This window comes from Saccoglossus kowalevskii, chromosome 22, assembly GCF_978046115.1.
Source record: "Saccoglossus kowalevskii chromosome 22, keSacKowa6.1, whole genome shotgun sequence".
Classification (NCBI taxonomy): Eukaryota; Metazoa; Hemichordata; class Enteropneusta; family Harrimaniidae; genus Saccoglossus; species Saccoglossus kowalevskii.
In genome coordinates, this window is record NC_140662.1 from 11,247,917 (window position 1) to 11,318,799 (window position 70,883).

The following is a 70,883-nucleotide window of genomic DNA, read 5'->3' on the forward strand; positions in this document are numbered from 1 at the left end:
TTCATATTTTCCAATTGTATCACATAGTGACTGAATCATACTAGAGCGTGACTGTTGAACTACAAGGAATCTTGCCAATAGTTGTCGATCTTCTCTTAACTTAACAAATTTATTACCAACTTTGCACCTTATCTTCTTCTGACATGTACTGAATGTCTTCAGCTTCATTTTTTTCATTGGATCCCAAATTGAATTCTCTGCTGTAGATGCAACCAGTCTCTTAGACACAAACTCTTCAAACCTGTTGGTACCCTTGGCATCTCCTTGGTAAATTTCCAAAGTGATGCGATACAATTTTTCATGGTACATGTAGGTATACCTTTATTACACTGGAATAAAGTTTACAATTGAAAAGAGGACGATTTACAAAGTTTCAGCGTATCCAAGCCATATCCTGGCTTGATGATTTGGCAGTATCATGTTCACCATTTGTGTCACACTCCAGAAAAAATGGCCAGCAAACGAGAAATGGGCGAACTAATCAAAACAGGTCAGGCTGTCTGCATTGCACTGACAATGACATGATTATTTTCTGTTTCCTTTCATAAATCTTGCCTTGCGCATGTATTCTTGGTTGACAGAATCTTTTTTAAACAAAAGACGTTATTTTTCTGTTACATGTTCGTGTTCCATGGTACTCGTGAGTGTGAAAGACATTTTGAATGATTAATTATTGAGTTTATGATATCGTACGATAACGCTAGCTGGCTCGATTAGAATTTCATTGCGTGGGAACCGCTGAGGTCATTGCCCGTTACTGTGCCAACCGCACGTAGTTCAAAAGCACCTGGCGTTGTTTTGTTTTTTTTCACTCGAAATGTAAGCGATCTAAATACTCTGCGTTCAAAGTACGCTGCCCCGAGTTTGAAATTACAGTAAATTGTAACGCATGGATTTTATTTACATGAAATTTAGTTTATTTAAAAATGATATAGATGTCAAACCATAATTATTATTATTTGAAATGTTGTTTCTTGACTTGACTTTTCTGGCTTTAATGTTTTATGTGTGCGTGTTTGTTTACAATATCATTATCAACAACAGTTATTCAGTGGCCCCATCTCTGAGGCAGTAAGTCGCGGTTTCGACTAAGTCGCGTAGTTCGATGGTTCCAGATGATTGTATTGTGTTTTGCCGTCAGTTTTAAAGTAGAAAAACTAAGTCTGGTATTATCGCGTATTTAATTGCCTGCTCAATCAGTTGGAGGTGACAACTTAACATCTACAGACCGTCAATTACTGAAATAGAAAGGGTGATAGCAGCCTGACTCGAGGTGTCGACAGGAGTATAAAAAATAAGTTTGCATAATTATTGCAAAGGCAACGCATTATCAAGTCGGCAAAGTTGAAATATTCACAGCCAGTACGTAAACAAGGTTTATTAGATTAGTCTGTTTCGCCAAGAAGTGCGCTACTTTTTTTCACTGATCACCCAGTTGTTGTAGTATATATTGTAGCACCAAGTGTGTGACACTCCCTCTTCGACTTCGGCTTGCTTTTCCTACTTAGTGCATGGTCTCGAGGTAACGTAAACTGCGGCCTCTCATCGAGTGTTTTACACATGGAATTTATACTTCGCCCGATTATATTTGTATACGCGAAACATTAATTTTTTAAATAAATCCTGAGACTATACATGATGTAAATTCAAAATTATGTGATAATATTTTACATTATGTGGGGTCTACATTATTCTGGGTTGCTTTGTGATGTTATACCAAGACTCGTGAAAATAAAATAGTGTTCTTCTGCGAACTAATAGAGACGATTTTTCCAATCTTCTGGTACCACTCGATTTTTATTATTTGAACTTGGCGGCAAGTAACCTTTAGTTTCCCAGTCTATTGTGTTCATTCATAGTCTTAACAATAGGGTGTAAATTGCCATGCGAGCCTACCGCACACGACCGCGGTAAACCGGGGTCATGGAATCTGTGCATAAATTTGCATAAAATGCGGTCGACCGGCGAGCACCCACCACCACCGCGGTAATGACCGCGGTAAACCGCGAGTTTGATTTCCTACTCTTCCCTTAATCACCATAAAATCGCCACTTTTCAGAGCATTCCAGGTTTCTAGATCAGTGCTCTTAAGCAACTTCATTTGTGCAAGATATACTGGCACAAGTCGAACATACGTGTAGAGATCATGAGCAAAGTAGTACTTGACTTGCTGCTCAAGAGCACCAAGATGAAGCTTCCACTCTCCCTGTCTGCTTGCTCGAATCAAGTGAAGTAAACTCTCAATCTGCTTCATATAACTCTCGATAAATTGTGCCATCTCCCCAAGGTCTTGGTAAAGTGTATAATAGAACTGGTCTTTGAAGATACCATATACTTCTTTGAAAATGTCTGTAATGTCACCATGTCACATATGAAGCTTATTGCGAAGTTGTTGGCATTTCACGGTCATGGTTTCTAAGTTATGTTGCTGTGAAGATGCTTCAAAAAGGAGGTCATAGCATGCCATGATATTCGTGATGTGATACTCTACACCCCACTTAAACCACTTTCCAGTGAAAATTTGGCGAATTGTCGATGGAGAATAAAGACCTGCTTCAATGCTGATGGAATCAAGGCCGCTGCCTTCAAGATACTTTGCTGTGGCGTGAAGTGAAGCAAAACAAGCATGAAGCTTACCAACTCTCAAAATCCAGTTGGTATTCCCTGTAGTTTCAATGCTCTCTCATATAGGTCCAGATCAAGTGTTATTACAGTTTTGTGATGGGGACCCACAACAAAAGCTGATATCTCTTGGGCAAGACACAGAACTGTATAAAGAGCACTATAATCAGTTGGAGACCTCCTTAACAATGGAGCAATAATTGCACTCTTTGTCTTTCGTTGACCCTGTTGCTGTTGTGACTAAATCAGTAAAGAGTTTGTAGCAGCCCAAGTTGGCATGATTTCCGATTTCACAATATTAACAGAAGATTGTGTTACATGCTGCCTTGGAGATTGCTCGCCAGGATTAACAATACCAGTGACTGCAACCATCTCTATGAGCAAAGGATGCCATAAGCCAAACCCTGTCATACATCTTATATTTTTTTTACAACATGATCATAGGAGTGAAATTCAAACTTATCCACTGTTATTGGTTTTGCTTCAATTGATGGAGGATTTCTAAAGTTTGTGTTAATATCCACAGGGGCAATTTCATCAGGGATACAGACAGGTTCATTAACTGGGATACACATACTTTCATCAGCCTTGTTCTGGTTTTGATTAATTACCAGCATTGTACCATGGAGAGTGTTCTGACCATCTGCAGTGTTCTCTAGAAAGTCAATATTATCTGCAGCAAAGTAAGCAGACTTTCCTTTCATCACAAAGGATGGCAAACAGAACCCACCAGTTGTCTTCATTCGTTCAGCAACTCCACAAGCAATACGCTTTTCTATGTTGACAACCTTGTAATAACTAGATCAATCTGTAGCTGGGGAAAAAACATTCACAAGATCCTTACTTCTAGTTTTTTGTGAATCGTGAGTGCTAATCCAATCGAAAGTGGTGTTTCAGTTCGGATTCTGAATCCAGTGTCTGATACAGGTTGATAAGATGTCTGTCGGTCTGTTTTGAAGTTATGCAGTATCTGTTGCGACACAAGGTTTACTAACTTTTTGGAAGCTTCATCACGTTTTCCTTTCACATCTTTGTTTTTAGTTCCAATGAGGAGCCATCTGATGAAGGAAGTCAGCAGTGGTGGAGATTCAAATTTCTTCAGCGATTCAGATCCTGTGAACTTCCAGTGGTCACATGTTGTGAGTTCTTTTCGCAATATGGCTGCTGCATTCGCAAGGCAATTGACATTGTCTCCATCATTTTGGTGCTCTCGAAGGTCACTAACTGACATTCCAAGTAGTTTCTCACTAACTACTTGCTCACTTTCATATGCCCGATGTGATTTAACAAATTTAGCATCTTCAATGTTTTCACATATGGTACTTTTCAGATGTTTTTTATGATGGCTAGAACCTGGATCCACATCGTTTTCAGTCAGTAAGGAAACATATTCTTCATTGATATCATTCATTGTTATAACAGATCCTGAAATCAAAGAGCACTTGACGGCATTCAAGATGTCAACATCAGCAATATATTGCCCAAGTTTCAACCTTGACTGCATATCGCAATTTGACATGGCTTGCTGTATTTTTCGTTCATGGTCTCTGAGACAATTTCTGTGATACATCAAATCAAATGCAGTACAGTCAGAAGGCTGGTTTATATGGGCTAGAGCTATTCTAATTTTTTCGTCTGCTGTGTTTGATTTAATGAACATTAACCTGCTTCCCATTGCCTCACTTTCAGCTCACTTTCAGCTCGATGGAACACACATATATTTTTGTTGGAAACACTGGCAGATCGTTTTATTCGAGGTGCTGTACTGCATGATGGTGAATGTGGTCTTGGAGGGCGTCCTTTCTTTGGAGGCACTACTGACTTTGATGATGATAAAGCTTCAATAAATCTCTTTCTGGCCCTTTTTAACTTCTCATTATGTACAATGTTTTTGTAGCATCCAGAATGATATATTGACTCAAAATATTCCTCTTCTGTAAGACTTGCAATCCTGTCACAGAGGGGTGAAAAGTTTGTTTCCCCAAATGATGCACGTTTATTTGCATAGTCTCTGACCTTTTCCGGGCTCTCCCTAGATGGCTTTAGCGTTAAGGGTGTTGCTCCGCCACACTTAGGCATATGAGGCACGTTCGTAGAGACGTTTTTGTCATAGAGGATGAAGATCTAGTGTCCATGGTGTTGTTTTCTAGTTGCTCTTATACCTAATACGAAAGGTGGATAAATAAGGGATAGTATGTAGTAAGCCATGAAGCCAAAATCTCATGGAAATCTCGTCTTGTACTATTCTGGAACGAAAAATTATATCGATGCCAATTGAAACTCCCACCACACGCATACTTGCGTCTTTTCGCGTACTCATTGGAAATACCGGTACGTTCCAAATATCTTGCATTACGAGACGAGATTTCAGTGGAATATTGGCTTCATGACTTAACACATACTAAACTATGGACCTTGATAACCCCTGGTTATCTACCTCTGCTAAAACCTAAAACAAATGCAAATTTAAAAAAAGCTAACATCCCCATCCGCCATCTTGGATTTCAAAATGGCCGCCAATTATATCATTATGAAATGAAATTTTAATTTTATGAAGGTTCTCTATCATCAAAATATAGCAATTTTCACTATGAAACAGTTCTCAGGAGTCAGTAATTAAGACATCTCCAAAAAAATATGCTAAAAATGGCAGCCATTTTGAAATTCAAAATGGCGGCTGAAGATGCTTATTAAAAAAAATGGCACCTAACTTTTTTGAAATCAGTACATCAAAATTGATAAAGTAAGTCAATAAAATCTATTTTGTTACAAAAATCTAGCTAGCCCCAAATATCAGACATAGGCAGATGCACTAAGGGAGGTTCTGATAGAAAAGATGGCGGCTTAGAGTGCATGTTTTTCCGCGATGTTTAAAAACAACATCTCGTTGGCGATTTTGATGTAATTTCTACGATAATCGTCAATGAATCGTTTAATTAACGAAACATTCTAAATTTGTGTATTAAAAGTCGGGGACTGATGATCGCAACAGCAGTGGTGAGTACCCGTGGTGATGTGGTGATTGTAGCGTTACGCATAAGGTATAAATAAATCAATAAAAAAATCGCTGACTTGAATTTTGAAATGCCGTTATAGAAAAAAATGTCATTATTAGTCCCCGTTCAGGCGCAGCCTGAAAAGGGGAGTTATAATTCAGGTTTTGTCCGGTTTCCTTCTCCAACATTTTCTCAGAAATTCTACAGCAGGTATCAGCGAAACTTGGCAGGTTGATGAACAAGTGTATTCCGAGTATGCACGTAATTTTTTTTCCAGATCCGAAAATCCCAAGTGGGTCTTTTTCATGATTTTTATCAAAAATTACCTCTCCCGGCAACATTGACAGAACGTCTGCGCATGCTCAGAATAAATTAATTACTGTAAAATACTTTATTTTTGCTTGCAACATTTTTTTGCTATTTTCGCTAAAGGAATGTTTCAGTTAAAATAAAATCCAGCGAATATTCCCTTTTTCCTATATTTTACAGTCAAACTTGTCAAAAATCAATGAAAATAAATTCAATACAAAAACAGCCCGAAAAAGTCTTTTCAGCGAATGATAATTCCAGCTGAAATAAAATATTTTACAGTAGATTAGATCTGTAACGCTACAGCACGTGATTTCTTCATTGCGTGCAATTTATTATAGTACTGTTTATACATGTATTCTGTTCGGCTCAGTGGTCTTATTCACTAGTTACTAGAAGAACTAGTAACCTTATTTGATTTCAAGAACTTCAAGAAGGCGGCATAAGAGACGTGTTTGCAAAGGTAAGTTCTCCAGTTTCTACAAAATTGAATGTATTTTGGGGTGCGATTGGTGTACATTCTGTGACGTACGTACGGACGTGAATATTATGATGATTGCCAGCTTTATATTCTTGTGAAAAGCCAAAAAAGCAAACAATTGTCTCCAATCTACGAAACAAGTTTGTAAATTGTATACCCTGTCAAATTATTGTGCACAAACGATTAATTCATGGGGACATAGTTTCAAGTAAAATCGTTATCCGGTCTTTTGCTTGTGTTGCGATTTCCGAAATATCCACAACTCTGGGGGGGGGGGTGTCCCTGTGTCGATCAACTTATTCATTATCTAATAGTAGGTTGCCTATGATTATATTCGTATTTTTATGTTGGGAGCATTAAACTATTAGTTGTAATGAAGATTTTGTCGATCTCGTGCGATTCAACATGGCCGATGTGCAGTGACAACACGTGTATGGACGGTCGGTCGAGTAGTCTGCAACGGACCATGAAATCGCCCGGCGTTTTTTTCGGTATTTTTTAATAGTTTTTTAGCTCCGCTGTCGACTTTGTCGAGCGGAGCTTATCATATGAGTGATTGTCCGTCGTCGTCGTCGTCGTCGTCCGTGTCAATGTTTTACTTTTTCGACTTCTTCTTGAAAACTACAAGCCTTAATGCTTTGATACTTGGTGTATATGCACCTTGGGTAGACCTCTCTTAGGTTTGTTCATTTCATGTTGATATCTTCAATTCTCTAATTTTGGTGAATATTTTTGTCATTTTTGGTAAAAAGTGATATTTTTGACTTCTTGTTAAAAACCGCAAGTCCGATTGCTTTGATATTACATATATAGGTACTACATGTGGATCTCTCTCAGATTTGTTCATTTTGTGATGATATATTCAATTCTCTAATTTTGGTAAATATTTTTGTAATTTTTGGTAAAAAGTGATATTTTCGACTTCTTGTTAAAAACCAATAGTTCAATTGCTTTGATATTACATATATAGATACTACATGTAGACCTTTCTCAGATTTGTTCATTTTGTGATGATATCTTCAGTTCTCTAATTTTGGTGAATATTTTTGTCATTTTTGGTAAAAAGTGATATTTTCAGCGGAGCTATCTCAGCCGATATCACGTTTGCTGGAGAAACTAATTAGTATGCTGCTTGTTTTAAAAATATTTTAGATACTTCATTCACTCCTGGCGCCTAAAAGAGTCTAATTTATATTGTACCATAGTAGTCATTGACACATATTGTGAATAGCCCGAATGGGTAAGCTTTGTTTCGAAGCTGTTATTTCTGCGAACAATGTTAAATTATTCTTTGAATGCTCAGTTTATATTTTGAAAACAACAAATTTTTTGATTAAAAAAAATCATGCCTTTTTCCCCGTCAAAATCAACGCATAAAGATCTTGCCAGAACATCGGTAAATCTACTACCGCGTTGCGTTCACCATGAGGTCACTGAACCATCATTAACATATTTAAATGAGCCACGTGTAAATGAGAACATGGCGGATATCGTATCTCTTCGAACATTTACATTCGACCGAAATCATTCGTTTACGATGAAACTAAGTTGAATATTACATCCAATTTATATAAATTCAACGAATTAAATTTTTGTGCGTTTTTATAATCATTACTGAATAATAATCAACAATTGCAATACTTCGAAAACAAGTAAGTTATTCACTTGCGAAACAAAGAATGACCAGATTGTGCTACCGTGATCATTCGCTACCGGTACTAACGACTAAGGCCTTTCACTCTTCTCTGAGTGTGACACCTAAACCAGAGGTTTTATGGTGTATAAACTGGCACTAAATGAAAAGGCCGTTGAACCTTATTAAAATTTATAAGTACATGTTATTATGCATTTCATTATGAAAACTGACTAAATTAAATGTGATCTTATTTTTAATTATGATTATGATTTATATCGGTAATGACGTTTTCATCCAATATTAATTGTGCAATTGTTAAAATGCCTACCTACACATTTATTGTTTTTGTTTCTGTTGCCCTGAAATAAACATTTGTAAAAAAAAAAAAAAAGTAAAAAAATCATGCTTGATTAAAAAAAAAAAAAAAAAGATGTAGTCATGTAGCCCCTTCCTGTTACCTGTTTTCAACTTCTTCCAAAGTAAAACTGGCGAAGCCTTGTAATTGCCATACAATCATCATTTGTGGGAAAACTTGTATGTTATTGAAAATCTTTATTTTGTTGTCTGTGAATTAATATAATATTTGAAATGGCGTAATGGTGCAAAATATTCTCAAACACTCGGTCTTCTGATGACACTACACTGCACATTTATGCACAGTCAGTATCCCAATGCACGATCACAGCTTACTAAGTGATGATGGTGGTTGAAATGAAAAACTGAATACAAAAATCCAGTAATATCTCAAACGAATTTCCGTCTGCTGTGAATGCATGTTTCGTTGCATCAAACAAATAACCCAATTTTATGATAGAAGCTTGCAATCTTGTGCCATACGGGGTCAAGTGATTGAGCAATAACAAATGTGATTTTATGTATAACGTCATTGAATGTATCCAAAAACATGGTACCAATGATCTGAAATTTCAGGAGTGCTCGCTGGAGGTTTATCAATCCTGCGTATTGTCTTGTTCTTTTTCAATCCTGCATTTCAGTTACTAGAATTCATCTAATAATTCGGCCACTTTCAAAAAACAATATTTTTCCATGGTCGAAATGCAAGAAGAATACAAAACTACTGTGATTTCATAGCAATACCTGTAGGGCCATTGTCAATTAGTTCGCCTGATCAACACAGCGTTATACATAGGACTGATATTGAATCACGGAGAGTAAAATCTGGTGATACTAATCCCTAGAACCACTTAGATTGGTACATATGTCTTATGAACCCACATGTGTATGTCTTTGACTATACTCATTTTAAACTTTTTTTTTTTACAGTGGTGCTGTGAACTGAATTTTTTCTGGGTTCCTACAACATGGAGCGTCAGGGACTTTATTGAAATGTTGTACACAAATTTCATAAAATCCTGAATATATCTAGAAGTCAAAATTAAATGGTTTATAGTATTTTATACCCATTAATAATTGAAATGCAATAATATCATTGCACTAAAAAGACTTCAAACAATTATTGTTACTTCTCCATTGAAGGTTATGAGCAGACCAACCTTTACTTGCTCTGAAAACATAGCTTTTACAATTGTTTAAATTAACAGATGTTGTTCTATGTACAATGAATACATTTTAAATAATAAACCTTACTGTGTTAATAACAAATTGTATTTGACAACATGAGAATGATTCTGATGCCCAGTGATGATGTTCAAACAAACCCAGGTCCTGGTAATATACTAAGACCTGATTAACAAAGAAGTCATGTACATCAAGGTTCACTCAGATTTATGAATGCAGTTTCTTGAGCAAGTATACATGTATGACAAATAGTTTTGTTGCACTTGTGTACTCTGAGATTCTGAACATGGGTCAGTGGAAGTTTTTAGTTGTCAGTACAAAACTAGATCATCGGAAATCACTTTATGATGAGTTGTAACCACAAAGAGTACATATTTATTCACCTGTTTGCAGATGTTCTTTGTACAACTTTATAATCAAATAACGGGGACTGTGACATTTCATGTCTTGTTTGTTTATTAATTTCTAAGTCATATTTTGATAACCCGCAATGTGGCAGACTACAAATGTTTTTCCGAACGTCATATGAACTTACAGTGACATGGGCACTAAAACTGACTGTACTTGTTGTACACAAAATAATAATTAACCAGTTACAATATATTCATAACAATACATTTTTTGCTGTTCTATTTCAAACCTCATTTGACTTGATGCACACATAAAATACAATGAAGTGAAGTAAAAATGATATAAAATATATGAGTTATATAAATATCTCTTCTTTATTGTAGTTACTGTATCACTAATTAGAAACTAATTAGTATGCAAATAAATTACGCAAATTAGATGTGTTGTGCAAACACTGTAGCCATATATATTTGGTGACTAGTCGATGAACAATTCGAAAATCACGGTAGTCCTTCGGTACTGAAAATCACGGTAGTCCCTTCGGTACTGAAAATCACGGTAGTCCCTTCGGTACTGAAAATCATCGACCCTACTATGGTTTACCATATTTCACAACTTGCAAAGAAAACTGATTCGTCATGGAATCTAATGTATCTCAGCCCAGTTTTTTTGTCAAATCAAATCCCACCCGTTTGGCAAAATATACCAATGTTTTTCAGTGAATAATTTTGAAGCCTGTCTCGGCACAAAAACACTATGTGAATCAACTCTGGAGATTGGATGGTACGACAACTCTTCAATTAGCGTCAAATATGCTTTGTTACAACATCATTGATTGGCTGAAAGTCACCTGATCGGAGCACAACCTGGGTCACAGAACCATATTATCTATATTATATCTATATTATCAACAGGACTTTGCGAGAGAACCACACCCACATTTTCAACCATTTTTAGCACGAAAGTTGCCAACAAATGTCGAAAAACTCGTGAATTTCATGGATTTGAATAAAATAAAGCTAGCGATTGCTAAGAATGGTTATTAATATATTCCCCTTTCTCTTGGAATTTTAATTTTAATTTTATTTCAAGGTAAGAAATGGCTAGTTGAAGTTGCATCGACTTTAAAGCGGCTGTTTCACCGCGAACAACTCTAGCTCTGTTGTACTTTCGCGATGTAAAATAAAATATATATAATAATAATTAAAAAACGAGACATATCCCCATGAATTAAGGCTGCGCATGAAACTGCCATTTATCTTCAACAATAATTATACACATTGCGTAGACTCAACAATCAGGAAAGAAAACCCATAGAACCACGTCGTACTTGTGTTGAAATACAATCTGTATTTCACGTCAGAATATTGTTTAAAATAAAATATTCAATCCGAGCCAAATCGAGGTCAAAGGTCAGATTGCCAGATTGCGTGCATATAATTATAGATTATGTGTAACAAGATTAGCCCTACGTGCGTAACATATGTAACTTTGGTTGTTCAGGATTAATTCAAAGTTGAGTTTGTGTTGTTTTTTCGAAGTTTCACCGGCTCGACCGGCGTTCCACATCAGCACGCACAGAGCCCATAGAAATGCATGGTACAGCAGCAGGAACGCTGCCCAACGTTTTGACCGTTATTGGGCGCGATTATTAGATTTGAATAGCGCCACCAACGGCACGTAATTCTGTTTTTATATAAATGCGGAAGTGCTGTGGTAATTTTCCGCGTTTTTTTCTTTTTGTGTTATTTTAGAATCTTGTCAAAAATCATAATTTAAAATGATGAACTAATATGCAGGTCTCAAATGCAATGTTTTCCTATAGGTTTTCAATCAAAAATCAACGAATGTATTAAAATATCATGCAATTTGCAATGACCTTCGTATATTCACCTTTCAAAATCAAAACATTAAGTTTGGCGTTTTGTAAGTGTCGCATTTTTTTTTATAAAAACACTTTTTTATTTTCTGTTTTGACTAGGACAAAAAATATGTTGAATTCATAATTTAATATAAAAATATCAGTGCTACACTCAGCGGGCGTTGCAATTTTGACCTTTGCACTGGCGTATATGACAAGCCACTTTCGTTCTAATGATGGCGTTGGCGTAGCATGACATGTTTATCGAGCGGTCTCCGACTCTTTCAGTGTTTGGCTGTCTTCTTCTGAATTTAACCCGAAGCTTTTACCAGAGAGACCAGTACTGCTTACTAATCGTATTGTGGTGTTTTCAGGTCAAGTTGAGGGTTTCGGTGTATTTTATTCATCCTCATCAATGGGTTGACATGCACGGTGATGTGTGTACCGTGTATGGTACACGTTTATTTTCTTGAGTCGGAATTTCTTAATCTCGAATTCTCGTTGAGTATGTTGTAAACTTCAACAAATATTTGAGACAGAAATTATATTTCTAACGTCCGGCTAATATAAAGTTATATACGTTTTTAGAGTTACCAAAAAGTCATTTTCATAAAAAGGATTTTAAAATATAATGAAATAACAATGTCTTCTGCCATACGGATACATTGAAAGTGTATAAAAAATGGGTTCTTTATCACAAAGCCCCATTTATATACACATGTTATATCATAACATTGATTCACATTGTACTTATGGTTTGTGATTTCAGTTTTTGATATCATGAATTCTAAAAAGTTTAGCTTTATGATCAATTTTCGGACCGCATTATTATGCTAACATATATGTCATGGCAGAAACATATAAACGCATATTACGATTGAGGAATGGGCATGTTCTTTAAAGTTGGCGGATCTGTTTACAAATGTCGTAACAGGGAGCCCAGGAACTATAATCAACTGTAGTACGCAGTCTCTATGAGCGGGGGGGGGGGGGCATCGGCTGGTATCTAGTGTAAGAAATAGACAAGGGATGAAGGCTCCAGCCAGCTCACATTTTTTAAACTCGAAAAAACAGACGAAAAGAATGAAAAATAAAATCTAAAAAAAAATACCAGAATATTAGTTGCTCCTTCCAATTTCGCCAAAGCCTTACCTACATTTTACCGATATCTGCAGAGTAAATCAAGAAAACTACACAAATTGACTCCATTTAGGAATTCCTAACGGTTTGCCCGAACGCACGGCACAGTTGAAGGCGTGGCCTGTTCAACATTTTGTCAACAACCAGTTGAGCAAGGCTAACCGAGCCGTGACCTCGATGTGGTTCGTAACCAGTCTTGTTTTAGTATTTACAGTCAACAGCATAGTATTATGTTGCATTCTATTTTAGTTTGCATAGCACACAATACATTACATAATTTATGCCATAAATCACAACACACTTTGAGGATTCATTCTCCTTGGCTGAAACTTTGCGAAAGTATCATTGACGCTGAATGTGGGTTGCAAGAGCCTCTTCGAGCAATTCTGCTGGTGGCAAATCCCCGGCATGTGTTTCAATGGTCTTTTCAACTTGATACGTAGCTGTATATTTTTATCCAATAACTGTACTAATAATGTGTATACGTCGTTATTAATTTGAAGAATTTAAAATTAATGAACCAAACTAGGAAAGTACAACTCCATTTAAACAGATGCAGTGATTGGACATATTCTACCCTGCATATCTTTAAAACTAATAATATAAGATTAAATTACTTTGTATGCTCGTGAACTGTTCACTCAGTTCACTGTATATTTGGCTAAGGAAACAAGTAGCTAAATTCAGAGTGTAATATTCTCCAGGTGAGTTTGCCGTTGTATTTGAGCATTGTGTCTGGCGCTTTGTCACACGTGGGTTTGTAGGCGTGACAAACATGTTGGCAGCCTGGTCGTAACATTTTCTGAAATGCAACTCAATGACCTTCCTCACATCGTTGTACGTCTGTTTGACCTATATAACTCGTCACTCACTCGTCGCCTTCGGTTGCAATGGGTCACCCGTATGTATACACGTATTAAACGCTGATGTATTGCGCTAGCAAAACGACGGGGTCGATCAACCCACTTCGATTCCCACCCTCTACTAACTGAACAAATATTCGTATTAAACAAACGACCCTATTCAGGGCCACCACATCCTTCTGAGAGAGACTACCGTTAGATTATTCTTTGCAAATATTTATAAATAAGTTTACCAGTCTTAATATTTGACAACCGCTAATTGAACGCGATCGTCGTTACACCATCTCCGAATAAAAGCTGACCCATTTTTGGCGTTTTTGATTGGCTACTGTTCAGCCACTCAGCTCAGCGCCAGCCAAATTAAAGCAGGCATAACGTCACGTTTGATATTTAAAACTCATGCCACCAAAATGCTCATTACTATGCAATTCCGGTCTGGTAGTTACCTCACTGAGTCAAGAGATTTAAACGATGATAGTTATTTTAATTATCACTGTTTGTTTTAATATATACTAATCTACGTTCATAATTGTATTCTTTATCAAAAATTAGAGGGTTCGACTGAACCCTTCGACCCCTCAAACTACGGGCCTGTAGTCAAGTTTTCACCACTGTGAATAATTAATATACGTATAGATTGCTGATAATAAATGTAGACATACCGAATTGATTTAGAAGTCCGGTCGCCCTCTATTGCCTTACTAGAACTGTAGTCGACGTTGTCAATTTTGAACATCCGAACAAGAGCAAAGCCAACAGATAAAAAAAGAATATTTCCAAATCTATGTGTGCTAACATTTTTGAGAACATGTCAACTTTGAAATAAATTCAGTGAAAACACACAATTATTTCAGAAATAAAATATGGTGTCAATTTTCACAGGGCTTTTTTGGATACAATAATATTACTGGAATGAAACTTAACAAGCTGTACTAAACGGACGTTCTGTAAGGCCCCTGCTGCCTTACAAAGGATAACGTTTTTTTAACATTGGGTCTTGTATTCGTATTTAAGAACCAATAATTGACACTTCTGACAGTCGAAAGAGATGCCAATATTTGCTATTTTTTCAGTGCCATTATGCATAATTTATTATGATTGCGTAGTTATGGTCGTAAAAGTGTTTAGTTGCCACGGGATTTATGCATTGTATCTCACATACATACTGGAATTGTCATCAAAATAGATATGACGTCATCAAATGCGTCACGCAAGATGCTACATATTCAAGTTCTTCGAAGAACGCGCACAGGAACGCACAACTTTAGTTTGACAAAAAATATTATCTCGAAAAGTCTGGCTGCGATCATCCTAGATTGTTGACAGTCCATCCGGCGTATTTTTTTTTTCAACTAAAATGATTTAATCCAATGCAGCTATACGTTTGCGAAATGTCAAAGGGTCGTGAATTGCGGTGGACTGTTCCAGGACTCTACGCCATCACTCGTCACTGCAGAGAAATTCCCCTGTAGCGTATCTGTAGCGTATCAGGATGGCTCACCACTAAATTTTTAAAGCAGAGAGCAAACATGTTAGAAATCACATCCGGAAATCTTACAACACAAATCTAGTGGAAGAAAATGCTGACGACCAACGAGCGTTATTCCACATGCTACACTATCCGGTATATCACTTCAGAAAAACCTACTTGCCTCCAAGATACCCCAGGATCTTACTGAAAAGTTCAGTTATTACTTCATCGACAAAATCAAACGCATTCGCACTTCGAGGTAAAAAATGGAATTTGTACAATTTGTAAGTAGTTCTGGCAATGGATTATTATTATATGCAAATGAGCACCACGAGATAAATGCATAATCAATAGCAAGTCTGCACCTTCAGCCTATAACAGCCCTTCGGGCCTTGTGGCACTCGCTAGAAAAGCATTTCAGTTGGAAACAAAAAAAAAACATTAGGACAGAGGGACTGTCAACGATCGTCCCGAACATTGATTGTTCCATGACAAAAAAGCGCGTGTGGCAACAGCGCCATCACTGTTCACATTCAGCAATCCCATCACAAGTGTGCAGAGTACTCCCAGGCACGAGATTCGGGTTACAGTCATAAAATGAAATGAAAGAAGAATCAAGACATTTTCACCTATTAGAAATAATGGAGAAACACAGAAATCCACGATACAAAAACGTATCCAATAACGACAACACCACGATGTCTACTGTAAAACAAATAGAACAAGATAATGAAATATAAAAAAAAATGAAAATAGCTTGGAACTTTATTAGACGCACACAAAAATTATGTTTTACGTATCAACGTTGGGTCGATCCGGAATTCGATTTCATATAACTATGTGTACGAACATCAGTAAAAAGTGAAAAACATGTTAATGTATATAATATACCTTAGATGCAATGATTTGAAAATGATCTGTTGAAAGCTTGAGAACCACAATACTATCTTTCTTTCGCTTATCAAAGTTCTACTGCCACTGCATTCCTGCTCCCTGATCTATGGAACCATTATGATGTTCTATTCACTGTGCTCATACAACTGACGACATAACAGCGTGGCCGTTTATTGTATGTGCTGAATGTAGGAATGTAAATCTAACATTTTATTGTCGACGGATACATTTCACTGGAACAGAACGGCACTAGTACCGACATAATTGGACGCCATTGTAGTACCCCAAACAAATACTGAATTTTAGAAAGTGATTCTCGTACCAAGTTGTAGATCAAGCTACATCCCCTAAATTATGGCTTCTGACGTGTGAACAGATTAATCTAAAAGCGATGATACACTCTATGGCCTTTTTAAACACACATACCAAGTCCACTAAATACCCCAAAATATTAATTATTCAAACAATTTGACTTTGATTTGTGAAGAAGTAACTGTATCATAAAATTCTCATTTAATGTCGAAAATTGAAGATAACAAATATAAAGAAAATCTAACAGAGTTACTCATGCATATTAGATAGTAGTGTATCCGTACATTGAACTCCAGCTGTTGCTGCCATCACCAGCGTCTCTCAAATCCAGGTCATTTAAGCAATCTGGTGTGGGAGAGCGAGAAAAAAACAGTGGCGTGAATAAAGCCGTGCTATCAAATAAATGAATGTTTATAATTCTATTTGATGGTTTGAAATAATATTGCGACATTGTGTGTATTTTGTGCTGAAAAGTATAGACTCTGTGTTGGGGTCAACGTCACAAGTTGATCGTGAATCTCGGTAGATCACGAGTCAAACGAGTTACCATGACTACAGCAATGCTTTGAACCTTAGGTTCGATGCAATGGCAGAGCTGTTCAGGCCACAGAACACTTGAAGACTAGGACTATGAAAAAATGAAAAAATGAAAAAGTCACTAGTACGAACAATTTAATTCGTCAAGCAAATTCAATTCCCGAGTTTGTTCTGTCCCCTTTGGCTTCAGGGGGATACAAACTACGCTATATTAGATTGACGAAGTTGTTCCGTCATGCATGTAAAACAAGCAAACTCACTTGAGCGTAGGGTCAATCTTCATTGTGCACACGACAATGGTTCTCACGATCTCCGATACTCACCTAAGTAGGCGGTTTCGAAACACCATTCAGCAGTTTGAATTGCTGTCTGTGTTCATATATAATGAATCCCAGTTGAATAAAAAAATCTTCAGAATCTAAATATAATGACTAGTGATACAATTATTGGTTAAATATCTTACCCGGAGCTAAAATGCCCAAAGCTAGGTCTAGAAGATAATTACGCAAGCATTATGCAATAACTTTAAGTAACAATTATAATCATACCGTCAACGTAGGCTATATAAACGTTCCTTTGGGATATGCACAGTTGGCTTTAAATATTACATGCAGTATGTATATGTGATTTGGCATGAAAAATAAATATTTAGTATTTTTGTAGCAGCCATATATTTATTTAGGATATTAATGTCTTGCATCATAATTAAAGCGGGAGGGTCGTCACCTGCGCACGCGCGGGAATTGAGTCCCAAGCGACGATAACAACACACGCTAAAAACGCAAAGTCTCATGGGTAGACGCTTGTTTGTAAACAATGACACGTTATGGCCATCTGACGCATGCGCAGGTGACGACTCCTCCGCTTTAACTGTAGATGTTGGATAGACTAGCCTCCAATAAGTGTCAAGCGACCTCGATTCTGATTAGAGTTTCCTTGCCTTCATTACCAAAATCAAAAACAACTTAAAAAGAACCCCGTATGCTGAGAGTATTGGAGACATATTAAAAATTAATTCACAATTTAAGACGAGCCTTTGAAGCAAGGATGTCATACTTTACCCATAATCCTTTTCGGAAAAACCAAGATGGTGGACTAAATAATAATAATAATAATAATAATAATAATAATAACTCTATTTAATTAAGCGCAACAATTCCAACATATGAAGATCAAAGGCGCTGATACAATAAACAATCAGTCAAATATTAAAAGCACATTTAAATAAGTGCGTTTTCAGTCTGGATTTAAAAATGTCTACTGAAGGACTAGAACGAACAGACAGAGGTAATTCATTAAAAAGTTTAGAACCTAAATTTTCAAAAGCACGGTCTTTGTATAACACCTTGGACTTTTTACTACACATCTGACGAGTTTTAATAAGAAACTTCGATTCAGATCTTAAACTACGACTCGGTACATAAAATTCGATTAATTCACATAGATAATTTGGGGCAAAACCATACAAAGATTTATACACTAGTAAAAGTAATTTGAAATTGATTCTTTGTACAACTGGTAACCAATGAAGTTTAATAAAAATGTCTGTAATGTGGTCATATTTTCGAGCACGAGTGACAAGGCGGGCTGCTGCATTTTGTACACGAATAAGAGGTTTTATCTTAGTTACAGGGAGACCAGACAATAGTGAATTACAGCTGTCTAAGCGAGAAGATATGAAAGCATGTACCAACTTTTCAGTATCAGATTGGGATAATGATTTACGAATACGATTAATATTTCTTAAATGGGAATATCCAGATCTACAAATAGTAGAAATGTGTGTTTCCATAGACAGCTGCGAATCAAACAAGACACCTAAGTTTCTAGCACTTGACGAAGCACTAACCAATTCTTCACCAATTGCGATACTAGACAAAGGACACGAGTCTTGTGAGAATCTCCGAGACGACATGCACACAAATTCAGTTTTCGACACATTCAAAAGTAGGAAATTACAAGACATCCAATCGCTAACATCTTGAATACATGTCTGAAGTATCACCCGGGCGCGAATTTGATCATCTTCAGAAACCGATAAATAAATCTGTGTGTCATCGGCGTAAAAATGATATTTTACGCCGTGACGTCGCAATAACTCGCCCAATGGACGCATGTACATTGAGAACAATAATGGCCCTAAGACGGAGCCCTGTGGAACACCGGTTACTAATATAGACGTCATATCAGAAAATACATTTCCAATTTTCACTTTTTGAATGCGGTTACTCAAATACGACTCAAACCATTTGATGATGAGACCATTTAAACCAAAATTTGATCTCAACCTATCGATGAGAATCCTGTGATTCACAGTATCAAAAGCGGCTGAAAGATCCGTTGAATAGTTGAATACTAGAGAATGAAAAGTGATATAAATAAACTGTAAATTGCATGTTCTTACATTTGTCGAGCTCTTTCATCTGGGACTGTTATGTTGTTAGCCTTGACTTTTCCTTTAATGTAAAACTAATAAGGTCTACACAATGAATGTCACAAAAAATATATGTGCCAAGTTTCATTGAAATGTGATTACAACTTTAGATATTGATGGAAAAGCCGTAAAATTATGAATTAGGAAATTATTATGAACAGATTTTAACCCAAATTTACTCAGGTTTGTGCATAGTCATAAAACATCTATTTAGATATCACTGACACAGTGATGGATCAGCAACAAATTGGGTAATTAAGATGCACGGACTTCAAACAAAAACTCATAAAATATGTACACATTGGTTCAGAGCATCTATGTACTAAGTTTCATCGAAATCCAATAAGTGGTTCGTGGAATACTAGTGGAACAGTCTCTCTCTCACACACACTCACACACACACACACCCACACACACGGACGGGCTAACTGCAAAGATTCCCATTGTGTCACTATGTTTTGCTTGGCTATGTATGCGGCCAAACACTACGAAAACGAGTCATGACTGCTTTGTTAACGTTGACCATGGTTACCAGTCGATGGCATATGAACTAATAATCAGTATATGTTTAACCATAAAGTATATAAAAGTTTGTTGCCAAATAAAAACTACCAAGAATAAGTTTAAATACCCCCATGTCTACAACTCAAATGTCAGTTTCATTATAATTATCAGCATGCACAATTAAGATTGGGCAAAGTTACCAGTTATTACAAAATTGAGAGTAATCGACTTAGGTTATTGAAGGACAAAAAAAATCACATCAGTCCCACGGGTGTATTCTGTCGCCAGAGTACCAAATCGCATGACATTAGAATTAGAATGTCCATCCTCCCTGTACTGTTGTTTATTTAAAAATAATGGACGACTCATAACTGGCGAAATAATGTTTTGTGCGACATATATAGAGCACACAGAGTGCTTCAGTCGGCATAATTTAAAAAAGTAATTTTAAAATTCACTCTCATCCGGGCAGTCACATTGTCGTTCGGTAAATTAATCACAAAACGTGTTTTGATATATCAAAACTTTAATCATATACATTGCAAGTGACTGATCTGTGGCATGGAATACCATCATTCCGATAGCGTAGTCCCACACGCGTACGCCGCTCAGGTGCCCGGCCGCGGCTTCGCACTACGCCACGCTGAGTATGGTGTCCTCGTAGTTACAAAAACATCCTAAAAGAGAAGGATGATTCAGCAGACCAATTCAAAAATAGAAATACAAATCAATGAATCGTGAACACGGTTGACGTTGACTACTCAAATTACTAATAGAATAACTTTCAAAAGTTCCCTAAAACAACATATACTGAACACCGTACTTTAATATTTAAATACTAGCTTTATCATATGTACGATACAAATATTATTTGCAGCTAAACTTTATTTGTACTTGCCCACGATTGTTCCACTAATAATATGATGTGCAGAGTAGCGCATTAACAGCTCCATTTTTTTTTCTTTCTTTTTTTCTCTCATTTTTTTTTTTTTTATTATTATTATTATTTTACTTATTTATTTCTGGAGATTTTGTTCTTTGTTTGTATGTGTATATATGTATGTATGTGTGTGCACGTATATATACATATATATATATATATATATATATATATATATATATATATATATATATATATATATATATATATATATATATAGCCTGCATAGAAATGTATATTGGTTAGGATTGGGCCACAGACTAGATTAGTTCGGATGAACTACCTCTGTGGTCCACACCAAGAAATTATTATTATTATTATTATTATTATTATAAGATTACTAGAATTGTTATTATTATTGGTGAAATAAATCATATATTACCAAATCATATATTACCATATATATATTATATATATATATATATTACTCTAAAACCCAAGAAGTCTCGCCAGTCGTCGCCTGGTGTTGATACATGTTCTACGCCAGACTAAACTCATTCAATGCCAAACTGAACACATTCCAAGTCAAACTAAACACTTTGCATACCAAACTAAAAACGTTTCATGCTGGAGTAAACACGTGCCATACCAAACTAAACGTTTCATGCCAAACTATACAGATTATATTCCATAGCAAATAGTTCCATGAAAAACTATTAAAAAAAAGCATGTCAAACTGGACACATTAATGCCAAACTAAACACGTTCTATACCAAACTATAAACGTTCTATGTCAAATTTAACACATTCCATGCTAAACTATACACGTTATATGTTAAACTAAACACGTTCCATACCTAACTAAACAGGTTCAAGCGAAACTAAACATGTTTTATTCCAAACTATACACGTTCCATGCTAAACTATACACGTTCTATGTTAAACTAAACACGTTCTATACCGAACTAAACGGGTTCATGCGAAACTAAACACGTTTTATACCGAACTGAACAAGTTCCATGCCAAACTAAACACGTTCTATGTCAAACTACCAAGTTCCAAAAGAATTCCAGCACGTTCAATGGCAGACTTAAATACGTTCTATGCCAAACTAAACACGTTTCAAGAAAAACTAAACACGTTCAATACCAAACTAAACACATCTCATGCCAAAATTAACATGTTCCATGCCAAACTGAACACGTTGCGCGCCAAACTAAACACGTTCGATGTCAGACTAAACACATTTCATACCAAACTAAACACGTTCCTCCACTAACTGTGTTCTAGTAACGTTCAAATCGAAAACTCTTGTCCGGTGGTTCCAATTTGAGGCGGTTACTGTCGTTTGAGAGGTGTGGCCGAGACTATTGAATACAATACAGCTGACAATAAATCTCGAAAATTAATATAACTAGAGGCATTTGATTCATTTGTGTTATATTTTATTTATCAAGTGTATAAATATATCACTGCAAAAATGCAGGAGGTAGTAAACAAAAAAACACCATAATGACACAAAAGCAGCCTGAACGATGTCACGTCTACCCTGTATCGCTACTCGAGAAATATCAATGTTATTGTTGGTGCAGTTGAAATGCGAATGCGAGACATTTGCAATATTTTCGACAGATGTCATGTTTTCAGACACGGAGTCGTTTGAACTATAAATAGACATTACGCAATGCAATGAATATATATGAGAACATCGTCCATTAAGTGCCATCATGAGCCTGACATCCGTTTTCATCAAATCATGGCGTCATTCATGCATACTTCCATCATTTGTGTCATTATATGTGACGTCATCGATTACGTAACGTAACATGTACAGTGCGTATCGTTACACTGTATACCTAGTAAACTATTCGAAATGCAGAATAATTCGCTGTCACATGGATACTGCAACGGACCACATCACTGCACAGCGTTGGGAACGTTTTCTTGAAATTCGCCAAGGTAGAATTACATGAATACGTCCCCGAATAATCGCCCGCAAAATGCATCCAATCATGAGAGTAGCCGCACTATATCCGCTGAACGGTATTAGAGAGGAATGGTCATGGTCATTGTCTTTGAATGCTCACGGCAATGTCCCTAAACATAATGATGAAAAAGACATGATTGATGTTGTATTTTGACAAATTTTTACTATTTCCAGATACTAGTAACATAAGGTTGTAAAGATTCTGAATAAAAACGAGAACAAATACAAAAGCACAGGCGCGAATGGACGCTGTTGTATAGCTAAGTTCGAAAAAGTCACGTGACTTTGTTTAATTTGTCCGCTTCGTTATCGCGTCCACTGATCCATACACCATTGTTGAAATTCACGATTGCCTACTTGTTAGCCCGTTGCTGTGTAGGTCGCGCTAGCTCAAATAGTAATACACCGCGTCTGACGGTAATTCAGGAACCAGGAATTGGTCGCGGTAGCAGTGGGCGCGTTTGCGGAGGAAAAATTGATTTGCAAAAACAAGTGTCGTTGCTCTCGCCATCAACGAGACTTTGGTAGCCGTTTACATTTAAGGTATGTTACGTTATTCTTGAATACAAGTTGTATTCCCTCCAAAAAATTATATTAAATAGTTTGATTGCGGAGCAGGAACTGCAGTGGCAGCTCTATTTTGCGGTCATATGATTATTTCTCCGGGATAATATATAGAATTATATGCAAATACCATTCGTTGTCTCCTGTTTCGTCTTATCGGAACAGCACACTAATTGTACAGATACAGAGAAACGCCACAAAATTCATCTTTAAAGCTGCAACGGAATCTGTTTACGACAAAAAACAAATAAAATAATAAGCACACCAGCCAATGAAAGGTTAATCGAGCTTTGACGCTTTGAGGTGGTTACCCGTTGATTCCGTAACACGTTTCTTTTTCATAATGCATTACGGACGTCCCACAATAAACAAATACTAAATACAGTTACAATTCATACTTCTTGTCATTTGTGTAGATGAAAAAAAATATGACAGAGTTCTATGAAATACGAAAGCAATGTGGCTGTTAGATAAGCGCTTTTTCATCAACTATGTGTCAATATTCATTGGAAAAATGTAATAGATTTCTTGTCGTACTTTCAGCTTCTGTTGGCATCTCTTCGCCGTCATCCGCTTCTCGCAATTCCCGCTCATTCAAAAACTCTGTTAAGAGGAAAAGAGAACATAATGTGAGAGTATAAACATGTGATGGAAAATAAATTATGGTTTAATTTTATTGCTGTAAACTTTTGTATTTGAACTGTTCCCGGAATGACATCCCACGTGGTAAGCTTTTTTCCGCCATTTTGTTTTTCAGTAAGGATTCCCGATGACCATTAGCATACTCAAGAGCAGTTATTTATTATTTGTCGACTTACTATGATGTAATAAGAACATTCTAGCACGCAGTTGATTCTCCGAACTCACATTCCGTACAGTGCAAGTTAGGAGTCAACCCACAGGGGGTTGGACAATCTTATGTGTTTTAATAAATTATTAAATAATAAAATGTTATATAACCTTTCTTTTACCCCTCCCCTTCCTGGTATTGATTTCAAGTAATCACTGATCTTTGTTACGCGCTAATGTTACATGCAAATGCACGCGATGTAGATACACCCTATTGTAGTAAAATATTCCAAGGGTTGAAACGCGCCAGAACTGTGGCATGAGTACAACCGTAAAGCGGGTGGGCATTTATACAGACATCGGCATACGGCTCAGTGGCGGATCCAGCATAATGTATTGGGGGGGGGGGGGGTCCAAGCTACGCTTAAGATATACGGACCGTAAATCGCAGAGAAGCTATGCGTAATCCAGATGATACGAATCGTCATGCGTTTGGGGGCCATCCCCCCCCCCTGCCCCCTCCCCCTCTGGATCCGCCACCGATACGGCTTGACCTACAATCCTCGTAACCTACAATCATAATGATTCTTTTGTGGACATCTAGTAAGTTTATACTTAATAGTTTGTCTTCTGTCATGTAATCAAATTGTGTTCTATTATGCTGGATAACCGGCGGGGTTACTGAAACTTTCCCTAAGAAATACAGGACTGCAGTGGGAATCACTGTCACAGAAATCAATTTAGTGAAAAATGAGTTGCTCTGGTTAAATATGGTATTGAAATATGTTCATTTCATTAATGTGCAACTCCCATAAGCCAAGACTAAAATTGTACAGTCGCGTACCTGACTAGACGTAATTGACGATTTCCCGTTTAATATACTGCGAGTTTTTCAGGCGATAGTTAATTGATTGAGCAAGCTCACTAAACCGTGCAATCTGCCTTGTTACACGAATGAGTCTTGACTATTGACTAGCACACGAACAAAAAAACAGCAACAGACGAAAAGTTTATCTATTTTAATCTCCAAGAACGCCAGCATAATTTCGTGTCGCCGCCTCTGTTTTTCTCAATCCTGCAGGGGGTTCCTGCAAGTTAGGTGTGGGCAACCGCCTTGCACGGGGTTAACTTTTACTGTCTCTTTACAAACAAATGATGAAATCCAGACCCTCTGAAATGATATTTCCTGCATTTTGTGAGCCCTATTTTGCTGACATACAAGGGTTCCAAAGGAGTTTTTGGGAGGGCGACGCTCCCTCAACATTTTTTTCGAAGGGGCGATCGCCAAACCCCTCGCACCCTCCTGTGCCGCCGCCACTGATTGGCCAGTAACACTGACACACAAACCGCATATTTTACCGTGTTACTTACCATCTGGGTTAGTACATTTCACGTATGTAACCAACAGCACGAGTGCCACACAAACAATTACGGCGAATCTGGATGAAGAAAGAGAAATACGTAAAGTCTCAATGCAAAAAAAAAAAAAAAAAAAAAACTCCCGCTGGATGGTGTGTTTATGTCCAGTTGTTTTGTACATTGTTTCAACACATTGCGAATGTAACGTTTTCATGCCTGATTTTAAAGCAACTCGCAAATATTGCTTAGAAACATGTATGCCCGTCGTGAAAAATGATAATACAGAGATTAGGTGTTACCAACTAATGTTGTTACATGGTTAGAATCGTACATGCGAGTATATAGAGATTTGTGCTGAGCTACTGTGTCACCAAGTTAGATTCACACACGTACACGTCATGCAGTCACATAGATCAAATAAGTAGACAGGTATCTGTTATCAACTAACTCAGGTATCTAGTTTGGCTCCGAGACATAAGTATGTGTAGTGATTAAATAGTCACTGCGACTTATCACGTGTATAATTACGTAACACGCGAGAGAGAGAAAAGCAGCAAGCGTATATTTATGATAAAGAGGGAAACTGTCGTACCTCATGGTGGAGTTGTTGTGTCGGTTCGTCAGATTGTAGTAGACTCTCTCAGCGTGCCTCAGTTATGATGTTTTAAAACTGTGCTGCAGGCTTTAATAGTCACTCGTGATTCAAACAAATAGTGAGTTTGCTTTCATGTGTCCTCTATTCTGATTCGGCGATCAATTATTTTGTTAACAAAACTACATTTTGATTGGCCAGACATACAATTATACACATTGAAGACACGAGTGTAATCGTCAGTGTTCGGTTGATCACCATGACTATGAATGGATACCCTTTGGCCCTCAAATCGGTGGCATCTTGGCACATTAATCAAACTGGCTCCATAGCATCTACAAACAGGTTTTAACACGTTTCACCGTATACAATACAATCGTGTAAGGTTTGAAAGCAGTATAACAAAATAAAAGTCTTATTCATTATACTGGGATTACCAGAGACCAGACAATGATTGTATTTTTCTAATAAGATAGTATAAGTAATTTCTTTGGAGAATTATATCTACTTTTCATATATCCATACTATAAGCACGGCACACATACCATGGTATATCACGTATAAGCAACGCCATTTCTTATGGCAAAATTAGTTTTAATAGAATTTGCTCGAAAATAATTTCGTTTTGCCATATTTCAAGGACAGAAAAACATTTAAATACTGTATTTATAGTTTGGGTATTTTCTTTTATGTTTATCGAGAAAATTATTTTACTAATTGGCGAATGCACAATGTCGCTTTTCATTGGCATTGACACGGGGATCTCGGGTGTTTTGGTTGAAGGGAGTGTTTAAGGGAGGTGTGGTCGGTTTATTTAAACTTCACGGAATTTTAAACTGGTTAATGCAACAGCCAAATCAGGCGGGTTTCTCTTGACCAGCTATTATCTGTTTTTGCAACAGAAAAATGTTTTAGTTCGCCATCTCATTAGGCGGAGCTGTTCACAATCTGTGAAAGAACAATCAACAAACAAACAAACATTCGCGGCGTCTGCTACACGTACATTTGGTGTCGATTAGATATAATATTACGCCTGCATAAACAAGCTTGTCGCTAGGACAATAACAATTTTACACCCTCAGTGAATTCTAGTGCATGGTGGCTGAACCTTTTCATCAAATGTCCAGTGCCCTTAAGGGGTTACTCAGCTTGTATTGTATGGTTGTCTTCTGGGGACAATGTCCATTGGTCCAGCTCGTAACTATCAAACTACCTATAGCTCGTCAAAGTAACACGAGTAAAACTATGTGTTATGGCAAATAGCCATTGCTCGAAACGTCAGACTAGTTTGAATAGTTATTAGGATAACGATTACCAAGTATTACTCTATAATTTTAATGGGAAAGACCGTTTGAGTTCATACGTATTGACGCCATGAAAACTTGAACGACAACGAATACAGATCTGGGAGTGATAAACCACTCTCACTCAAATATATGGAAATAATAAAGTTAGAGGCCAGGGCTCCATTCTTTAGGTTCTAAAGCTATCCAATTTTGAGCATGTGCGCTAGATATTCCGAATTTGGATTTTTTCTCTTTAAATAATCAAATAATGTTTAGAAGAAAAAAAAATCCGTGTGTCGGTCACGTGGTATTGGAGGCATGCAAAATTCTTTACACATATTATATGAGGGCCGTAGACTTGCCTCTGTCATTTTACATTTCAGCAGAGTAAATATGGCATCTAAAAATATAGGGTGGTCCAAGTAGCTTTGGTATAACGATTATATATTTAATCATAATCATATGTGAATGGCTGAATTCCAAGCTATGAATATGCATATTCTAAAATTATAATATTCTATTCGAACAGCAAGTCGCTGTCTGTTTACACATGGTTAAGTGGCAGGAAGAATTGAGGATTTCCGTTTGTTTGTTTTTCTGTAAAGATGAAAGTTTATACCATTTTAACCGCGAGCGGGCGCATGCGGTGGTTGTCGCAATACTTATCAGTATATCGGCACGCTTAAAATGTCTTAAAATGTCTTTTAAAACTGATTTAAAATCAGACAAGATAGATCCTTTTTTTTCAACTGAGATATAGAAAATAATGAAACATAAATTAGAATAAATGAATGAGTAGAAATTGGACACACTTACCTATCTCTATGGTTCCTACAGTTAGACAGCTTACGCAGTACGTATTTACTATAATTAGACATAGTCTTTACCTTGCCGTTTATTCGGTGTTATTTGCTTACTTTACTTCCTATGTCGACAGCAACTATGAGTTTAAAAATTTTTTTAAATCTTAAAACCTTAAAACAATCTTCAAAACAGTATAACCATAAAATAAAACAACAAAAAAACTAACGAATTACTTGAAAACAGTTGATTTTAGCAGGAAAGAACTGAGTTAAGGTAGAGATGCAGGTTGGGGACTATATTTTTAATTGGCTCTAATTACTGTAATTACACAAGTAAAATATAACCTTTACCCATTAAGTTATATATCATTTGAAAGAGTTTTATTTAAACTGTCGAGTTTTATGGTTTACAATAATGTACTATGATACCATATTAAGTGGTGTTGATTTTGGGTTAAAATCATGCATTTTAGGTGAAAGTGCACTTAAAACTTTTTAACTTTTGAATGCATACCCTGATTTTGATTTAAAAACACTTATTTAAAACTTCTGTTTACTAGGAACATAATGGCTTATTTATTAGTGTTTCCATTGAAAAGTTTTTACACAGTGCTCTTTGAAACATTCACATTTTATAAATCGTTCACAGTTAACAGAGCCGCTAATTGGCAGCTCTATTGTTTCCGTTCCAGTGAAGACAGTGAAACCATACGAAGCCATTTACTTAGGATGGACCTGAATAACGGCCCCTGAAAATTTCATTGAAAACAAATGAACCGTCTAGAAGTTAAATAGTTTTAAAGTTGAAATTTTGAGTAAAAAATGAAACTGAGATAATCGCCATTTTGTAAAAAAAAAGTTTTAAAACGAATCATTCGCTTCATATGTGTAACAGAAACTCATAGAAATACACCATACACCGAAATTTGCTGATGTCAAATCGTCAGGTAAAAAAATAAAATAAAAATATTTACAATTCGGGGGAAACGGACGAAAAATCGTCCGCGAAGTCTCAACCTTGCATGAAAACTGTCATGACGTCGTGTTATCAATTCCACTTACGGAGTGACACAATGGATTACGTAAAGCCGATTAGATATTCATACAGTTATATAAACATAGCGATCGCCATTGGGTGGGTTGAGTGTAAATTTACGCAGTTTCCGTGGACCGTGCGAAGTTAGACGACCAGGTTGAAATGGGCCCTAATATTTTACTACATAACGGCTATTCGCAGTTTTTACTACTCAATCACCCAAACGCCGGTGAAACAAATTCGAAATGAAGTCACATTGGAAGGGGAACTATTGTAAATCGAGGCAGGTTTCATTTAACTACAGACGAGACAGGTCGATGCAAATTAAACGAACCCTGACCCCTGGAAATACCTCATCCATAGAGTTCCTTAGTACCAGAGGTCGCCGATCACGGCCATACAACGTAGTTTGCGACATCGCTACCGGTGCATGCTAGCTGACAAGGGGTTTCCGATTAAGGTAACCAAGATGGCATCGCAGAGTGCAAGATTTTTCCGCGGTGTTTAAAAACAGCATCTCATTGCCGATTTTTCGGTAATTTCTAGGGTTTTATTTTTTATTTTTAATTAACTGAGCATTTTATGTTTGTGTATTTTGACACTGAAAAGTTAGTTATTGATGACAGCGACAGCAGTGTTGTTTGTCAATTGCATCGCAATCCTATCAGCACTATAATCGTTACAGCCAAACGAAAAATGTTTACTTCAGTGTTAAAATGCCGTTGGAGTAAAAATGTGTGGAAATTGTTTTTAGTTTCGCCCACAATGCGAAAAAGCTTGAAATCTATGCACCATGAAAACAAAAGAAATTGTGGCCTTGTTTTGCGCTAAAATTAAATCGCCCTATCGACGCTACATCCTACATGAAAATAAATGAAAAATCAATTTATTTAAGGGTGAAAAGTTTACTTATTATTTACAACTGTATGTTTTGTTTCATTCACCTCGCATGCTGGAAGCGTCTACGTCTTGCCTGTTTTTGTAGTTTGCTACTGTAGTTGATCGCGCTTGGGGTAAGTAAACAGAGAGCCAGGACAGGAAGTCGCACACCGCTACCCAACACTGAGGCCAGCAATCATTTGCATATAACATCAACAGTGACTTGTCAATCAAAGAGCAACGCAAACAAACTTTCGGGACTTTTAATCACATACGCGTGCCTCGGCTCCCTATATTTTAAAATTGATTTTTGAGTATGTTCCAACATTGGCAATGCTCCGAATTTTTAACAATATCTAGCCAAGACTGTCTGTGTAAGAAAAAGCAAAAAAAAAAAAAAAAAAATTCACTCTGAGTGCCCACGAACCTGCATCTCTACCTTAACTCTATAATAATAGACTTTGCAAAGGATTATGGGATAGAAAAATGAACTTGAAATTGAATCAAAGCGGAACGCAACGCGAATAATGTATACGAAAGAAGCCAATATTTCACCGATGGTGGCGCTCTTCACACATCTTCGTTCGTGTCGTGTTGAGACTGCGTTGTAGCATAGACTTGTGGAGTATATGGTTGTACTTCCAGTATAATGTTATTTTTTTATCAGCTAAAATGTGCCATACTTGTTATATATTTATAATTTTAACTTTCATATAGTTTATTCATTAAACGATATTGAATACTCAAATCAAAAACTCGACAAACAACTTGAACCAAACTATTATCTGATTTTGTTATTATTATGCAATTTTCAGAAAAAGTCATCATGATTGACGCACAGTAACTGTTTAATATGCACGGCATGTCCATAATTATGTTAAACACTGTTTACTGTACTGTGTTTACTCTTCCATCCATCCTGGTATGCACTGGTGTGCTCAGATCGGTGTTCGGGTAACAACCCACTAGCAACGTTTTCGTTTGTCGGTGACCTCAAATCTATCTTGTATTTATCTTATATAGATGTTCTTCTTTGCTATATTTTGCCAATGTTGATTATGCTTTCTTGTTTTTTTTTGTGTGTGTTTTCCCGAGCAGTAATGGCCAATTTGGAGAAGAATGAATTTGGCGTGGTATAATTTAGGATGTGCGCCCTCTTTCTTTTATCTATATAGTCTGATCAAGTAAATCCGTGACTACGTCCGTGTTAAAAATGAAAATTGTTTATTTACATTCCAGGTTGAATGAATGTTGAGATATTTTGGAAGTGACTTGGAACAATACTATTAATCATGGTAAATTTAATATCGTGACATAGTGGTAAAATTAAATTCAATGGCGCCTGTGTTCGGCTCATGACAAAAACGGCATTTTGTTGGTGTTGATAGTATCTATGTACAAGCTTTTAGCACTGGGGCGCGCATCATAACTCTCAAGGATCTGTCCCATTGGACAAAGATTTCTCTAAACCGTTTTACTGGCTTACCATTTTGAATCTTATTAAATTCTGAAGAAGCCTGGCGAAATACGTTTGCAGTGTGTGATCCGAATATCAATTTTACCTCTGGTGAAAGACAACTTATAGAGGTGTTAAAAATGTTGCCAATCTTTTGGAGGAATATAGTCACCAACATAAGTACTCGTTCTCATTACCTGGCGTATTTCTTTGGTTTCTAACAATCAGTATGGTTATTTTTTTGCTTACGATTGACAAAAAAAAAAAACAGTATTACTCTAGCAAAACATCAAACTATTTAGCAATTCGGAAAAAATACTATCCAAATATGGTCATGCCCTGGTGACCTTATTTTTACCAACCAATAGCACAACCCATACAAGATAGTGGGCAATTTCAGTCACTGTAATGAGTCAAATCGAAGGAAATGACGTAGGAAGTCCTGATTGAGTTAACCCTCACCGAACAAAAAAAAAATCAGACTTTCATTTACTCTAAAGTTATACTTTATTTGTCAAGTTCATAAATACATAAATATGAAAATGCAGGAGGTAGGGTATATATGGAAAGCCCGACATGAAAGCGGCAGAAAGATGTCACGTTTACCCTGTATCGACAGAAGCGGGATTTCAATGTTAATTTACTTCCGGTTGTTCCAAAAGTTCGCCAGTTTTACTGCGAAACATTACAATGAAATTCCTATGCTTTTACAATATTTTCGACAGATGCCATGATCTCAGACACGGAATCGTTTGAACTATAAATAGACATTACGAATTGCAATGCATATGTATTAGAACATCATCCATTATGTCAAAGACACTAGTTTTTAGTGTCTTTGATTATGTGCCTTCATGTGCCTGGCATCCGTTTTCATCAAATCATGACGTCATTCATGCATACTTGTGTCACGGTATCTTCCACATAGCAATACTGGTATCTGTCACCATAGAGATACTATGGGACGACATTGGTGTGTAAAGATAATTTAACTTAGTCATTTTAGTACGTGTGGTCACGTTATGCTTAGTATCGTTACACTGTGTACCTATTTAAATAACCTGAATATCCGAAATGCAGAATGTCCTGTCATGGCTTTTGCGACAGCAGCCGAACTTCGACTAAGGCAAGAAACAGCGCCCTCATTGTCCATATTCGTCAGTCCCGTCATAACAACTCAGAATAGACACGAGCATTACTACATCCGGGCTACTGTCATGAAATCTGAATGCAACCAATCACAAAACTATTCATCGTGGCAGATCGCCTCTCATTAAAAGTCACACGATATCAACAGAAAATATGTCAGCTAATAGGATTGATACATAGATTAGACAATTATAAGGTTTGGGCGCTAGACTTTTTGAAGTGGACTGTTTTCCTGAAATTCGTCAAAGTAGAATTACATGAAAACTCCCAACATTCACAAAAACAGGAATTGCATCCAATCATGACAGTAGCCGCATGATGTTCGTTGATCGGTGTCGGTTAGGCGCCGTCCGTCAGGATCGTTGTACTCAATAAACGGACTGTACTGTCCCTAAAAATAAGAAAAAAGACAAGTTTTTAGAATATGGGAAATGCAAAACCCTGTTTTTTTTTATTATATGGTTCAATAATGTAAATCGAGTTACGATGCTATGGCATTGCGTTGCAGTACATGTGAATATTGCGTAACAACTGTTGTTATTAGTACTGAACTGTACTAAAAAAAACAGAAAACACTTTTTATTTTTCTGTGTGTCGTTTACATACAAGTTACCTGCGTTATTGCTGATAACAAGAACAGTGTACATGAGTGCCGACTAGACATTCGTTGATATTTCAAACAATTCTTGGGCTAACATGAACAGAAATAGTAAACAAATACCTGACGCCTCATTCAATATGTTTTTGTTCACGCGCCACTGACGTGTCGCGCCACGGCGGTTTGTATGTTCTAAAAGGCGCGTAAAATAATCTGACGCGCGCGCTTCAAGGTGACTATTACGCTTTAACGCTTAAAAAATGAAGAGTTTTGTTAATTTTGCTCTATATTCTTACATTTAATGCTGAATTTTATCGGAACAGCAAAGCAGTCGCACAGACACAGAGGAAGGTTACATAATCCACCCTTAAGCCGGAGACTGAACTACCTGTTGATGAGAAAACAAAAACAAAAACAACCAATTAAATGAATAAATAAACGGCAGAGTTGGATTAACACGGCACAGATACGATTGTAACCGTTGTAAAAGTTGACAGCTCACAGTGGAACGCATATGGACTCGTAATATTATATAGATTCATCAACTTACCGGCTTCTGTTGTACCTTCCATCTCCTCGCCGTTCACGTCCCGCAAATCCCGTTCATTCAGAAATTCTGGGGTGAGAAAAAAACGAGCATCACGTAAATCAAACTAAACGTTGAAAAATAGTCTAATTTACAGTGAGCAACTAGTATTTCATGTGAACATACAAGTTGACATTTATGTAAGGCCAGACTTTTATTATCCCTTGTTTCGCGAACCCGCCGAATGAACAGGCGCCGAAAATGAAATAAAAATAAAATTTTATTTCAGCGTAATTTCTCGCGCCCGCCGACTTGTATGTGCAATAAATTGCTAAAAAAAAAACTTATTTTTATCTTCATTTTTAAAACCCAAGTTGCATTTTCGTGGGAGTATCATGGAAATTTATCGCAAAATGAATATATTCTGTTTATTTTCCTCCGACGTAGTCGTGTCAAGTATTCCTGTATTTTGAATTTAAATAAACTAAACTGACTTAAGAAGACTACCCCCTCAATAATGGCGCATGGCGCGGAAACAGTCACAGTTAAAATCGTAAACGTCATAATTTATACATTCATCATACTCGAGACAGTCAAAACGTGACTTACGGCATGGCTAAACTAGTAAAACTCTAGGTTCAGCAGTATTTAAAACACAGTGCACTCACTTACCGTCTGGGTTGTTACATTTAACGTAGGTAACCAACAGCACGAGTGCAACACATACAATTACGGCGAATCTGTGGAGAAAAAAGACGGATACAAATACAAATTCTGTCATCATCATAATCATCTCACCGGCTAAGTGTGTGCTTATATTTAAAGGAAACCCTATTTCTGAAATTGGGTTTCTAGTGCTGATTTCTCATCACGGCATAGACGCGGTAGGCGGTAACGAACTGCTGGTTATGACACGCAGATTATGTACCTGTGGTTTAATTATTAACAGAAATAATAGTAGCTACGTTAATAACAACCACACACGATACGCTCACAGATGTGGTGAATGTTTTTACATCGCCGACAATGAGAGGCATACTGTGTGTACAGACGATGATGCGATCTGCATGTAGACGAGACAATTGACCTCAAGTAACAGTCGCGACATTATACGCCACAAACCCAGGTGAGTGAACGAAACCCGCTAGATTCACACAAAACAGAAGCCGATTTTTTGGAGCACTTTACGCGATGAGCACCTTCAGAATCACCAACGAAAAATACAGAATTAGATCGGGGATTCCCAACGTAGGACAAACGAAATCGCTCTGAATTTGCCAGCAAACTTATGATACATGAGATAAGATTTAAAAAAAAACCTACCTCATTGTGGGTTTGTTGTAAATGTTAGTTTGATTGCAGTTTCTTCCTTCGGCGTAACCTCTGTAGTGCTGATTTTGGAGTCGCCCTGTCTGCTTTTATATCCTCCGATGGATGACGTGTTACTTGTCACGTGACGTTGAGTTTAAACGACCTGTGATTGGACACTTCTGCTTTGAAATGTCGTAACGCTACACCGCAGACGCTCGCTCCAATGTTTGTTTGAAAGTCACCCTAGTAACGAGTGAAATATTGACTAAAATAAAGTACATGGTTACAGTGCTGGGGTAATGGCGAATAGGGCACATTATTATTTTTCAGTCTTGAAATACAGAAAGAAACTAGTTACATTGTAAGTGAATTCCTCCATCAAGTTCCAGAGCTTACTACATGTCCTGAATTAGTATTCTAATCTACAATTTCATAGAAACATTTGTCATAGCGAGGTCACTGGAATCTATTTGTGTGCCCGTGACACTAATATATACTAAGTGTCATAGTTATCGTCGTCTTGTAGAAAACTAAAAAAAAAGCCCACACCGACGTAATATACACACGTATTTTTGAATCTTTGCACGTCGTTCGCGGCAACTAAGTATGGTATATATTAAAAGTCAGCGTATTAAGGAAGTAAGTTGCCAAAAAAAAAATAGCTCATGAGATTTCCTTTACCTTATAGAGCGTTGTTTATCGTGCCACTCGACCTGTTTGATATGGTACCCATAGCGACGTACACAATACATAGTTTGTTTACGTGATCTTCGAACACGCGTTGCGTGACGACCAGCGTCTTTCAAATTTGATTTATATTATTCTGTTGTTTAACCCAGATTAAAAATGTTTGATTGCTAAACAACTTCGCACACAGAAATGGGCATTCATGAATAATGGTAATTTTGATTTATATCTAGGAATTGTGTTGTGTTTACCTATAGTGAAAACAAACATACGTAGTTATAGCATGAGTACGCATGGTTGACACGAACTATTAGTATTAGGAAATTTTTAATGTTTATTGATATAATGTTTTAATACGTAATCCTATTAGATTTTTTTTTTTCAATTCTGCCAACGTGAACCCTAGATTTTCTAATGCCCTTCCCCACCATTAAGAAGAAGAACATTGCATGTATCCTGTGTAATATCAAATCCCGGTTTTATTTTGTGAAATTACTAACGTAACAGTCTGGGGTAACTGTCATGATTACATTTATCGAGTCTAATGCGTGATTTTGTAAAACGATGGTGGTCGATGTGGGAACTACGGCGACGTACACAGCGTGTGTAAAATACATTGTTTACACTGCGCAATGACGTCTGCCCTATAACACTTCGACACGCATTGTAACAGTGCTTAGTCTGTGCGGTAGTTAAAGCACAAATCGAGTATTAGATAAACACCATCTTTTGCGTGGTACGAGTCGATGTGATTTATTTTCAATATCCTACTAATTATGTAGAAATGGAACTCAGCCACCAGCCTCCGTGTGGTGTTTTAAGATAATCGCCATGAACACGAAATACGCCCATTACGGGGGAAAGGTGAACCGGATGTTCAGAAGGAAAGAAAACTCATTCTTTACAGATGAACATGATATGTGACACGGTTGAAAGCTATCACCACCAATAACAACATGATCACTGATCGCCGGCAGCGTCTCGTCGGGAAGCGTAGTGGTGTTAAGCATGGCCGACATAGCACCCACTTGATATATATATATATGTTTGCTACTGACCTACGCAACAATGTGCATGTTTGGGCGGACCGTCGCTCACATAATTGTTTATAGCCTAGTCATTCACCTTGGTTCGCAAGGCTATCATTAATCTGATTGAGATAAGAAGTACGGTGTGTTGTACGTCGTACTTGACACAGTGGGTCCCGTGACACGTTGGCAGTGACTCAAACGTACAGGGTGGTGTCGTCACGGACGTCGGTTGCAGATGACGATGATATACGATTTGTTAGTATAATATATTCCATATCATACAGAACTAAATAACTTTTGTTGTATCAAAAAAGAAAACAAAACGTAACGATTGAATGAATGAAAACAAGCTATTGTGCGTGTGGTGTTCAGGTTATATTATATTTAGCCGTACATCCTGCAAACGTACCGCCATGTGCAATTCTTTGGTTACTAAAGTCTGATTCAATGTTACATGAAATAAACGCAGTTCGTGCTCATTTCAAATTTAACATGTTGACTATCACTGCGTAACAACAGTATAGACAAGTGCTTCCCGGGTTACTCCGAACATAATAGTTGTACGGGCTAAAACTTAAAGATAGACATTACTGAAGCTTGTCAGAAGGCAACTATGTTAACCATTATAACTGCTTAATTTTTAAACCAACACAACATGTTGACGTTTCTTTTCTTTTTATTCAATATTATATTCAAAATGAAGGAAAGGGCTGACTATTTACTGATTTGTCTTCTTTGATTTTTCAAACATGTCGACACCGTTCCTCAACGTGATGTCGAATAGATAAAGGGCAAAACATATTAGTGACAAATAAAAAACTATAATTATTATAGTAATACATTGACAGAAAAATAAAAGAAGTATTATACTTCATATATATTAATTTGTTTGTGTTTTTGTACATTTAGGAGTTGGATGGGAGACGCGGATTATACATTTACCCATGGCACTCCTTGGTACGGGCTGATTGATTAGTGCGTGCTAAGAAACGATAAGTACGGATTAAAACTGACCCCCTTTTATCACCCGGTCCAGACCCTCATGCTAAGCGCCCGAAACGCCATTGCATTCAATATTTGGAAAATTTACTATTATATATTCATATAACTATTTATTTCGGTATACCATTTCCAACATGAGAATCAACGCAAGCACATCTAGGAACATTGTTTTCAAGAAAAAAAACGAACTGACGATGCAAATCTGTACTACTTCCTGTTATGTTATGCAATCTGCACTTTCTGATATTACTTTTATTGTTCTGTAACCGTTAAACTAACACGTCTAACTCTTATCTACTGTACTGAGTAATCATACAGTTATTAAAAGAACAAGTTTGAACAAGTTTGTTTTATTTTGGGTGAATTCGATCTGTTATTGATACTGTTTTTTTGTTGTGTTTTTTGAAGAAGAAAAAGTGGTGCGTGAAAATTGAACGTATGTTTACCAATTAAAGCCCCGGGTTTAATTTCAAATGATTTTCCAATTTGTTATAATATAGACGATGTGCGATTTCCATTTATATGTTGGAAACAAGAGACTCAACGCCCATTCACCGATAATCAACGTGATTCGAAGTTGCTGCGATTTCATTCCTATGAACAAAATAGAGTTACATTCGCGAGCGTGGGCAGCAGGTACAGCCGGGGACAGAATAGTGCGTGTTTTGTAGTTGAAGATTCTGTACGTGAGCAAGAATGAAACTTGAGAGTCGTGCAACAAGGTGGTATATATAGTCTTTGCACGAACAACACATATTTTTGGCACATTTCGCGTAGACGTTGATTAGAGGCGAACCTAGCAAGGGCGGTAAAGGAGAATTTGAAATAATCATGGACTTTTGTGACGCATACAGCTAATCAGCCCAAACGTTTTACAAAATGGCTTTGCGTTGATTGGTCAGAGACAAAGTTGCCCTTACCCGTACAATGATAACACTCTCATTGAACGATTTTGAAAAAAATGCGATTGTGCGATTTTGTTCGAAAACGCCGGGCTAGCGTCACTGTAGAGATTATTGTCGTTCTCGCATTCAAAATGTGTTACATGCAGATTTCTTGTACAGACTTTTTGTAAGAAGGGCACGTAAAACAAGACACCATATTTTGTTCCGAAGTTGTATTTATGGCGCATTTAGAATCAATGAATGCGGACCTGGCTGGTCCGAGTGCGATACAAACTGTGACAGAGGTAGTAAAAGTAATAATAGTAATAGTAATTTGTAATAGCATTATTTTATTGCATCTTTAGAAAAAAAGAACACTAAATAATATACTTTAGTAGATAACAAAAACTAAAAAGTAGTACATGTAACATCAAAAGAAAACTTATGCGCTTTCATTTCGTGTTGTGAAGCACCTGTTTAAAAAAATTCCAATGCTTTTTATTATTTCCACATTTCTGTTTTCAAGTAGATATACAAGTTTCTGGAATATATTGGTGATTTTAGCAGGGAATTCAATATTCGTCAGGATATTTTGTCAGTCTAAATGATATTTAAGGCAAAGTAGTAAAATGTGTAATTCATCTTAAATCGGATTTAGCGAGCATTGTTTACAAATTAAATTATATATTATCTTTGGCTGGGTATGTCTATCTTTCTCAATTGCAAAATTGTTGTTACTTGTTCAAAATGTTTGACATGATTCTTTGTTTGGTTTTAATATAGCAAGGTAAGGATCACAATTATAGTTATTTTTGCACTCTACATACGTTCTCAACTTTGAATTTTCTTTCTTTATATTTTTTCTGTTGTAGTTTCATGAATAGCTTTAGAATTTGTTGAAGATAAATATATCCTTTTCTTGTACATTCTCTTCTTTCAATATATTTTGCATATGAAACATCTACAATAAATTTGAGCGTTTTTGTTCATAAAATGCTTGTTTTACCTGGCTGTATAGTTCTCCAACCTCAGCTTTACATGCTAAATTTTCAGTAAGTTTGTTTGGATCCAGTAGTTGCTTGTAAAATTTTGAGTGATTGTTTTTAGTTGGGGTTTTATCCCATTTAACATTAGTGAGAATTTCAGTACCCCCAAATATCTGAATGGTATAGACGGGTTGGCTTTATACGGGCCTTAAAGAGATGTATATATGTTTTACTGTTACTTTCACTTGGTATCTATTGTTTAAGTTTATAAAGGGCATGGGCAGAACTTTAATATGTAGATTAAATAGAATAGAACTAGTGACACATATTTGTCAGTCTCATTCTGTGGTCTTAAATATTTGTGAAATTTCGATGTTGTAGCGTATACATGACTGTGTTTTATTATATATGCACTTAATAACTTTATATATTTTCCCATTGATGCTATTATTTAGTAATTTGTATAAGAGGATATTTCTCCAAACTGTATCGAATAAAGCAGGTATACAGTTTACTATCCAACTTTATGTATTTGCCGATAACATTTGTCAAAATAAAAATCTGTGATTTTTTAATGCAATAAATGACGTCATACACGATAAAAATAAGATGCTGTGTCACATTATTGTTGAAGATTCATTTACCATATTTTAGTTCCCCGGCTATGAAATATTGGATTTATTTATACTAAGTTAAGAGAGAATGCAATTACTAGTGGTTGAATTATAAGGATCATAAAAACGTTTCGCGGCTTGGTCTCCCTAGCTCTGCGCTAATACTTCTCCTATAATTTCTCCAAACTAATACCCACTTTAAAGAAATAGCGGACCTTTCACTGGATGGATTTTAAATTTAATATAGTCGATCAGACATTTGGAAAATGTATTTGATAGTGTGCTAATTATTATGAAGAAAGGTCCGAACACCCTTTTACGAATGAATCTATAAATAGATACTAGTATACCCTATAATCAATAGAAGTATTGTTTCACTGTGAACTCCGGTGAGACCAAACCTTTATATATTGTCAGTATTACACTGAACATTGTCGAATGCTTTTGGTGGTAGTGGAGCACGACGCTTAGTCGCTATATGAGCTGCATTGATGTATACGATTACAAACTGGTTATTTAATGAAATAACCGAGCCGTGAACCGGAACTGTAAATTTGTAATAATAGGAACGCCGAGATATATGGCATAATATGAAATACATTGGGGGGGGGGGGGTATCCATTGTACACCGAGTTAAGTAATAAACAGACACTAGTATTCAATTGAATGGTGTCATTCGTTCAATGGACGAGGTTATTCGAGTGCATGTGTGTGCATATGTATAACTGGCGAGTGTGAGAGGAATATGACAAACAACTGTAGTCGACCTAAGAGGGAAATGACCGCAGTTCCACTGACCACGTAACCGTGGCATTTGGAACAGTGGACGTGATAACAATAACAAATCTCTTGAATCATTCGCTCTCAAACGAGACTACCGTACTAACGAGATTACCGTACTAACGAGACTACCGTACTAACGAGATTACCGCACTAAAGTTATTAGTCCTGTGTACATGGCGGTTTTAATAAGAGGGCATTACATTGGGATTTGGCAGTGCCAACAAACGTCCCGATGAAAATAAACATTTCCACATTCATGGACATGTACACAGAGCTAAACGATGATGTGGTAGTATGATTACTAAAAATTGGCATTCCAGCTCAGTAGCCAATCAGCGACGGCCTAACGCTTAAATGACAATTTCGGTTTCAAATACCCCGGCTTCGTGTTCTAGGTTCTTCGCGTAATTAGGTGTTCGTATGCAAGGGATTTTTCCACACAAAAACGACGAATTAGGCCGAATTTTGTTATCGGTTGGCTTAATATAACCCCAACGGACCGTATTTTTGTGAAAGATTGGTATTTTTGTCCTGATTTGTAGGAATCTGAAAAACGCGTTTCACAACTTGTCTCTTATTTAGTTGTATGCGTCATTCAAGATGGCGGCCCCATATAGTAAATATCGTATTTATTTTATTATCACGTGTGCGCCAGCTGACTGTGAGTATATACAGCACTACAATTAATCAGTTCATTGTCCAATCGCATGCGTTCTTCCGTGGATCGCCTTATCAATGATGGTGGCCCGTGTATCAAATGATACTTCCTGATAATTTTAGATATATACAACTAATTCAGATCGCGAAACCTGCTATCTAACTAGTGGACCCGGCTCAGCCACGCTAGAATCATGTATTGTGGGATATTAAACAGTCAAGTCTCTCATAATGCATAACGTCACGTGGCAATAAATACACGCCAACCTTAGCCCCTATATCTGACAAGCTGTCGGCGCGCCCATATTTTACATTTTTGCGGGTTGGCGGCATTGTAGCCAATTTGTGATGTTATATACTGCAATGACAACATACTTGTACAGATACAGCGATAAGACAAGTCAACAAAGCTTACGAAAGGCGAAGGCTACACAGTCACACATATAAACCAGCGGCAAAATTTATATGACGACTGTGAACAAATAATACACGAGTGTTGCAGTTTTACAGTGCTTGGCGCCTTGAACAGTACTGTGTATGCAGCGGGTGAACTGGGGAATCGCTACCATCGTGTTAGAACAATGCAGCGAATAATGTACGGTGCCTCTAGGGCGATTATGAAAGCGTCCTTTCAACAGACATGTAAATATATTATTCTCCCAATTTGTTGTCTACGTTCTATATACGACACGGTCAATAGAACAACGACTTGCCATACTAATAAAGGACAGTGGTCGTCGCACTGCGCATGCGCGACATTTGTGTTGATAAACATTGATTTTCCCACAATCCAATGCGGTAATAGAAATCACGTGTATGAGTTTTGGCCTGTTTTGATTCCTTCGATACCTTCCAAACACCTAAAAATACCTAATTAAAGCTTGGTAACGTCTCAGTTTGTACTCGTTGACCTGCGCAACAGTCAATGTCGCCATATTTGTTTATATGATACCCAAATATCTCGCGCATGCGTGGCGCTACGTCTATCGCCTTTTAACCTACTCGTATATTGACACGTATTTAATTCGAACTAGCGACCATACTTCTGTGTGTTTAGGAAAATTAAAGCAAATACAATTAATTCCGCCAAGCTGTTAAAGTTGGGTACAAAGCGTCAGTTGCAAGGCACTGTGCGGAAAATTCACAGTTTCAAAGCCAATGCCACTAAAAAAGATTAATACCGTGCGCTTGACTTGCGCATGTTTCAGTGATCATGCGTAAATATATAATAATCTTATATATATAATATCCTCGTACTCTCAGTTTTATAAGTACGTTTTGAGTTTGTTCATCTCTGCTGAGAGTATATCGTACTATATCTCAAAAAGAAACAAGTTTTACTTTTTTTGTGTGTGTTTTTATTTCATTTTCTAGAGTTGATGCTTGTATAATGTCTGCATACACTGCATGACATATGGTCGTTACTCGTTAAATTTATAATTTAAACAATCTCAAATATTAACCAACAGATTAAATATTAACTTAACTCATAATATCGTTAAAAGGCTAGCTCCTGGCAGTCTGCCAAATAAAAGTATGCGTGTTAAGCCCAGGTACAGACACTGAGGTACAACTACAAGAAAGTACGGGCGTATGATTACAATTCGACGGGGACTCGTACGATGTTGCTCTGTCCGGAACGCAGGGGAAGCGCACGTGTAAAAGTGTTCTAGTTCTAGGTGGGTATCCCGATATAAATACAAGTCCAGTTTGTAACAGTGTAAACGATGTCCAGTGTGAATCATGTCAGCTGTATTTGAAATGTACTCAACAGTAATTTATGAACTATTGAATGTGACAATATATAAATGATAGAAAGCAATCATACATGCTAAAAATTAGACTTAGCATAGTGATGTAGCCGCGTGAGAGGTTCATGACACAAAAGGTTATGATTGGATAAAACGATAATGCGAAGATCGTCACAGGAAATTTGTTAATTTTCGTCTCAAAACCTATTACTATACACCTATAATATTGTTTTGAACTGCATTGATTTATATAAATAGTTTCATTTTTCCCATTTTGTGATAATCGACGAAAGATGAAATACCAAATAATATAGATTACTGGTATTTGAATAATATTCCAGGCCTTTCAACCAACCGTCCTTCTCCCGCCACAGACGTGCGTCGTCGTCGATAGAGGGCGCGACATAAAGGATTAATTTATTCAAAAAATTAATAGGAAAAGTATCCAAGAAAATGTATCGTCTACGTCAGTAGCAAGACGCCATTGATATAATCATACAAACACACACTGTATTTAACACGATTTATCTACGTGTTTTAATAATTTACAATTAGTATGCAACAGTTCTGTCAATATTGCACATTCTATATAATATTTATTATTATACATCTGTCACCGTAACGCCATAAGTTACAGCGTACCGTAAAATTGCGGTATTTTACGGGGTATTTTCATCCTACTATATTAGGAAATGCGAATTCCAAATATGGAATGATTACGCGCGTAAGCGTCCTCTAATAATAAAAACAAACATGGCTGCCATCAGGGTTTGACCGGACTCCACAAAAGCGGTTTGCTGATACTGTTATAAACTTCTTGGAGTTTGGCATTATCATGATGTGCCCTTGGAAGAAAAATATGTATAATAATAAAGTTATTACAAAGACACCTCAAAGTATGAACGAAGACAGTACGCCGTCGATACTCCCGCTGTACTGTCTTCGTGCATACTTTGAGGTATCCTCGTAATTACCTTATATTATTTTATTTTAACTAATAAATTGTATTGTTTGTTGTAACATGGCTACTTTAAGGATGAAATGTACTGCTTAACACGCCTTGTAAATGTGCTGGTAGGTGACAAAGACGGCATTCAAGACATGCAAAGTTGTTCATATTCTGAAGGCAGGATATGTTGTATCAAACATACAGTTATATTTGGTGATTCATGAAATGGACTTGATTTTTTGTCCAGAAACAGCACTTGGGGGCAAACATCGTGTACACTAAGTTAGCCTGTACAGTTTTTATCCGATTTTGTGTTAACTGGGGTAATTTAAAAAATATCCCCACAAAGATTAAAAACATGGGAGCGGGAATAGTTTGTGTTATGTAAAAATTACACTTAGTACGTTAATTCCTACATTTCTGGTTATGAATGTTGAAATAGTTATAAAGATGGTCAGTGCACAAGATGTTGGTAAAAAAAAATAATACAATTCGCCGGCCACTCTGTTAATAACCCGATCTGTGCGTTATATGATATCACTCTGAAACTGCCTTGCTGTTTGTATTGTAGTGTTTAAGCGTATAAAGTAAAATTGAGCTGTGAATGAGTCTCCTCTTTCAGTCCGTGAATAAGAAAATATCCCAACACATCGGTCACGAGGGTAAATCATATAATACACTCAACGTGCTTTCCTTTCATGTTTGTTTGTTGAAAGAAAACGGTTCAGAGAAGTGAAACTAATTGATATTTCAGAGTCTGTTTACGCCCCGAAAGTCGAGCACATACATACTGTAACAAGATATTTTTGTTTCAGTGGTTCCCGGTACAGATACCAGCACTCGTCACGAAGTTTCCTGATTCGTGTTTCTGTGGCTTCCTGTTTCCTTATTGTGCTTGGTAAAAACATTATCGTGTTTTGGAATCGTAAGGGTTATTGCAACGTTATTTTACAATGTTCTAATTTATGTAATGATTGGGAGTTGCAAAGATTAGCTGAAATATAAGTATACACTCAAGATCGATTACGCTAACGTTACTTGTTCGCAAAGCACTTTAATCTTCTTGCCCAATCAAGAGAATTAAATGAGGAAGTCAGTCAGCATGACTGTGTTAGCTCGTTCCTTGCCCGTGGTTGTGTTGACTGCTTTAGGTGGTCGTGGCGGCTGTCGTGGGTCATTATCATTATCATACATCATTATTATTATATATCATTATCATCTGACATCATATATATATCACCCCATAACACTATATTAAGTACTCCTGGGTACGGCCAAACATGATCTGGTAAACTTTCATAGCAAAAACGTGTATTTAGTGAACACACTTTCCTAATAACCAAATACATATAGCAACAGAGCCCGGCGTAACCGGTGACAACCAGCTACTGCTGAAACATAAGTATAGAGTTCATTAACATCACAATGGTAATTTGGAAACATAGTTCTGTCACAATATCAGCATTCATTTTAATGTTTGGCTATATAAGGGTTGTGGTGAATAGCATTACATGTACATTTCAAGATAAATCTAATACATTAGTACGTCGGTGATTCTTAATTAATTACATGTGTCGTACGTGTTGTCTTTATAACAACAGATAGTATGCATCATTACATATATTTGAACATGCTAAATCATCTAAACAGAAGACTACAACTGGATGTGAAAAAGCAAGTTGAATTTGAAAACAAAAATGCACAATTAGTTTTTTTTTTTAATTATAAAGTAAAATAATCATCGTGAATAAAACATCACACAAATTTTGACTGGAGGAATGACGGGAATTTACTGGGCTAGGCTCCTAGAGTATAGCGATATTTGGTAGTTAATTGCTGGTTGGGTTATAGTTAATAAAACAAGTCGTATGTTTATTTAAAAAAAAAATTGTAGTTTACTGAATAATAGCCGAGAATGGCGGAAAGCCATTTTTGTTGACTAGATGAAAGTATGAATGGAACAATTGTATTGAAACCTGACTCTGTATGCGAGACCTCGCGACGCCATCTGGAGTGTTTTGGTAGTTTGCTTTAGAGGAGCTTTCAGCTTCGTATTTCACTTTAAGTAGGTTCATTAAAAGCAAGTCGATGACCTACCAGGTGGGACTTTCATTTTATAGTACCCAGAGATTTATCGCTGGTGCATATGTAAGTATGCTTAGTAACGCGAGGTTGCCATTTTGAAATAGGACATTTTTTTCACTACTAACATACTGTACCTCGAGTATTTTTTATGATGCCTAGACAAGTCTCGCAAAAAATGCTCGTCTGCTACTGTCATTGAATTTGTTGAGTTCGTTTTGTTCTCGTTTGTGATACTATGAAACAAATGTACATTTCCACTCTATATTTCAAAAAATATTTCTGCAGATTTAATACAAAATACTTTGTATCGTCGAGTGATTCCCTCAACGTTTTGGTTCAAATATATTGTATATTTTGCGAATAAAAAAATCCGACAAATGGGAATACAATTGCTCGCTTCACATATCCATGAATAACCAGTGACAACCATCTAACACGTGTATATCACGATAATTTACATGTATGTTTTATTTGGTTTAATCGCTAACTTGGTAGCATACTTACAAGTTTCCCTCTAGTGATTCTTTATAATTCGCCAGATTCAGCCAGAACTCTTTAATGGCCCGGATGTAATGGACAGCACATTTACACAATAGTAACACCTGCAACAGTTGTATTAAGATTAATAATTCTCACTTCTAAGTTCGTGCATAAATTATTCAGATTAGTAAACAAAATAGTTTGTCACATATTCACAGTTTTCGTTCATATGTATGTAGATAGTAATTCACAATACGTGTAGTCATATCAGATTAACAACACTCACTTAACACTGCATGTATATGCAGATTAGTAAACTACAACAGTTGCAGTTGAATATGACAAGGCTGATTCCGGTCCATGCCTTCAATAACTGTACTACTATTATAGTTATATGTCGATCATTCAAAATCTTGCGAAGGGGTGGTGTCTGGAGATTTGAGGGAAACGCACTCTTAAATTGATAGAAAATAAAAATGGAGAACACCCCCTTCATTTCAAATACACACCTCGTGACATAGACAAATGTAGCACCAAATTACACATTGAGTTAATATGATAAAGAATGAGTGGGTACTGGATTAATTGGAGCGTAACCATGGGGCCTTGTGTTTGTCAGGCTATCATCCCGATCGCTTGTAAAAGAGAGCAACGAACCACATTCTCTTCACGGGCGACTGCGAACGCACGTAATTACGCTGGCAGCTTTCCAGAAGACCCAATCACCTGTCAAACTTGGCAAAACGCCTGGAGGTTTTAGTGAATACTGACCCCACAGAGTTCACATTAACGATTTATTTGGTAGTAATTAACATGGATGTCATGGGAACGGGATAATTATATGTTTACCATTCATCCCATTGAGAAGCAGTTGTAGTAGGTGCAAAAAATACTAAAAAATACCAGATTCGCGTGAAATTCACGTCTGATTCGCGTGAAATTCACGTCAGACTTGTTTACACACGTCATATTTGATTTAAATATCAGTTTGAAAAATGTAATTGCATAGTATAATAACTTATATTTTAGATTTCGACTCAGAATAATACAAGCTAAGTAGAAATTAAAGCGGGAGGGTCGTCACCTGCGCACGCGCGGGAATTGAGTCCCCAGCAATGATAACACACACTAAGAACGCAAAGGCTCATGGGTAGACGCTTTTTTGTAAACAATGACACGCTACAGCCATCTTACGCATGCGTAGGTGACGACTCGCCCGCTTTAAACGACTCAAGTTTCGGATCAGCGTTCTAAGATCAAAAATAAAGTCTCCTCGTTGTTTCGCCTCACTCGTGTGATCCATAGATACCATCTGTTTTTAATTTCAACTTAAAGGTACATCAAGTGTATCAAGAACGAAGAATTACATCTTTTCAGAGTTATAACTTAATTAGTTTGCGTTGTTTGTTGGAATGTCACGAAGATTTACAGATGAGCCACAAATATGAATCTAAAGCGTCGAGTCTGAATCTTTTCCCAACTTCACGCTCGTAAATATTTTCGATGTGTTTTCTTCCCGCAGTTACAAATTGTAGATCGTGTACAAAGTAGAACTTTACTTCAGATGTACCCCTCTCAGACTTGTGTCATAAATACTGTTTCGGATAAATTTCATTTAAACTTGTTAAATTTTGCTAGGTTCAACCTTAATAAATATTGTATGGTTTGATTCGTGTCTATCATTTTTTTGTTAAACTAGTGATGGCACTCTTTTCAGCATTCCGTGTAAGACGCACTGGTTATAAGTGTGTACACTGTGTTATACTATCCTCAAGGGCAAAGCTACGTCACAAGACGTTCCACGTTGCTAAGACGCGCACCACTGTACATGCATTTCTATGGGCTCTGTGCGCGCTGATGTGGAACGCCGGTCGAGCCGGTGAAAATTCGAGCAAACAACACAAACTCAACTTTGAAATAATCCTGAACAAGTAAATTTATATATGTTACAAACGCTGGGCTAATCTTGTTACACTGTTCGGGGGAGTCTCAACAATCATCCCAAAGTACCGTTTTCTGCAAGTTTTTGGCCTGTGTTTTCACCGGGATGGTTGTCAGGCGGTGAAAATGCCCGGATGTCCGTCCGAGGATAATAAGTAATTTAGAGCCAGTAGAGGGCGCAGTACAATATGGGGGAAGTCAACGAAATGTTTCTGATTTACGTATTCGTATTGTCTATAATCGTGACCCTACTCCACTCTCCGGAAACGTTCGTACACGTACACGAAAGCGAAATAACACGTGCGTCATCGGCGAACATAGATTTCGATATTAGTTGACACAGTAGTGAAACGCCATAGGCTTCGCGGCCTGTTCGATATGGGCCCATGTGACATATGCAACGCACAATAGACCATTTTCACGCGTTATGCGTGAAATCGAACTTAAAAACAGGACAAACAAATGTCATAGCGTCGTAGTGGCGTCAAACATCGCGTTGGATTCAACAAACGTGAAAATATTTTGGGGGCATTTCCTTGCTTAAAGGGCGGCAGTCGTCGCGCCGCGTCCTGTTCGACATGGGACTCATAGCGACGTATACAACGCGTGTAAAATACATTGTTTATTTACATGAAATTCAAACACGCGCTGTGCGACGACCACTGCGCTTTAATAATATGCTGTACACATTTGATGATAAACAATTTCGTTTAGGTGAGGGTATTCGAAAGCAATATTCCTCTGTCGAAGATCGGCCGGTCGGTGTGAGCTACGAAATAAAGAAATTCGAGTTCAAAATCAAATCGTTCGATTTTTGCGGCAGACGTTCGACGCGCGTCTTTCATGCATCTCACGAGATCTCGCAGCTGAACGGAAAATCACCCAATAACACCGGGACACTGACCAGCGACAGGATAATGCTCACACGGGCACGAGTAACGGCATTCAATGTACATTCATCCCTATACAGATATTTTATAATAATTGCAGTGGCGGCAGCACGGGGGGTGCAGTCGTCACCTCGAAAAATGTTGGTGGGGCGTCGCCGCTCAAAAATCAAGCTGAAACGTTTTGTGTCAGCAAAATTTGCCCATCAAAATGCAGGAAATAGCGTTTCAGTGAGTCTAGATTTCAAATTTTTAAGGGGACCATGCTCTCAGGACCCCCTAGTAAGGTCACGCCTTCGGCCCCATGCAAAATTCCGTGCCGTCGCCTCTGAATTGTGAATAAATATTTCACTAATGAAACGAACGTAAATCATACACCCAGACGGTGTCCCCAATGCGCGACGATAGCACAAGGCAATAACCGGTCTCAACCTCTCTTTATCTATATTTTCATTTCATTTCATTTCCGTTCGCATTTAACTGAAAACAAGGGGATCACGTCACCATTAGTAATCAATTATGAAACGGGTCAGTAATGGCTGTCAGTGTCAGCAGTGTTACGTGGCGTGGTGACACGTGGGGAATTTGTGTTGCAGATCAGAATGCTCACCGTGTTCTGCCTTAGAAAGCGCAACTGGCACGCGGGACAATCATGTTGCCAACATGATCATCATCAGTATCATCTCGAAACACAGAAATGTCTAACTTTAACAAAATCCACGCTCTACCAAGTTTGAGACACATTTCCCGAATGTTCTGTGTTCTCTATGTTCTACTCATCATGAATACATGATGTTATTAGCCGTTGCTACTGCGATACTCTTGTAATTATTAACGTAATTAGTCTGATTGTTCTCGTTCCAGGGGAGAACACACATTTTATATTATATTCATGATATATAATAATATATAAAAGAGGAAACGTGGCTTTGTGGGTTCTTTCCATTTTAAAATTGGTGTTGTTTCCTATTAAATTACCATATACTCACAGGCGTATTCGCCAGGAAATGGTAATGGCGATCCCCGAGTCATGTGACCCTACAATCGACTTGAATTTGTCTGAGTGCTAAGACGTTTTTTTTTTTAAACCTGGAATAGAACAGGAAAGCTATCCATAGAAAACATGCGTGCTTAGTCACTGGCTGCTTTAATTTAAAGGACGGTGGTCGTTGCGCCGCGTATGTGCGACATTTGTGTTGATAAAAATTAATTCTCACTATCCAATGCGCTCATCTAATGGAAATCAGTTTTGGCCTGGGCGAAACGTGCAATAGTATAATCACCGCCGGTGATTCATTCGACACCTTCCAGTCACCAAAAGAATTACATAGTTAAAGCTTGGTAACGTCTCAGTTTGTATTCTTCGACAGTAATAGTCGCCATCTTTATTCATATGAATCTCTTATCTCGCGCATGCGTGGTGGGACGACCACAACCTTTAATTTAAGTACTCGGCAAGCTCAACAAAATTACCCCATCAGTCACTAACTTTCACCATATGTTGATACTGAACTCACAGGAGCCAGAACAGCATCTGCTTTACTGCTAAAAATAAACCCACCTTCTCAAACGCACTTACACGTTCGGGCCAGCTGCTTTAAAGTCTATAGCTGGAGAATTATGGCCAGTAACACCACGGCTTGTCTCTAATCAATGCAAAAAGTTACCAGTTGCAACGTGATCGCTGGTTGGCTGTTCATACTGTTAATCAATTGGCTGATGTATAAGAGGTATTACATCACAGCGTTGGTTTTACATCGACGCAGAAATACAAATTCGCGGATTTCATTTCTCATGTGGATACAAAATACGCCTGTAGATACAAAATAGGCATGAGCACTCTATAAGGCAATATACAAATGAATACAAGTGCTGAGGTCTGTACAACTGTATAACACGAACAATATGGAAATAATTTTACAATCAACAAGTGAACACCAATGTAACGTGTATATTATGATTATAGGTGATGGGTTAACAATCAACATGTGACCAATGACGTAACAGGTACGATATAGACAGAACTGTGTTAACGTATGTATGGGATATTTAATATAAATATATAATAAGATACGTACTTCTTAAGTAAAAAGTAATAAAAGTAGTAAAGTACAAAAATAAGCGATAACAAGGGAGTCTGAGAGTGATAGAAGGGCAAAACAAAAAATTCATGACTCTCATTTCACAAAATAATCACATTTGACAAACACCGCAATTATATATTACCCGTTATTAGCAAAATTATAGAATCCTCTGTAAAGTCTCAGCTACTAACATTTCTTGATAAATTTAATATTCTCTTACCAACATAAAATGGTTTTCGTAAGCACTATAGCACTAAACTTGCACTTGTTAGTCTTGTTTCATTAACATTATGGAAAATATGAACAAAGGCTATGTCACATTTGGTATCTTCAAAAGCCTTTGTTGATACCATAGACCATGTTATTTTGCTTCGCAAACTTGAACAATATGGGGTTAGGCGTCTCCCACTTCTGAATCAGTGGTTTCAACGTTATTTAGATACTCCGTACCAACAAGTAGATGTAAACGGCACTACGTCATCTAAGAACAATTAAGTGTTGGATTCCCCAAAGGTCAGTTCTCGGTTCTTTGCTATTTCTACTTTATATTAACGATATAAACACCTGTACTAATGTCTTCGATTTCCGACTGTTTGCTGATGATACTAATTTATCTAACTTCATGGATAAACTCACAGTTAACACTGAGAAAACTAACTACATGATAATATAAAACCGGCTCAAAAACACGTCCAAATTGATGGTTGCCTAGAAATTGACTACTCGCCGATAGAGGGCGTTTCCAATGTAACCTATCTGACAGTCTAAATTAATCATCAATGTCATGGAATTCACACATTAACAAAATTACTAATACCGTCAGTTCCAATAATGGCATCATCTCATATATCAGACATTATGTAAAAACGACACGATATTATAATTATAGTTACAGTAGAACGTCGATTATCCGGACGTCGACTATCCGAAATGTTCGGTATGCATGTCTGGCTGTGTTTCGTATAATACAAAAGTCAACTGTGAAAATAAATACTACAGTCGTCTTGTGTGATTTCCTGGAGCAACACTTTCAATAAAGCTATTATCGACACGTAATCTGACATCTTTCACGTGTACGTTCATTGTTTACAGTGTCCGCGCAAGCAATGAAACGAATTACAGTATCCAATGATTTCCTAAATTCAGACAAGCCTATTATGCAACACCAGTGTTCCACTGTAAATAACAAATGTCCTAAAAACACAAAGTTCATCAAATGTCTTTTCCACTGTTCACAGTCAGATCCTCAACTTTACCAAGTTGCAAGTCACCGCAGTTCGGATACGTTTCCCGGGAAAATTGTACGGGGTTACACTGCCGCCAAAGAAACGCGGCAATGAGTCGATCCCATGTTTTTTCCCGATTTTTAATTTTAATGTCCATTATCAGAAGTCACATCCTTTTCGGAATAAAAAAAGAAAGAAAATAACTTCTGGGATGTCTTGCCACAGAAGCGACGCCAGTTTAATAGTGCAGTGAAAAAGAGTGACAAAACGACAAAACCTTGGTGTGCCTCTTTGATGGTTTATCAGCAGACAACGGCAACCAATGACCACAGTCGGCGGGCCGTTTGATGGTTCACAGCGTCGAAGTGTTTACGTCCGAGGATCACAGTAGCCAACCTGGATTTTTACAACAATTTATTATGTCAATCGTTCTAGGTGTTAAAAACTTTGCTGAATCCAATAAAATCGGGACATCTTGTAGCAGTTTACCATTCAAAAATCCACGAGCAATCTGGTAACATCGAGCCGATCTATACACAGTGTATACGAAGCGACCTTTCGCCTGTTTACTTTATCAGCGTCTTTTATCTAGCGTTGGCATGGCTACCCCAGTGAAACGCAAACGCTGCGTGCTTGATTTGGACGCGAAGGTGTCAATTATAAATCGACTAGAACGTGGCGAAACCGCAAGCAATCTATCTACCGAGTAATGTGTTGGTTAATCAACGATATCCGATATCAAGGCAAAACAAAAGCTGCTGGATTTTTCCAGTAAAATGGATTCAAGTGCAGGACTGAAACGAAAGATAATGAAAACAGCCATTGATGATCGTTCAGAGAAATCCGTCTTCACTTGGTTCCGGGACTTGGTTTTCCCAAGAAAGAAGCAAAGGAACTTTATTATCGCTACATTTTACGGACAATTTGAAACATTTTTTAACATTCCAGCGTGCAACATTTTTATTACAATGTATTACTGATTAAATAAAAATGTTTTTAATGACGTACTCTACATGTACTATTGTTTGATTTCATTACAGTCATATGTGCGTTAGAATTTGTGTGTACGTGAGCCTGTAATCTTGAGCACGCCCACACAAAATCGCATATCCGAACTGTTTGCATAACCGAACAAAAGCATGTCCCCCTAACAGTACAGATAATCGACGTTCTACTGTATAAGTATATTAGGAATTACGACAACGTAAGATTCATTTTGCTTAAATTAACTACGTTCACATTCATTCAATGCACACAATAGTGCTACAATTTAGGGCGCCCTCAAAGTTCTTACACTCGTATCTTAGAGGTGTCACTCATAGTAAACACATATACTCCTGAGAATTCGGCAAACGTTTTACCTTTCATTATTTGTCGATGCTGATACACGTGTAGAAAATAAAACAAATCACCATATTTCAGCCGTACCCTTTGGGTAGACTTTGAATAATTGGTTTGGCACCTTTAGCGGAAGGTAAGAGCTGCTAATACCCTTTGCGCTATTATAGAAAATTGTAGTAAGTAACCGAGGTTCTTTGTGATTATTCAATATACCTTCGTCAGTGTAATATCTGATTCAGATATTACACTGGGAATGACCGTGCTAGAAACGCCTGGTTAAATTTAATAAATACTAAGGACTACGATTTTCTACTGCCGTGTATTATATCGGCCCTTTCTCCAATTGTGTAACCTTCTACGCTATCTTGGTGACATAAGTACTACGTTATTGAACGACAGTGGCGGTGGAACGGGGGGTGCAGAGGGGCGGTCGCTTCTTCGAAAAAAATGGGAGGGGGCTTACGTCGCCCCTCAAAAATCAAGCTGAAACCATTTGTGTCAGCAAAATGCGCCCCTCAAAGTGCAGGAAATAGCGTCTCAGAGGGTCTATATTTCAAAATGTTTAAGGGGAGCATGTCCACGGACAGACCCCCCCCGTGCAAAATTTCGTGCCGTCGCCTCTGAACGAGTCAGGGCAATTAACACGTGCTAGTCACGTGCCTGTGTGAATCATCGCATCGCTTATATTGTCCGCGTAGGAAGGATCTAAACGTCTCTATAATGAGTTATTAAAAATAAAGAGCAAACCACTACGCAGGGTAAGTTTATAATCGACGAGGGCGCTTGACTTGCATCCACGGCAGATGTCAGAGTAAAGTTGTACACTAAAGCATCACGGGCATGCTCCGATATAAACACTATGGTGGATTCTGTACTGTAGCCGTCGGCAGCAGCCTAAAAGGAACATAAAATAACAAACATTAACGCACTGGTCAACGAGTCAGTAGTTGTTATGGTAACAGTACTAACAAATAGGTGTTTTTGCGAAAGACTATGATTGAGAATGGGAAGAGTCAATATAGTCATATATTTCCCCAATGTGTAATAAACAACCCTCTCTAAAAAATATTGTTGATTTACAAAAAAAAAATGTGCACAAATGGGTATTACGAGTAGGTGCGTGAGTTTCTTGGCAAAAAAAGATATATCTACTTGAGCACATAACGTTGATCATTTGACACGGCTGTGCTTTCGCGTGAATGAGGGTTCACAATAACAAACGATGAATGACTTATTCTGCGAGAATTATTTCGCGTGTTATTGTATCGTGATATTATTGTCCGTGGTCGAGTGATGTACGGCGTGTTTTGTTATTTGTGCTGGTGTTTATTTTTGTTTTACTTGTAGTCTTGCCATCCTTGAATTAATTGAAAGAGTGGTATTATTTATATACACAGACGAACACAGAAGTGAATTTCACTGTATGTTGTGGTATGTGACTTCATTAGAATATCTACTTTGGTGAGTGATAGTGAGGCTATTATGTTCTGCATTGTGATCACGTGTTAAATTGTTGATTATCTCTATTAATTCGTCTTATAATTATCGTAAACTCATTAGTTGTTATCACTATTATAATCGCCCATTCCTAAATTACTGGTAATATTATAAGTTTGTCCCATTTACGAGACTGTTGCATATACAAGTTATTATAAAAAGGTTCAGTATACTGTCATCTTAATATTTTATGTATTGTTATGTATTTTCCTTTTTTCGTATTTTTGTAAATTGAAAAGTAATAAAATAAAAAATAATGTTAAAAATAAAAATAATCAAAGAAAGCTTAGAAAGAACTCCCATGTGCTGAGAGTATTGGAGACACATTAAATATAATTCGAAATTACTTAGCTGAAAACTAATTATGCAAATCAGAAAATTAATATGACCAGATTTGAGTGTAAAACTAATGAGGTCTGCGCAATGTAACAGAAAATCTATGTCTCCAAGTTTAATTGAAATGTGATTAGAACCAAAAAATTATGAATTATTATGCTTATTAGGGAATTAATATGAACAGATTTTTACCCCAAACTAATTAGGTTTGTACATTGTCCTAGAGCATCTTTGTACTAAGTTTCATTGAAATGGAATAATTAGTACCGTGAAAACTCCAAAATTTCGACCCCTCTAAAAATTCGGCCGCCTATTTATTTGCCGGGTTTCGGTGTTTTATTTACCTCAAAATTTTCGACTCCACTAAAAATTGCCGACTCATTCTTATTCGAAAATTTCGACCAGTTTTAGTTTTCCCCCGAACGAAAAAAAAAACGATGTGAGCGTTCAAACGGGACCTTCCTCGAAGGCATCAATCCGGGTTTCTGATTGACTGAGAGATTTTTATTTTATTGGTAACGAAAATATATTCTAAATAAACGAAGTTTCAAATAAAAACGAACACAAAAATCTCGGCATGCTGCGTTTCTGAATTGTTGATTATTACTGTACTCAGTAGTGATTATAATAATGTACACAAAATAAATTTGTTGAATGGTTATGAAATACAAATAAAAGTCAACTTAGTTTCATCGTAAGCGAATGATTCCGGTCTCGTATAAACGTTTGATGCTGTAGGATATCCGCCATGTTCTCTTAGGTCAAATAGGTCAAATCGCTAATTAACCAATCAAAAAGCTGGATGATGCCAACGTGTTCAAATTACCATAGCTTATTTAAATATGTTAATGTTATTGAACGCAATGCGGAAGAGATTGATGTTGTAGTACGATATTTTGGCTTGGATTTTGATGCGAAAAAGGCATGATTTTTTTTAAATAAAAAAATTAGTTGTTTTTAAAAAATAAACTGGTCATCTGAAGAATAATTTAACATTGTTCACAGTGATAACAGCTCATTCTCGAAAGGAAGCTTACCCGCTCACGCTAGTCACGATAAAAATCATACACGTGTACTCTTGAATAGACAAACGTCAATGACTACGGTAAAACTTAGACTATTTTAGCCGGCAGGATTAATTGAAATGTCCGAAAAATGACGCCAAAATACACCTTAAAAGTCCCATTCTATTTTCTTAAATCCCATTTTATTTTTTAATCCAAGGGCGAATTTACGGCAGAATTTGGTCCCTCAAATAAGGGACACGTGAGCTTTGATTCTAACCGGATACATTGCACTGGGTCGGGAAGATAGTTTGCTAAACTTCCATGCATCTTTTGTCCAATGGGTACCTGTACTTCGAACATTCGCAAGTTTTTCTAGGTAGTGCGAGACAGCTTTGTCTTTTGACCTATTAGTTTTGTGCTGACCTCTTCTCCGCGTCTTGATGTTTTGTTTTGCTTGTCATAATACTCACTGATTGATGACTTTGTTTAGATTTTGAGTTACAACTTGGCCACGACCTTTGCTTGTACCGTGAAATATGAGGAAGTTTACGTCAATTGACGGACATTGCATTTTTTAAAAACTAATGAAGCACACTGTCTATCATCCCCATTTTTTCATTTGCTGATTTCAATTCTGAAAAATTAATTTTGACTCTAAAAACACGTCACATATCTAACACCAATTATTTAAAACCGGTCGAAATTTTGGAGTTTTTACGGAACTTTAGATATCAGTGTGAAAGCTTAAAATTGGTTAATTGTGCAAATTAGGTAATTAATATGTACAGATTTTAACCCACAATTATTCAGGTCTGTCTATTGTCCTACAGCATCCATGTACATTCATTGATATGTGATGTATAGTACCTGAGATATCAGTGTGAAAGTTGGTTAATTATGCAAACTAGGTGATTAATATGCACAAATATTTACCGGAAACTAATTGGGTCTGCATAATTCTAGATTCATTGAAATGTGATTAGTACTTTAGATATCAGTAGAAAAGCTGAAAATTAATTATGCAAATTAGGTAATTAATATGCACAATTATTTACCCTAAAACTAATCAGGTCTCTGCATAGTCCTAAAGGATCTATGTACCAAGTTTCATTGAAATGCGATGATTAGTACTTGAGATACCCGTGGAAAAGCTGAAAATTAACTAATTATGCAAATTAGCTGATTAATATGCACAAATATTTATCGAAAACAATCAATCTCTGCATAGTCCTTGAGTATGTAAGTACCAAGTTTCATTGAAATGTAATGCTAACTACTTATATCAAATGCTGAAAATTAATTGATTATGCAAATTAGGTAATTAATATGTACTGATATTACCATAAAAACTATCAGGTCTGTGCAGTGTCGTATGACATCTATGTACCAAGTTTCATTGAAATGTGATGATTAGTACTTGAGATATCAGTGGAAAAACCGAAAATTGACTAATCATTATGCAAATTAGGTAATTAGTATCCACGGATTATTACCAAAAACTAATCAAAACCTAGCATTAGTTCAGAGCATCTATGTACCAAGTTTCATCAAAATCCAATGAGTGGTTTGTTTAGATATCAGTGGAACAGTCATGGAACCACTAAAAAATAGCTAATTATCATGCAAATTAGGTAATTAATATGCACGGATTTTTACCAAAAATTAATCAAATCTGCGCATATGTTCAGAGCATCTATGTACCAAGTTTCATCAAAATCCAATGAGTGGTTCTTTAGATATCAGTGGAACAGTCATAGAACAGCTAAAAATTAGCTAATTATCATGCAAATTAGGTAATTAACGAGCATGGATTTTTACCAAAACCTAATCAAATCTGCGCATTGGCCCAGAGCATCTATGCACCAAGTTTCATCAAAAACCGATGTATGGTTCTTGAGATAGCAGTGGAACAGTCGGACACACATACATACACACACACACACACACACACACACACACACACATACACACATACACACATACACACATACACACAGACACACTAACTGCAAAGACTCCCATTTTGTGCTTCGCACATGGGAGTCAAAAACATTGTGATATTTTGGATCGAGTAGGTTATCTAATCCGCCATATTGTTCAAACATGTCTTAATTTACCCGTGTTATAATAATTAAGACATTGCAACAGATACGTACCTGTCTATCGGGGAGAGACTGCATGCTACTTGGTCTAAGACTCTGTTTACAAAATTTTGACCCACCTCAAAAATATTGAAACAACCATTTTCAACACCCTCAAATACGCATTTTATTCGCGCTGTACATGATCTACTATATAATTAGAGATAAGTCCCGTGAGTATACCTGTATAAGATACTGTCCTGGAAGAAGTATTCGGAAGTACTCTCCATCCACAGTCGTATTGAAATAATTCGGCCTGTCGTCCACTGTGATTCGTGCGTAGGGTATCACGTGACCATTTTGATCAACCACCATACCTTTGATGCCTACAAAATTGATTATATCTAGAGATTTACCATTGGAAATTCTTGAGGGAAGCTGGTGGTAACTGTGCAAATTATTTGTTTTCCCTCGCCTGGGATATTGAGCACATGCGCAGCTGTAGCTAACAACATGGCCGTCAGCAGCCAGACGACAGTGTTGCGGTGAGTAAGTTTATTATTTATGAATTATTTAATAATATGTTGGAATGCATGTGATTGTTATTTGTTGCAAACCGTAGCAGCAAAAAAGTACCGACATCTGTACTGATAGAACTTCACATTAGTGTGTATATTTATGGAGTTGCAATTTGGAAGTAAGAAGCTAGAAGTCAGAACTCGGAAGTAGGAAGTAGGAACTATGAATTTGGAACTAGGATTTCCCATCTCAGCTTTCGTAAATAAAAATAGTTTTCCAGTAATTACACATGTAGGGTTGTGTTTTTCAAACTTCCCTCAATGGTCAACCCCTACCGTAATAGGTAAAATGTATGCTCAATATTCTTTGAAATATAGCAACGAAGCGATAACCTAAGATACATACAGTAACGTTTGAGACTGACCTCTATGAACCTGTTTTATATATTCCAACATGGCGTCTTTGTTTTCATTCCAGTAACCTTCAATTTCGTTTTCCGGTGGATATTTACAGCAGCTGACTTCGATGGTAATTTGTATACAACTATGATAGACGTAGGTGTAGTCCTGAATTACACCTGTGAATAAATAAGGAACAATAATAAGCGAAAGTACAGTTGAAGATCCGTGAATTTGTTAAAAAAATGAGTACAGTGTAGTTTATAAACTTGTCATGAAAACCGGCAGTATTGCTGACCAGTTTCGAGATTTTCGCTTCATAGCAGCGTTTTATCTAAAATGTCTGTTGTTTTGAATAAGGCTTTGACAAAAATGGCTGCCAAGATCTCGCGAACAACGGAACATATGTTTGCCTCTCGAATAGTATTGTATTCCTTCTCACCTTCGCGTTCACTGTTACCCAGACTTACGTAACCATAGTGATTTTTGATTCACGGGTAAAATAAAACAAAAACCCTAACGTTTATTGAACATTTAACTAAAAAAACAACCCTTAGAACCCCGTCGGCAGGTCAGTCACACTGGTTCTCACTGCAAGAGGTTACGACCACCCTGCCACAAATTCTTAGGCAAATAAAAAACTAAATACAAACACGTAACGTATTGTGTAATAACAAACAAACAAACAAACAACGACATTGGATGAGATGTATTGAAGTAGACACAGACATAAAACAACAAGATTGAACGGTTACCAAATGACAAGTTGGATAACAAAAGTGTAAACACGACCTCTGAACTATAACAGTCACGGTTTGCAGTCAAGTTCACAAATGGATTTGTAATTTTCCGTTTTCAAGAGAACAGAGAGCGTCATTTGTGGTCCAAATGTGTTCGAACCTGTCCTCATGTTTCACTAGTTTGAAGTACTGATACTCGGATTTAATTCTACTGGTGATGCGAGTTTGGAGAATTGTAAACGGATCCACAAAAGTGATAAGGATAAAAGAAAAATACTCTCACACTGACGAGAAAGAACACGACGTGAGTGTTGAGGTGGAAAAATAACGAACCGCCAAGAAGGAACCGTCAAACCAGATTGTAAAAACTCAGTGGAAATGCGCGAAATGGAGCGACAGAGAGCGCCAATCGCCGGACATTCGATAAAAATGTGAATGAGAGAATCCAGTTTTCAGAATCGGCAAAATTTGCCTCGGCAAGAAAACCAGCAGTAGTGCATGCACTATGCATTACACGCCATTGCAAATCTCTCTCACGTTTTGTGATGGGGGCAGTATAACACCCTTTGAAATTGAGTAACCATAGTAATCAGAATTTTAGAAGCGATATCTGAAAAATGAAACAATATTCGATGGGAAAAAAACAAGTCTCGGGCTCTTTCACTCTCAACGAGATCTCGGCGGCCATTTTTTGTCTAAGATCTATTAATTGATTAAATAAATGTGTTGGATTAGTGACAGCCAATCAAACGATAACGTAGTTGACTATTGGAAATAGTTTAACGCGGGGGAGTCGTCACCTGCGCATGCGTCAGATGGCCATAGCGTGTCATTGTTTACAAACAAGCGTCTACCATAAGCCCTTGCGGTTTTAGCGTGTGCTGTTATCGTCGGTTGGGACTCAATTCCCGCGCGTGCGCAGGTGACGACCCTCCCGCTTTAAAAGTCACGGTTTGTGCCAGTTGCAGAATTTTGATCATAAATCTATGGAGTACTAGAAACGTGTTTCATTTTGTTTTTATTTTCGGAGGTTATGGTTCAACCGCTCTGAATAATCGTTGGAGAGAAAAAAATCCAGGCGATTTGAAGCACGAACGAAGGTAATCGGTATAAATCGGTTGCAGGATGTCCCCGTGCAACGGAACACATTTGCATAAACAAAAAGACAGACAAAATGCGCGGAGTGATATAGACCGGTGTGTGATAATATGTATAATTATGTACAGCCCAGACGCTGGCGGTAAACACTCTAAAGACAGCGCAGTAGCATCGTGATTATAACTGTAGTTATTCAAATGTTCTGGCAAAGATATTGACAATGGTTAGTTGGCACAAAACGTAGCGACTGTGCAGCGACCCCAACATGTTAAACTCACTTTTTCTTTTCCTCAGTCAATAACATAACACGGTAAATTGAAGTTCTGAAGTAACTTCTGCCTAACGGAAACGGTATGTATTGATTTTGTTTTTTATTCAGCTTACTTACTAAATCGTATCGGTAAAAACAAAAACAAAACTTTACAATTAACGCCGCTGATGGCATGCTGATCCATGAGGACTCAGAGAACTGAGAAATTTTCTAAAAACGACTCGGACATAATTAGCGTTCGGATGAATAATTATAAATAAGTGTGAACCATCTTATCGAAAAACCCGATTTCCCCTTTCTCGAGAAGATCAACTATGATCCTAACTAATATCTCCCTTACCTCGGGATGAGTACCATGAAGCAGCGTTTGCAATCCCATCCTCGAACCCAGAAGTGAATTTCCCGTCACAGCTGTTTTCGCTCCTATTTGACATTCTTGGGTGAGTATATGAGTACAACAGTGAAATATTTCGAAATATATCGTCATCAGGAGCGGCGCTGTATTGCGAGAAATCTTCTGCTTTCTCTTCTGCAATGCAAAATTCAAGTTGGAATATAACATTTCTGAAGTATCAGAGTAAAACATCGACATTTTGATATTACAAATGTGGCTTGTAATCGGGAATTAACATACATGAACACACGGTGTAATACACCGTTCCGTGAGCTAACTACTAGTATTTGACATACATAGTCGCTATGTGGAAATTTTAAAACAAACGAGAGAGGTGTGTCCCTTGTCTTTTTTAGTTTTTTGTTTTGTTATAGCCATATTTAACCTTGTAGAATACATTGGATGACGATTGTTCTGTAGCACACAGCATCAGCTGTTATCCTGCATCCGCCCCAACTGCCTCCGTCTGTTTTCTCCGCTTCGCTTCTATTTTTTTTTATTTTTCGGAGGAGGCAGGCCAGGGGTATTCTGCATTGATTTGATTTGTTCTAAGTAAAGAGCGCCCTCTGATGTTGCAATTTCATTTAGAAATTCATATTGTCATTGCCAGAACTAAATCAAGATTAGAAAACAATTACCAGAATGCTTTGCGTGTGAAATGTGACATACGTACAAACCTGGTTGTAGGTTACTGTAGGGGTATACCGCGAGGAGCGCGCCTCCGTGGAAGTTTGCAGATAAGACGAATGGAATGCGACGAGACCATGTCATATAAGCCCTGGTTTCCGGCTGGATCGGAAAGTTGTTGATTTCAACCATATCGGGAAAATTGCGATTTAAATCGAATCTGTTTTTATTGAATCTGAAAGAAATCGTATGAGTTATCAAATATATAAATGATACACGGATAGAGAATGGCACATACGACGAGTTATCCTCAGTACTGACTATGTCCCAATGTTCGCATATACATCAACTATATACACTACAAACAGCAATGTAATCTAAAATCACTGCGTTTTTATCCACCGATTTGATAGTTCAATGCCGATTCTCGCATAAATTTGCTTTAAGGTAGAAGCCTACTCATAATTTTTGATAAAATTGATTATAAACATGACAGTGTTTATTGGTCTATTGTGTAAAATCGTGAAGCTATTGTCCCATGGTACCATGAAATTGCATTTTTTGTGTGTTACAGTGACTTATTTTGAGAAACTTGCTATTTTTAGAACAATTCCATAGAGCACAAATATTGCATATTTGACGTTTTTTAAATCACAGATTTTTGAAATAATTTTGGACAACAATAAGTATCCAATCATGATTTTGTTCAGCCTATGTAGCCAGGCTACAATTTGAGATATGGCATACAATCTCTGCCATAGGAACCTGTGGTAAAAGCGTTATAATACTGTCAAAATGGCCACTATACACTAAATTACAACCATCAATTTCTCGAAAATTAAGCTGGTGACCCCGAATATCATTATAATGCCTGGAAGTACAATTTATTTGAAAATGAATAAATTCTGTGTATTTACATTTACGAGTAGGCTTCTACTTTAATGCATTGCGGTTATTTTGAATTCGATTGCTTGATGCCAATGCAATTAGAGTCACTATGCGGGAAATTAAACAATTGTTAGAATACAGTATTTGTCTAAATGTCGTGTATTTAGTCACGTGGTCAGTATTCGTATTAGCCCAGACTACAATTATCATATTGTCAACCTTCTTTACCTGCCGATCCCAAGATGACATTCCCCTTCAGTCGAGATCTCAAAACCGTCAGGATTCAGCGAGGGTAATATATGCAATCGGGTGGTATCGAGAAGCTTCGTGATGTCTTCGTCCACATCGTATTTGCTCAGAAGATATGACGCGAAATGAAGCAGCAGCTCTCGGCCAATCGCCTACAAGGTGAAAGGTTGTGACATGTACATGCGTGAACTGACCTTACAATGGATTTCTAAAATTTGCAAATTTCTGAGATATTGTTTCATTCCTGACACTGTTTTCACCTATAATAAAATACTCATGTAATTGAACAAGAATCTTATTTATATGTCCTTCCGTGAAACACGAAGAGAAGAAATTAATTAGTTTAAAATGTAAAAATAGCCCAGACATGTATTACCTCATTGCCATGAATGTTTCCAATGTAATTCACCTCTGGCTTCAGGATATTATGTTTCCATGCTTCGTGGCCAGAAATGGCCAGAACCCACAATTTACGACCTGCGGAAAAAACAATATTATGATTTAAAGTACTAACAGAGACGCCATTTTGTTCATGATTTGTTTCATAGTATTCCACGTATGCATGTTCCCAGACGAAATATGCGTTTGTGTAGTGTCAGTGGAAATCTCTAAGAAAAAGGAAAAAAAATAAGTTAATTTTTGGCAGTCAGTTTGAATGAAATTATTTATTCGTACAATTCATTCATCAACTGAAGAAATATACCCCGGCTGTATGTACTAGTACTCAAAGGTCAATTGCACTCAGGCTTCCATCGGGAAATTGAACACACTCATATCCGCTTAAAGAGATCATGTGTTAATTTCATTAAAAATTATGTTATGGAAAATTAAATGTTCATTTTTTCAATCAGAAATATACTGTCGACGAAATTAAATTCTCTTCTGTTCTATTTATATGTCATAACGTATATAGATTAGAGTCGGTATTTGACCCCGGCATACTGGTAAATAACACGTAGCAGTGTGACGTCATTTGGTTACATTTTTGTGTGCAAATGTCTGATGAAATATTTAGGTTACTGTTCAACACTAGCTCATGATCTGTTTTGATCATATTGTCCATGTGTTTTTTTTTTTCATCTACTTGGACACATTGCAGCGAGCTGTACCATTCTTTATTTCGGGTGCGAACGATTGGCTGTTAAGCAGTTCGAGTCAATAGGAAAGCATACGCGTGCAAAACGTCACGGTAAACCAACGCCATCTCATACGTTAATAATTAACAACTATCGGAATTAGAGATATTTATAAAGTCATAAATCTCTATTCCTAAGAAAATTTCATTTTAACAAAAAAAATGAATAAAATACCTATAATTTGTTTAATTTTGTTTCAAGCCTTTAGGCTGATTAGCTAAAAGGAAGTATTTTTTCGAGTGTTGTTATGGTAATAGTAGGACTGAGTAGAATATTGAATTTCCCAGGTTTTTACTCTAAGATTTGTAAGAGGAGAAACATTTGGCGTGAAGGTATTCAACACTCATTTTTTTGCGGTTGCCATGGCAGCGGTGAACCTGGATTTTTTTCCAGATTTTCCCCCCTAACTAGAGCGAACTTAGGCGTGACCTGCCTGCCAAGTTTAAACAAAATCAGCCCAGACAAAAAAACAATCCCAGAAATAATAATACGTGAGATAACACCGTGACACACATACACACAAACGCGGAGCGGATTGCCAATAAATAACTTTAAATCCTCACAACGTCACACTGGATTCGGAGACATGTGTAATAATAATGTGTATGCTCGTCTACACCTCATATATTATCTTGTAACAGACTCTACTCATTATCCAATATCGCGCTGTTGGAGAACAGTGTTTAAATAAACTAAAAAGCCTGATTTAAGAACCGTTTCTCTATATTTTAAGTTTCAACCCATAGTCTTAGGTTTCCATGAAATCTATGATTTCCTCACGCCCGTGTTGTTCTAAGCGGGACGGGAGAATGAATAGTACACATGCATGCATTGTATCGCTAACTGGTGGATTTAGAAATAGCTCACACAGACTGATAAATCTCCTCATCTCGAATGAACGACCATGATGGTTTAAATGCGTTCTGAACTCTGTTGTCTCTCTCACACCTTGATGTACCAAATTCATTCGTATTCATAAGCAATTTATGTGTTATGTACACAAAATTTGTATACGTAGCAGAATAATACAAAAACGTAGCTTCCCAATTTAAGTTTGTGTTTTTTAATATTTGCAAACCCTGGTGCGCCCAACAGCGGGATAAACGACACCATTTATAGCAAATACTAACAGTTATTTCTGGTTTCGATTCGCTGCTGCTGCGTATACCACACAACTAACGAACGTCGCAGAATATCCAATAATAATCTCGCGAGTGAAATCTAGGGTAACCTGAAAGTCGTGCATGTTGTGTTTAGTATTCACAGCACATCGTGTATAAGATAACGCTTTTATAGATGCCGAGATAGCATTCAATCGCCAGCAAATTAGAGCAACGCGCATTCAGTTACCAATTCGATGCATGACTGACATATTTATAACTGTATCGAGTCAAATTTAGTGAATGAATTTGGTAGCATTAGAATGAATGATTTAAAGATGAAAATGATGATACATCTGCAAGGAACTCGCCTGTTATTGACTGAGTTTGTGTTCGCCAACGTCTCGTGTTTGCGAGTGGTTCACGTCATGGATATAATTGGATACGTACATTCATTTCAAGTTGCAGCTCTCGCGGATGAAATTGACAGGGGCAGGCCGTAATTATTTAAGCCAGGCGTTGTAACAAGCAAACGTGAACGTAATATTATAGCCATCGTGAATGACTGTAAAACGAACACAGTTACTCGAATGTGCCACGGCGAAAAAGATGGAGATAGGACTTACCTTCCACACTCCTGCCAATACTGTATAGTTCCGTCAGGTTGTAGTAGCGTAGATGAAGCGCCTGTAGCAGATCCACCATGTTGTCATAGTGATGATATACGAAATCAACTTGAAGTTCTCCGGCCGTTAAATGCAGCAGAAAGGCGATAACTAGTGGTGTGTGAAGCGCCGCCATTAGTGTTTACGCGGGAAAGCCGGGTGTATTATAAGACTTCCGATCAGTTTGAATATTATATGACGTCATTGAAATAAGGTCAAGCACGGCTGTTAAGATGGAGGGAGTGAACGGAGTTGCTTTTAGGCGATATTATGTATGTTGCAAACAACGTGAATTCTCGCGAGATTTACAAATCTCCGTTACGTATATTTCTTCAAGTACGCAGATATTTACTTTAGGCGTGTCTAGATTGTGTCCTATGTTATTTCAGTCAGTTTTGATCCCAAATTTAAATGTGTTGTTTTCAGAGTACTACGTATTACAATCAATACTTTAATTGCAATAGCAAATGGAGAATGGTGAACCAATCAGCATGTGATAAAAATATCCTGCGTGATCTGAATGTCAGGCACGTATTCATACAATTAGATTACAAACCTTTTTGCGATGGAATTTAACCACATTTAGATTACATACCCTTTAGCGATGGCATTTAACCACCATTTTCTTTTGCGCGGAATGTGTGAATCACATGCAGTAGAGCGCAGGGGATTTGATATGCATCAGTCCCTTTGAAAGGCGCTATGACAAGTCATGGTTAAATCTAAATTTGACGAGCTATGAACCAAGTTTCTAGTTTTTTGTCTTTAAAAGATGTCCTTGATTGTAAATAACGATCGACTACCCGAATTATTTTTTTGTCGAGCAATTTACACAGATAAACAGGATCCCAAGATTCTGTAACAGTACGTATTAGATGCAAGCATCGGATGGGATTCCATGCGTCTTTTCATTTGACTTGCAGCGTGGAACCTTCGCCTCAAGCATGGGTCGGTCTATGCAAAATACTGAACTCATTGTTTTGACTCTGAAAGTTATGTCAGTTCACAGTTCATACTCCAGAGACCTACCGTAAATACAGTCACGGTTGCCGTGGTGTCAAACGTGTGACAGTTAAAAATCTACGTTCATATTACTGGCAGCATAATAGCTAGCATCGTGCACACGCATATTACCGTGTTATATACTTCTTCCGTGTAGTATAGTGAAAATAGGGAAAAACATTCTTAGGCTGAACTGATCTAATAAGTTGGATTTTCAGTCACTCAGTAACAGATTGTAAAATGTCAGTTAAATCTTTCCCTGGGGAGGAAATCTTCTACTGTTGCAGCGGTTATAACGAACGCTTTGATAGGACAATGCATTAAAAAAAATAATTCTAGAAAATACTTCAAAAGAGCTATATAGATTTTGCCAAACTTTGACTGGCGAAGATGAAGCATATTTTTTACGCTCTTCATTTAGTTTAGTTTTGTTATTTCATAAAGCAGTCCTGGTGGAATATGTATTAGTTTGTAGGTGAGTTCTAAATAAGGTCGCTGAATCAATCTTTTTTTGGGAGCGTAGAAATTTATTTCCACGAGCAACTTACTCTTCTGACATCGCCTCACTGTTCGTAATTATGACACATAATCTCGGTTGAGTCGGTTTACGAATAGTGCTTGGTTAGCTGGGTGTAACCGAAATTGTTTGAATCAACGTTGAGGGCGCGCTTTCTAGGAAACGATATTGCGGCAATGTTCTAGCATTATTCACGCATGAGCGTTTATAGCATTAAGCAATCTATTACCATAATATGAACAAAATCGAAAGACTTTCATAAAACTGGATTGAGCAAACTTAATGATTCAATTAAAACAAAATGCCAAATTAAATGTAATTACCCCTTATTAAGTTAGTCAGGTTAGGTCGAAATATAACCTCACACTACCTGCCTCATAGCCCTGTTCAGGTGCAGCCAACAAGCAATAAATTGAAATAGTCAATTCTAGACAAAAATTATTTTATGAGCCTTTTGAAGTATATGCTAATTAATATAAAGGAAAGAGGGGAAATTAAAAGCTGTTCATAAGCTACCCTCCACCTGAAAAAAATGTCTTCCCCTCATGCTGACCAAATTAATCTTCTCCCTCCCCTCATTAAAAAAAACCACTTTTTTACCTACTCCCCTCCCCGATAAAAAAAGTTTCCCTGTCTTTGCATTTTTTAAGACATCTGCCCTGTTCACTGGGGGTACTGATATTTCCCGCCCCTACAAAAAATAGAAAAAATCCCCTGCCCTCAACAGAAATCCCTTGAAAACAGCTTTTCCGATGAACAGCTCCATTGGCTGCACCTGCCTGTTGTCCAAGCGATTGAGCAATAGGCAACTCACCAACCCGCATTGAATCAGCGTGGTGAGATACGGTTCAACCCCACAACACTAATGTATTTGTTGTGGAGGCCACCCGCCAGCAGTGGCGTGAAAGGCTGAGATAATGATGATGATGACTTCACTTCTTGGACTACACAGATGCCATTAGTTCTTTTTCGAACAATATAAAATCAGTTGAGGTAAAGCTTATATGCAAGATAACATTTGATACGTCGAAAAAACCAGTCAACATATAAGCTGTTCTCTGATAGGTCTGATTTTGGGACGTTAGGGTTGGGTAGCCAATTGGGCACAATTTTGTATACGGCTTTGCATTGACCTTTGCAACAACGGCGTGTAGATACATTCTAGTCATTGAATGACATGCAATATATTTCTAACTCTGTTCAAAATTTGATTCTTATTTCACAGACTGGAACTTTCGTGATTTTCACGCACTCGATCATTTTCATGTTCTTGTTTTCCAGCTTGATTCCACATTCCACACCCCCTTAAAACTCGAATAGACTCTCTTTGAATCAGTTACGCAAGTATCACGTGCCAATCTGAACGGTCAGTTGTCTCTGAAATCCGGGTCTAGCCGGCTCTGGCTGAATTAAGCTTCAGGTCACTGTGAGTATAGTTTGGTTTACATCATTATTGTGCCGCCCGGCCCCCCACTCAGGATCCATAGGGGGCCGCATGCGCGTTCCCATTTTCTCGGGAAAGGGGGTACTTTTTGACGATCTGTCTCGGGAACATTTTCCCGAGAAAATCGTAGAAAAGGGGGTATTTTTTGCTTGTTTTCCCGAGATTCTCAAAATAGGGGGTGTATTTCAAAACACTTCCCGAGATATACAAAAAAGGGGGGTTTAAAAGGAGTTCTAGACTGAAAAGTTCCCTAGATAGGGGGTGAAATTCATCGGAAAAGCCCGTGAAAGGGGGGGGGGTTAAATTTTCTTCTTTTCCCTAGAAAGGGGGGGTCAAAAAAATGAGGGAACAAGCATAGCCC

At 37.2% G+C, this 70,883-nt stretch overlaps 1 protein-coding gene and 3 long non-coding RNA genes across 4 annotated transcripts; all 4 read right to left on the reverse strand.

The window, feature by feature from the left end:
* Positions 1 to 22,253: 22,253 nt before the first annotated feature.
* LOC100375685 (uncharacterized) lies at positions 22,254 to 26,226 on the reverse strand. Its single transcript, XR_438488.2, has 5 exons — positions 26,122 to 26,226; positions 25,542 to 25,609; positions 23,919 to 23,984; positions 23,512 to 23,608; positions 22,254 to 22,927 (listed from the first exon to the last, which is right to left on the reverse strand). It is a non-coding gene; the product is annotated as an uncharacterized LOC100375685 (long non-coding RNA).
* A 5,838-nt stretch (positions 26,227 to 32,064) lies between these two features.
* Positions 32,065 to 35,321, reverse strand: LOC102808580 (uncharacterized). The gene is made up of 5 exons (XR_438487.3): positions 35,178 to 35,321; positions 34,527 to 34,594; positions 33,879 to 33,944; positions 33,625 to 33,716; positions 32,065 to 33,121 (listed from the first exon to the last, which is right to left on the reverse strand). It is a non-coding gene; the product is annotated as an uncharacterized LOC102808580 (long non-coding RNA).
* Positions 35,322 to 47,038: 11,717 nt separating this feature from the next.
* On the reverse strand, positions 47,039 to 47,520 carry LOC144359425 (uncharacterized). Its single transcript, XR_013422012.1, has 2 exons — positions 47,361 to 47,520; positions 47,039 to 47,196 (listed from the first exon to the last, which is right to left on the reverse strand). It is a non-coding gene; the product is annotated as an uncharacterized LOC144359425 (long non-coding RNA).
* A 3,731-nt stretch (positions 47,521 to 51,251) lies between these two features.
* LOC100375539 (carboxypeptidase D-like) lies at positions 51,252 to 67,718 on the reverse strand. The gene is made up of 8 exons (XM_006821364.2): positions 67,521 to 67,718; positions 65,035 to 65,135; positions 64,638 to 64,810; positions 63,572 to 63,756; positions 62,841 to 63,029; positions 60,418 to 60,570; positions 59,718 to 59,860; positions 51,252 to 55,447 (listed from the first exon to the last, which is right to left on the reverse strand). Exons 1-8 carry the CDS (start codon positions 67,693 to 67,695, stop codon positions 55,259 to 55,261), a joined length of 1,308 nt encoding a protein of 435 aa, XP_006821427.1. The 5' UTR covers positions 67,696 to 67,718; the 3' UTR covers positions 51,252 to 55,258.
* Positions 67,719 to 70,883: the final 3,165 nt, after the last annotated feature.

What these genes read in the sequence shown, in the direction of transcription:
- LOC100375539 (XM_006821364.2), bottom strand. Translation starts at nt 67,695, where the DNA reads ATGGCGGCGCTTCACACACCACTAGTTATCGCCTTTCTGCTGCATTTA. An exon ending in TATTGGCAGGAGTGTGGAAG is followed by an intron (nt 65,136 to 67,520) that starts GTAAGTCCTATC and finishes TTTTTTCCGCAG; the next exon opens with GTCGTAAATTGTGGGTTCTG. An exon ending in GAAACATTCATGGCAATGAG is followed by an intron (nt 64,811 to 65,034) that starts GTAATACATGTC and finishes TTCACCTTGTAG; the next exon opens with GCGATTGGCCGAGAGCTGCT.